Raw genomic sequence first — 72,089 nt, 5'->3', positions numbered from 1 at the left:
TCCAAACAAGTAAGGGACAATGTGGTTGGAAAGTACAAGTCAGGGTTATGTTATAAAAAATATCCAAATCTTTGATGATCCCCAGGAGCACTATCAATCTATCATAACCAAATGGAAAGAACATGGCACAACAGCAAACCTGCCAACAGACGGCCGCCCACCAAAACTCACGGACCGGGCAAGGGGGGCAATTATCAGAGAGGCAGCACAGAGACCTAAGGTAACCCTGGAGGAGCTGCAGAGTTCCACAGCAGAGACTGGAGTATCTGTACATAGGACGACAATAAGCCGTACGCAGAAGAAAGCCATTACTTTCAGCAAAAAACAATAAGGCACGTTGTGAGTTTGTGAAAAGGCATGTGGGAGACTCCCAAGATGTATGGAGGAAGGTGCTCTGGTCTGATGAGACTAAAATTTAACTTTTCGGCCATCAAAGAAAACGCTATGTCCGGCGCAAACCCAACACATCACATCACCCAAAGAACACCATCCCCACAGTGAGACATGGTGGTGGCAGCATCATGCTGGGGGGATGGGACTGGGAAACTGGTCAGAGTTGAGGGAAAGATGTGCAACACGCCAGACCTGCAGGGTATAGCGAAGTGAGGTCACGGTTATGGGGCAATCGAGGGTTGCTCACTGTATTGGAGAACCCTGGGCAGGCATGTGGCAGTGAAGGAGAGGTAGACACGGTTCCTCTGGGGCACACTCTGTATGTAGGGACCAGGCCTGATGGTGGATGAGGTGCCCTGGATGTTACGGGTATTTTGAGTGCCTGGGGCAAGGTCCCTTTAAGTTTCGTGACGCCAGTGCCTTTGACGGTGGCACACCGGTTGATAGTTGGAATAAGTGAGGTACACAGGTGGTATAGTGAACCAAACGTTGCTTTACTAAACAGTCCAACTTTGTACATGCAGATGGTGACACAGTCTCTTAGTTCACAGATTACAAGCAGGCTTATTCACAAGATGGCAGGTATTGATTATGCAAGATACTCAGAGGGTAAATCCACAATGCACTCAGAATCAGGTTGTACCTTTCCTCAGAAATAGCGTACACTGTTCTTTCTAGAACTCCTGTCTGGCTTTCTATCCCAAGGCCCGGATGCCTAAATGGTGGCTTAAATCCTTGGTAAAATATCTCTTCCTCTGGTATTAGATCCTTGCTTTACTTTCTAAAGCATCTGCCCATCAGGGTTACTTATCTTTGCCTGTGATATCCTTACTTGTCTGGTGAAGGACTGTGGGTTTCTCCCAGGAGGTTCTGTCCTGCTACTGGGGTGACTTCAGAGCTAACTAAGGCTCTCTTGGCTTCAGGCAGGCTGGGTCTCCTCACTAGCCTCCTGGTCATAGCTAGCAGCCAGGTCTATCAAGCTGCATGTCAGGAGGAGGCCCTCTAACTTCTGTCTTCTCAGACTCCTGACTCTGCACTAACTCTCCCTGCCTAGGCCTGGACATTTATACTAGGGGCTCCCTATCTCCCTCTAGTGTCTGGGATGTCTAACTACACCCAACTAGGCCTACTATTGCATCATACAGGGGAACATTGCATATAAAAACACATTAGAACATACATTAAATGCACAATTAAATATGACATTTCTGTCCCTTGTGAGTAGGAGTAACGCGCACACCAATTGACCCTTGTGTAGTGCCCACCCCTACCTAGTGGGACACTACATACCCCACGCTATAACGTTGCCCGTCCTCGGCGCAACATGGAAGAGGCCCTGCCCAGCTGGATACTGCACCTGTAATAGAAAAATAATGCAAAGCAGGAAAATACATCTACATTTGCGAAAAATACATTATATGTATATATCAGGCAGTTCCACTGGCTAAGGAGCAAGTTCGGTGAAAAGGGGCGTCGTTCTCTCCTCCCAGGATCATGTGAGGGAACAGGGGCGCTGACCTGGCACAGCGTATCAATAAACCAGGATAGTCCATAATAATACTTTAAGTGCAAAGTGTCCATAATAGAACAGTAGAAGAAATGTAAAACAATTAAAAGTTCTTGGAGGCTCAAGGAACAAATATGAGTCCGTACCCAGGTTCTTTTCTTATCTGAAGCAAAGATTAAAGACAGCAAGGCGAGAGGAATCAGGATCACAGAGGCTCGCATATGGTGGAGTCCATCTCTGGGCACATTTCTTTAAAAAAGTAGCAAAATCTCAGAGGCTCATGTGCATTTGAGTCTATCCCTGGGCTCGTTCCTTTTCAACTTGAGTTGCATAATAAAAGTGACAGCACATAAAATAGTCCACATTATTTAAATTACATATATAAAACAAGTGCTGCAATACCCTTAATCAACCTGAAAAGGGGGTGAAAGGGTTAAAGGTGCAACATATAAATAGGCACAACTGGATTCAAATATTGCAGAAGCAGGCAGGAGGTCCTGTAAAACAAGATGGCCTTGCTGCATGTGGTATTTCAGTGGTTTGCCGCCTCCACTGAGCCGTGGGTAACTGGCAGCAGCAACAGGGGGCCAAAACAACGAAGGACTCCTGTCCTGAAAGGTTTAAATATTCTTTGATAGGGTCCCTTAGCAAAATAAATCAAATCAAGGGCCTAGCAGGCCAATTCACAGGGGCAAGTCATATCCACTAGGCATCTCAGTGGTGCTCCCTGGCTCCATTTATAGACTGGGCCTGTACTGAGGATCAACAGGCGGATGTGCCCACAACACAGTATTGGGGGGCAACTGCAGCATGAATGGACCCCTAATAGGTATTGGCCCCATAGGCCTAGGGGTGATCAAGGTTGCTGACCGCACCGGTGCAGGCATGGCAATTGGAGGTTGCTGCACTGGCCTGGGTACCGCTGCTGCAAGCGGTCCGGTGGGTTCCTGGACGACTGGCTCTGTGCGCCGGTGCACAGCGTAGGAAGACCTCACCGCAGGTGCCGATACTAAGGAGGGCCGGCCGGCTGGAAGGGACAGGTACTTTCACCTCAGACCCGGAGACGTCCGAGTCCTTAAGTCCTTTCTCTTTCAGGTCAGGTGGAGTCTGGATCCTGGCGGAGGCAATCTGGCGCAGCTCCCGTAGTTTCTTCTCCAGCCGCACGATCTGGTCGTCCAGGCTTTCGGCGTCGGGATCGCTGTCCTCCGCTGTCGCCGTCGGCACTTGTAAGGTGGGTGGCACGTCCTGCGCAGCCGCTGCAGGCTCAGGCGAGGCGTCTGCTTTTCTTCCTCTTCGAGTATTCTCCAGGGCAGCACGGAATCTCTCGGCATCTTGCAGTTCACGGACAGTTTTCTCCCTGCGAGGCAGCTCAGGTGAGGGCCATGGGCTTACCCTCTTCTCCACCACTGTTGGTTGCCAAAAGACATTCGGGCCAATGAAGGAGCCGCGTTCTTGGAAGGCATGATGGGCCGGTTCTGGAGAGCGCACAGGTTCGCGCTCGCAGCCAGGGTGGTCCTCATCAAGGTCCCAGTCCTCCGTTTTCTTTTTAGGACGGGACACGGCAGTGGCGTAGGGGCCTCGCAGGCCCTCAGCAGGGGTGAACTCGACTTCCTCTCCCTCGCGGAGGTTATGCAGATGCTCTGGGAGGTAGCTCCGCTTGACGGACCTCCGATTAACATATAAGTCTCTGCCAGTAAGATAGTCCTTGATAAAACCGAAGCCTCGGTCCTTGTCAAAGGCCACAACCAACCCCATTCTCCTTTCCAGGCGGGGTTGGGTGTCAGTGTGGCACTCGTGAACGGTCTTTGGCAGTTCTTCATAATAGATTTTTGTCTTGGTTGTTTTCTTTATTGCGGCCTCCCGGATCTCTGCCATTAATGCTGACCACTTGAATGAGGGCTGGAAAAAGTCTCTCCAAGAGCCATAGTAGGTCTCCGGTTGCGTCCTCGGTGGCAGGCAGGCGGGTCTCTCCGGTCCCGGAGAGTAGGCCGGTGGAGCGTCCTCTTGCTCTACACCAACAAGGTTCATTGTTAACAAATCAGGCGCAGACATCTCAGCAGAGCAGTCCTCACTCCTCAACATGCTCGATCCTTCTCTGGAGAGCGATAGGGTGGCGCCAACAATTGCAGACAGATCCTCCCATTGCACTGGGAGGCCGCCCCCCAGGTACTCCAGTATGGGGGAGGCGGAGTCCATTTCAGCAGACATGCAAATGTCCAGACAGGGCGGTGGCGCCAGCATATAGCCTTCCCGCACTTTTCAGCAGAAGGCGCCAATTTTTACCGCCAATTCAGTATGAAGATGACGCAGCAAACAAATCCAATCAAGCTAAGCGGCCATCTTTGTGCAAAATCGCTGTCTATTCACTGACAGCAAGCGGTGGCTTAAATAAGCAGAAAACAGTCCATACAATACAATCTTCACACCGCAATTATTACAGTTCACTTTGGCCCAGCAATTTTCAATAAAACAATTAGGGCTTGTCACTTTAAGGCAATAAACAGCACACAGTTTTTGTATCCGCAATGGCGCAGGAATGTTCGTATCCTGTTAGTGACACCAATTTATGCAACACGCCAGACCTGCAAGGTATAGCGAAGTGAGGTCACGGTTATGGGCAATCGAGGGTTGCTCACTGTATTGGAGAACCCTGGGCAGGCATGTGGCAGTGAAGGAGAGGTAGACACGGTTCCTCTGGGGCACACTCTGTATATAGGGACCAGGCCTGATGGTGGATGAGGTGCCCTGGATGTTACGGGTATTTTGAGTGCCTGGGGCAAGGTCCCTTTAAGGTTCGTGACGCCAGTGCCTTTGACGGTGGCACACCGGTTGATAGTTGGAATAAGTGAGGTACACAGGTGGTGTAGTGAACCAAACGTTGCTTTACTTAACAGTCCAACTTTGTACATGCAGATGGTGACACAGTCTCTTAGATCACAGCTTTACAAGCAGGCTTATTCCACAAGATGGCAGGTATTGATTATGCAAGATACTCAGAGGGTAAATCCACAATGCACTCAGAATCAGGTTGTACCTTTCCTCAGAAATAGCGTACACTGTTCTTTCTAGAACTCCTGTCTGGCTTTCTATCCCAAGGCCCGGATGCCTAAATGGTGGCTTAAATCCTTGGTAAATATATATATCTTCCTCTGGTATTAGATCCTTGCTTTACTTTCTAAAGCATCTGCCCATCAGGGTTACTTATCTTTGCCTGTGATATCCTTACTTGTCTGGTGAAGGACTGTGGGTTTCTCCCAGGAGGTTCTGTCCTGCTACTGGGGTGACTTCAGAGCTAACTAAGGCTCTCTTGGCTTCAGGCAGGCTGGAGCTTCTCACTAGCCTCCTGGTCATAGCTAGCAGCCAGGTCTATCAAGCTGCATGTCAGGAGGAGGCCCTCTAACTTCTGTCTTCTCAGACTCCTGACTCTGCACTCCTCTCCCTGTCTGGGCCTGGACATTTATACTAGGGGCTCCCTATCTCCCTCTAGTGTCTGGGATGTCTAACTACACCCAACTAGGCCTGCTATTGCATCATACAGGGGAACATTGCATATAAAAAACACATTAGAACATACATTAAATGCACAATTAAATATGACATTTCTGTCCCTTGTGAGTAGGAGTAACGCGCACACCAATTGACCCTTGTGTAGTGCCCACCCCTACCTAGTGGGACACTACAGATGGATGGTGCTAAATACAGGGATATCCTTGAGTAAAACCTGTCCCACTCTGTGCGTGATCAGAGGCGAGGACGGAGGTTCACCTTCCAGCAGGACAATGACCCCAAACACACGGCTAAAGCAACACTTGAGTGGTTGAAGGGGAAACATGTAAATGTGTTGGAATGGCCGAGTCACAGCCCAGATCTCAGTCCAATAGAAAATCTGTGGTCAGACTTAAAGATTGCTGTTCACAAGCGCAAACTTCCAACGTGAAGGAGCTGGAGCAGTTCTGCAAGGAGGAATGGGCACAAATCCCAGTGGTCAGATGTGGCAAGCTCCTAGAGACTTATCCAAAGCGACTTGGAGCTGTGATTGCCGCAAAAGGTGGCTCTACAAAGTACTGACATTAGGGGATGAATAGTTATGCACATTGGCTTTTTCTGTTATTTTGTCCTATTTGTTGTTTGCTTCACAATAAAAAAAAAAAAACATCTTCCAAGTTGTGGGCATGTGCTGTAAATTACATGATGCAAATCCTCAAACAATCCATGTTAATTCCAGGTTGTGAGGCACCAAAATACGAAAAAAGTCAAGGGGGTTGAATACTTTCGCAAGGCACTGTATAGCAGTCTAATTTTTAAGTTGAGAATGTTATATTTTTAAGTCTTTATTTGTCATTAATGGCACCCAAGCTAAACCCAGAGGGGTTCACCTAGCTTTCACTCTCACTGCCACTGTCCCTGCCTTTGTCCCTTTCTCATCCTCAGATCTGCCCCCCACCTCCATCAGCCTCTTATCAGACCCCCCAGCCTACATCAGCCTCAGATCCGCCCCCCACCTCCATCAGCCTCCTATCAGACCCCCCCAGCCTACATCAGCCTCAGATCTGCCCCCCACCTCCATCAGCATCCTATCAGACCCCCCAGCCTACATCAGCCTCAGATCTGCCCCCCACCTCCATCAGCATCCTATCAGACCCCACCAGCCTACATCAGCCTCAGATCTGCCCCCCACCTCCATCAGCATCCTATCAGACCCCCCAGCCTACATCAGCCTCAGATCTGCCCCCCACCTCCATCAGCATCCTATCAGACCCCCCAGCCTACATCAGCCTCAGATCTGCCCCCCACCTCCATCAGCATCCTATCAGACCCCCCCAGCCTACATCAGCCTCAGATCCGCCCCCCACCTCCATCAGCCTCCTATCAGACCCCCCCAGCCTACATCAGCCTCAGATCTGCCCCCCACCTCCATCAGCATCCTATCAGACCCCCCAGCCTACATCAGCCTCAGATCTGCCCCCCACCTCCATCAGCATCCTATCAGACCCCCCCAGCCTACATCAGCCTCAGATCTGCCCCCCACCTCCATCAGCATCCTATCAGACCCCCCAGCCTACATCAGCCTCAGATCTGCCCCCCACCTCCATCAGCATCCTATCAGACCCCCCAGCCTACATCAGCCTCAGATCTGCCCCCCACCTCCATCAGCATCCTATCAGACCCCCCCAGCCTACATCAGCCTCAGATCAGGTCATTAGCATTTCCACAATATGTATCTTTGAATGGAACGGAAATACGGAAACGGAATGCATACGGAGTACATTCCGTTTTTTTTGCGGACCCATTGAAATGGTTCCGTATACGGACCGTATATGGAACGCAAAAAGGAAACGGAAACTGTGCAAGAGGCCTTACTTAGCAGTCCACGCATAGGAACCTATAGATCTGTTCACCCTGTGCTTCCTGGTTCATGAATGTAATTCTAGAGCTGCATTCCCACCAGGAGGAGCAAGAGGTAACAGCTTGAAAGAGGTATCTAGTCATAAAGGATATACACTTGGTAAACTCTTATGCATTCTATGGGTAGGAAGGTAGCCCCTCTGCTGATAATAGGGGGTCCTGGCAGCAGCACCCTTCATTAATAGCAAGTTGCTACAGGACCTGCCTAATGAAAATAGCTTGTCTACTTATGTAAACCTCATATGGTCCTACGACTCCTCAGATGTTGCAAAACTACAACTCTCAGCATATATTAACAATGACACAATGCAGCACTTTTTCCCGGGCAGTTTTGCTATGTTAAAGGTTTTTTTTTATTGACCCATCCTCTGGATAGGTCATCCATATCTGATCGGAGGGGGTCCAACACCCAGGACCCCCACCGATCAGCAGTTTGAAGAGGCAGTAGCGCCATGGCCTTTTATCAGCTCTCCAAGCACAGCGCCGTACATTGTATAGTGGCTGTGCTTGGTATTGCAGCTCAACCCCATTCACATCAATGGGACTCAGCTGGACCTACGCCACATGACCGATCAACGTGATGTAACATGGCCTAGGCCAGGGATGCTCAACCTGTGGTCCTCCAGCTGTTGTAAAACTACAACTCCCACCATGCCCTGCTGTAGGCTGATAGCTATAGGCTGTCTGGGCATGCTGGGAGTTGTAGTTTTGCAACAGCTGGAGCGCCACAGGTTGGGCATTCCTGGCCTAGTCAAAGCTCGGGAAGGCCACTCTGCTGCCTTGTCAAACAGCTGATCGGCGGGGATCCCGGTTGTCTAACCCACACCAATCAGATACTGATGACCTATCCAGAGGATAGGTCATCAGTAAACAAACTCTCAGAAAACCCCTTTCAGCTGAAATAATCAGATGCAGATGACATTTAAAGGGACTGTACAGGATTAGGAAACTGCTTTATTGCAGAAACAGCTCCACACCTATCTAGTGGTTGTGTGAGGTACTGCATTGATGTGAATGGGGCTGAGCTGCAATACCATTCACGACCAATGGAAAGGTGTGGCACTGGTTCTGGTAGGTAGCAACCATGTTGTTCTAATGATAGACGAACTCTTTAAGAAAACATCATACTTATATACAAAAAGTATGAGAACGTCATGTAGCCATCAGCTGAGAGGTCTGCTTCATGAGATCAGGCATGTTTTATATGGACAGTCTGACCAAAGATCTGACCAAATGTGTCTTCTGTCACACAAAGGAGAAGTGGTGCAAAGAGCTTCATGTAATGTCAGAAATATACCGTCTACAACAACATCCCCATCCTCCGGTCATGACTGCGACTATAAATATAGAAACTACACATAGCGAACAGTCACTCATAGCGCCAGTTTATACGTTATATGAGAATATTCCCGGCATATAGAGATGTCACTAGAAACTCCTGGGCCCAGCTATGACTGGTTTCCGGATTTGGAGCAGAGGACATTATGGGACCCCTCAGCATCCAGGGTCTGTGTGCAGGCGCTATAATACAGTATGAGTAATGTATGTACATAGCAACTCTACCAGAAGAATAGTGAGTGCAGCTCTGGAGGATAATACAGGATGTAACTCAGGATCAGTACAGGATAAGTAATGTAATGTATGTGCACAGTGACTCAACCAGCAGAATAGTGAGTGCAGCTCTGGAGTATAATACAGGATGTAACTCAGGATCAGTAATGTAATGTATGTACACAGTGACTGCACCAGCAGAATAGTGAGTGCAGCTCTGGAGGATAATACAGGATGTAACTCAGGATCAGTACAGGATAAGTAATGTAGAAGGAGGAGCAGTGTCATGAACAAACCAATTTGTAATAAGATGGATGTGCCCTTAGGGTATGCTGGGTCCCCTTTTAGCCTGGCATCTCCCCATCTATGGGATCCCAAAGCGGTTCTTTTTTGTCAAATCTCTTTTTATTGATTTTACAAAGTAGAGAAAAGTACAGAACAGATAAAGGAGCTAAGGAATACAAGTTGCTAGATATGGGCTGCAGCTTCTCTGCCTTCCAGTGGGCTATTTATTCCATAAAACTTCATTATACATCAGCATTGATCCTTTCCCGTTCACTTCCACCTCTGAGTAAGATAATAAAGAGCCACCTGGAGGCGGCCGGACCCCCCGTTATCAGAGCTGCCCGGGTGTACAGTTGTGCTATCAGAGCTGCCCGGGTGTACAGTTTTGCTATCAGACCTGCCCGGGTGTACAGTTTTGCTATCAGACCTGCCCGGGTGTACAGTTGTGCTATCAGACCTGCCCCGGGTGTACAGTTGTGCTATCAGAGCTGCCCGGGTGTACAGTTGTGCTATCAGAGCTGCCCCGGGTGTACAGTTGTGCTATCAGAGCTGCCCGGGTGTACAGTTGTGCTATCAGACCTGCCCCGGGTGTACAGTTGTGCTATCAGACCTGCCCCGGGTGTACAGTTGTGTTATCAGACCTGCCCCGGGTGTACAGTTGTGCTATCAGACCTGCCCCGGGTGTACAGTTGTGCTATCAGACCTGCCCGGGTGTACAGTTGTGTTATCAGACCTGCCCCGGGTGTACAGTTGTGCTATCAGAGCTGCCCGGGTGTACAGTTGTGCTATCAGACCTGCCCGGGTGTACAGTTGTGCTATCAGACCTGCCCCGGGTGTACAGTTGTGCTATCAGACCTGCCCCGGGTGTACAGTTGTGCTATCAGACCTGCCCGGGTGTACAGTTGTGCTATCAGACCTGCCCCGGGTGTACAGTTGTGCTATCAGAGCTACCCGGGTGCTATCAGACCTGCCCCGGGTGTACAGTTGTGCTATCAGACCTGCCCGGGTGTACAGTTGTGCTATCAGACCTGCCCCGGGTGTACAGTTGTGCTATCAGACCTGCCCCGGGTGTACAGTTGTGCTATCAGAGCTGCCCGGGTATACAGTTGTGCTATCAGACCTGCCCGGGTGTACAGTTGTGCTATCAGACCTGCCCCGGGTGTACAGTTGTGCTATCAGACCTGCCCGGGTGTACAGTTGTGCTATCAGACCTGCCCCGGGTGTACAGTTGTGCTATCAGAGCTGCCCGGGTGTACAGTTATGCTATCAGAGCTGCCCCGGGTGTACAGTTTGTGCTATCAGACCTGCCCCGGGTGTACAGTTGTGCTATCAGACCTGCCCCGGGTGTACAGTTGTGCTATCAGACCTGCCCCGGGTGTACAGTTGTGCTTTCAGACCTGCCCGGGTGTACAGTTGTGCTATCAGACCTGCCCGGGTGTACAGTTGTGCTATCAGAGCTGCCCGGGTGTATAGTTGTGCTATCAGACCTGCCCCGGGTGTACAGTTGTGCTATCAGAGCTGCCCGGGTGTACAGTTATGCTATCAGAGCTGCCCGGGTGTACAGTTATGCTATCAGACCTGCCCCGGGTGTACAGTTGTGCTATCAGACCTGCCCGGGTGTACAGTTGTGCTATCAGACCTGCCCCGGGTGTACAGTTGTGCTATCAGAGCTACCCGGGTGCTATCAGACCTGCCCCGGGTGTACAGTTGTGCTATCAGACCTGCCCGGGTGTACAGTTGTGCTATCAGACCTGCCCCGGGTGTACAGTTGTGTTATCAGACCTGCCCCGGGTGTACAGTTGTGCTATCAGAGCTGCCCGGGTATACAGTTGTGCTATCAGACCTGCCCGGGTGTACAGTTGTGCTATCAGACCTGCCCCGGGTGTACAGTTGTGCTATCAGACCTGCCCGGGTGTACAGTTGTGCTATCAGACCTGCCCCGGGTGTACAGTTGTGCTATCAGACCTGCCCGGGTGTACAGTTGTGCTATCAGAGCTGCCCGGGTGTACAGTTGTGCTATCAGAGCTGCCCGGGTGTATAGTTGTGCTATCAGACCTGCCCGGGTGTACAGTTGTGCTATCAGAGCTGCCCGGGTGTACAGTTATGCTATCAGAGCTGCCCGGGTGTACAGTTATGCTATCAGAGCTGCCCGGGTGTGTACAGTTATGCTATCAGAGCTGCCCCGGGTGTACAGTTGTTCTATCAGAGCTGCCCCGGGTGTACAGTTATGCTATCAGAGCTGCCCCGGGTGTACAGTTGTGCTATCAGACCTGCCCCGGGTGTACAGTTGTGCTATCAGACCTGCCCCGGGTGTACAGTTGTGCTATCAGACCTGCCCCGGGTGTACAGTTGTGCTTTCAGACCTGCCCGGGTGTACAGTTGTGCTATCAGACCTGCCCCGGGTGTACAGTTGTGTTATCAGACCTGCCCCGGGTGTACAGTTGTGCTATCAGACCTGCCCCGGGTGTACAGTTGTGCTATCAGACCTGCCCGGGTGTACAGTTGTGCTATCAGACCTGCCCGGGTGTACAGTTGTGCTATCAGACCTGCCCGGGTGTACAGTTGTGCTATCAGACCTGCCCCGGGTGTACAGGTTGTGTTATCAGACCTGCCCCGGGTGTACAGTTGTGCTATCAGAGCTGCCCGGGTGTACAGTTGTGCTATCAGACCTGCCCGGGTGTACAGTTGTGCTATCAGACCTGCCCGGGTGTACAGTTATGCTATCAGAGCTGCCCGGGTGTACAGTTATGCTATCAGAGCTGCCCGGGTGTGTACAGTTATGCTATCAGAGCTGCCCCGGGTGTACAGTTGTGCTATCACAGCTGCCCCGGGTGTACAGTTGTGCTATCAGGACCTGCCCGGGTGTACAGTTGTGCTATCATCCCTGCCCCGGGTGTACAGTTGTGCTATCAGAGCTGCCCGGGTGTACAGTTGTGTTATCAGACCTGCCCGGGTGTACAGTTGTGCTATCAGAGCTGCCCCGGGTGTACAGTTTGTGCTATCAGAGCTGCCCGGGTGTACAGTTGTGCTATCAGAGCTGCCCGGGTGTACAGTTGTGCTATCAGAGCTGCCGGGTGTACAGTTGTGCTATCAGAGCTGCCCGGGTGTACAGTTGTGCTATCAGACCTGCCCGGGTGTACAGTTGTGCTATCAGACCTGCCCGGGTGTACAGTTATGCTATCAGAGCTGCCCGGGTGTACAGTTATGCTATCAGAGCTGCCCGGGTGTGTACAGTTATGCTATCAGAGCTGCCCCAGGTGTACAGTTGTTCTATCAGAGCTGCCCCGGGTGTACAGTTATGCTATCAGAGCTGCCCCGGGTGTACAGTTGTGCTATCAGACCTGCCCCGGGTGTACAGTTTTGCTATCAGACCTGCCCCGGGTGTACAGTTGGGCTATCAGACCTGCCCCGGGTGTACAGTTGTGCTTTCAGACCTGCCCGGGTGTACAGTTGTGCTATCAGACCTGCCCCGGGTGTACAGTTGTGTTATCAGACCTGCCCCGGGTGTACAGTTGTGCTATCAGAGCTGCCCGGGTGTACAGTTGTGCTATCAGACCTGCCGGGTGTACAGTTGTGCTATCAGACCTGCCCGGGTGTACAGTTATGCTATCAGAGCTGCCCGGGTGTACAGTTATGCTATCAGAGCTGCCCGGGTGTGTACAGTTATGCTATCAGAGCTGCCCCGGGTGTACAGTTGTGCTATCAGAGCTGCCTCGGGTGTACAGTTATGCTATCAGAGCTGCCCCGGGTGTACAGTTGTGCTATCAGAGCTGCCCCGGGTGTACAGTTGTGCTATCAGACCTGCCCCGGGTGTACAGTTGTGCTATCAGACCTGCCCCGGGTGTACAGTTGTGCTTTCAGACCTGCCCGGGTGTACAGTTGTGCTATCAGACCTGCCCCGGGTGTACAGTTGTGTTATCAGACCTGCCCCGGGTGTACAGTTGTTCTATCAGAGCTGCCCCGGGTGTACAGTTATGCTATCAGAGCTGCCCCGGGTGTACAGTTGTGCTATCAGACCTGCCCCGGGTGTACAGTTTTGCTATCAGACCTGCCCCGGGTGTACAGTTGTGCTATCAGACCTGCCCCGGGTGTACAGTTGTGCTTTCAGACCTGCCCGGGTGTACAGTTGTGCTATCAGACCTGCCCCGGGTGTACAGTTGTGTTATCAGACCTGCCCCGGGTGTACAGTTGTGCTATCAGAGCTGCCCGGGTGTACAGTTGTGCTATCAGACCTGCCCGGGTGTACAGTTGTGCTATCAGACCTGCCCGGGTGTACAGTTATGCTATCAGAGCTGCCCGGGTGTACAGTTATGCTATCAGAGCTGCCCGGGTGTGTACAGTTATGCTATCAGAGCTGCCCCGGGTGTACAGTTGTGCTATCAGAGCTGCCTCGGGTGTACAGTTATGCTATCAGAGCTGCCCCGGGTGTACAGTTGTGCTATCAGAGCTGCCCCGGGTGTACAGTTGTGCTATCAGACCTGCCCCGGGTGTACAGTTGTGCTATCAGACCTGCCCCGGGTGTACAGTTGTGCTTCAGACCTGCCCGGGTGTACAGTTGTGCTATCAGACCTGCCCCGGGTGTACAGTTGTGTTATCAGACCTGCCCCGGGTGTACAGTTGTGCTATCAGACCTGCCCCGGGTGTACAGTTGTGCTATCAGACCTGCCCCGGGTGTACAGTTGTGCTATCAGACCTGCCCGGGTGTACAGTTGTGCTATCAGACCTGCCCGGGTGTACAGTTGTGCTATCAGACCTGCCCGGGTGTACAGTTGTGTTATCAGACCTGCCCCGGGTGTACAGTTGTGCTATCAGAGCTGCCCGGGTGTACAGTTGTGCTATCAGACCTGCCCCGGGTGTACAGTTGTGCTATCAGACCTGCCCTGGGTGTACAGTTGTGCTATCAGACCTGCCCCGGGTGTACAGTTGTGCTATCAGACCTGCCCGGGTGTACAGTTGTGCTATCAGACTGCCCGGGTGTACAGTGTGCTATCAGACCTGCCCGGGTGTACAGTTGTGCTATCAGACCTTGCCCGGGTGTACAGTTGTGCTATCAGACCTGCCCGGGTGTACAGTTTAGTGCTATCAGAATAGCTGCCCGGGTGTACAGGTTGTGCTATCAGAGCTGCCCCCCCTGGTGATACATTGTGCTATCAGAGACGCCCGGGGTGTACAGTTGTGCTTCAGAGCCTGCCCCGGGTGTACAGTTGTGCTATCAGGACCTGCCCCGAGGTGTACAGTTGTGCCTATCAGAGCTACCCGAGTGTAACAGTTGTGCTTATCAGAGCGGCCCGGGTGTACAGTTGTTGCTATCAGAGCTGCCCGCGGTGTACAGTTCGTGCTATCAGAGCCTGCCCCGGGTGTACTGTTGTGCTAATCAGACCTGCCCCGGGTGTACAGTGTGCTATCAGACCTGCCCCGGGTGTACAGTTGTGCTATCAGACCTGCCACGGGTGTACAGTTGTGCTATCTAGACCTGCCGGGTGTACAGGTTGTTGCTACAGAGCCTGCCCGGGTGTACAGTTGTGCTATCAGACCTGCCCAGGTGTACAGTTGTACTATCAGAGCCTGCCCGGGTGTACAGTTGTGCTATCAGAGCTGCCCCGGGTGTACAGTTGTGCTATCAGACCTGCCCGGGTGTACAGCTGTGCTATCAGACCTGCCCGGGTGTACAGCTGTGCTATCAGAGCTGCCCCGGGTGTACAGTTGTGCTATCAGACCTGCCCCGGGTGTACAGTTGTGCTATCAGACCTGCCCCGGGTGTACAGTTGTCTTATCAAACCTGCCCTGGTGTACAGTTGTGCTATCAACCTGCCCCGGTGTACAGTTGTGCTATCAGACCTTGCCCCGGGTGTACAGTTGTGCTATCAGACCTGCCCGGGTGTACAGTTGTGCTATCAGAGCTGCCCGGGTGTACAGTTGTGCTATCAGACCTCCCCGGGTGTACAGTGTGCTATAGACCTGCCCGGGTGTACAGTTGTGCTATCAGAGCTGCCCCGGGTGTACAGTTGTGCTATCAGACCTGCCCCGGGTGTACAGTTGTGCTATCAGACCTGCCCCGGGTGTACAGTTGTCTTATCAACCTGCCCTGGTGTACAGTTGTGCTATCAAACCTGCCCCGGGTGTACAGTTGTGCTATCAGACCTGCCCCGGGTGTACAGTTGTGCTATTCAGACCTGCCCGGGTGTACCGTTGTGCTATCAGAGCTGCCCCGGGTGTACAGTTGTGCTATCAGACCTGCCCGGGTGTACAGTTGTGCTATCAGACCTGCCCCGGGTGTACAGTTGTGCTATCAGACCTGCCCGGGTGTACAGTTGTGCTATCAGACCTGCCCGGGTGTACAGTTGTGCTATCAGAACTTCCCGGGTTGTACAGCTGTGCTATCAGACCTGCCCGGGTGTACAGCTGTGCTATCAGAGCTGCCCGGGTTACAGTTGTGCTATCAGACCTGCCCCGGGTGTTACAGTTGTGCTATCAGACCTGCCCCGGGTGTACAGTTGTCTTATCAAACCTGCCCCGGGTGTACAGTTGTGCTATCAACCTGCCCCGGTGGTACCAGTTGTGCTATCGACCTGCCCCGGGTGTACAGTGTGCTATCAGACCTGCCCGGGTGTACAGTTGTGCTATCAGACCTGCCCGGGTGTACAGTTGTGCTATCAGAGCCTGCCCGGGTGTACAGTTGTGCTATCAGAGCTGCCCGGGTGTACAGTTGTGCTATCAGAGCTGCCCGGGTGTACAGTTGTGCTATCAGAGCTGCCCGGGTGTACAGTTGTGCTATCAGAGGCTGCCCGGGTGTACAGTTGTGCTATCAGACCTGCCGGATGTACAGTGTGCTATCAACCTGCCCGAGTGTACAGTTGTGCTATCAGACCTGCCCCGGGTGTACAGTTGTGCTATCAGACCTGCCCGGGTGTACAGTTGTGCTATCAGAGCCTGCCCCGGGTGTACAGCTTGTGCTATCAGACCTGCCCGGGTGTACAGTTGTGCTATCAGAGCCTGCCCGGGTGTACAGTTGTGCTATCAGAGCTGCCCCGGGTGTACAGTTGTGCTATCAGACCTGCCCGGGTGTACAGTTGTGCTATCAGACATGCCCCGGGTGTACAGTTGTGCTATCAGACCTGCCCGGTGTATAGCTGTGCTATCAGACCTGCCCAGGGTGTACAGTTGTGCTATCAGAGCTGCCCGGGTGTAAAGTTGTGCCATCAGACCTGCCCGGGTGTACAGTTGTGCTATCAGAGCTGCCCGGGTGTACAGTTGTGCTATCAGACCTGCCCCGGGTGGACAGTTGTGCTATCAGACCTGCCCGGGTGTACAGTTGTGCTATCAGACCTGCCCGGGTGTACAGTTGTTGCTATCAGACCTGCCCCGGGTGTACAGTTGTGTTATCAGACCTGCCCCGGGTGTACAGTTGTGCTATCAGAGCTGCCCGGGTGTACAGTTGGCTATCAGACCTGCCCGGGTGTACAGTTGTGCTATCAGACCTGCCCGGTGTACAGTTATGCTATCAGAGCTGCCCGGGTGTACAGTTATGCTATCAGAGCTGCCCGGGTGTGTACAGTTATGCTATCAGAGCTGCCCCGGTGTACAGTTGTGCTATCACAGCTGCCCCGGGTGTACAGTTGTGCTATCAGACTGCCCGGGTGTACAGTTGTGCTATCAGACCTGCCCCGGGTGTACAGTTGTGCTATCAGAGCTGCCCGGGTGTACAGTTGTGTTATCAGACCTGCCCGGGTGTACAGTTGTGCTATCAGAGCTGCCCCGGGTGTACAGTTGTGCTATCAGAGCTGCCCGGGTGTACAGTTGTGCTATCAGAGCTGCCCGGGTGTACAGTTGTGCTATCAGAGCTGCCCGGGTGTACAGTTGTGCTATCAGAGCTGCCCGGGTGTACAGTTGTGCTATCAGACCTGCCCGGGTGTACAGTTGTGCTATCAGACCTGCCCGGGTGTACAGTTATGCTATCAGAGCTGCCCGGGTGTACAGTTATGCTATCAGAGCGTGCCCGGGTGTGTACAGTTATGCTATCAGAGCTGCCCCGGGTGTACAGTTGTTCTATCAGAGCTGCCCCGGGTGTACAGTTATGCTATCAGAGCTGCCCCGGGTGTACAGTTGTGCTATCAGACCTGCCCCGGGTGTACAGTTTTGCTATCAGACCTGCCCCGGGTGTACAGTTGGGCTATCAGACCTGCCCGGGTGTACAGTTGTGCTTTCAGACCTGCCCGGGTGTACAGTTGTGCTATCAGACCTGCCCCGGGTGTACAGTTGTGTTATCAGACCTGCCCCGGGTGTACAGTTGTGCTATCAGAGCTGCCCGGGTGTACAGTTGTGCTATCAGACCTGCCCGGGTGTACAGTTGTGCTATCAGACCTGCCCGGGTGTACAGTTATGCTATCAGAGCTGCCCGGGTGTACAGTTATGCTATCAGAGCTGCCCGGGTGTGTACAGTTATGCTATCAGAGCTGCCCCGGGTGTACAGTTGTGCTATCAGAGCTGCCGCGGGTGTACAGTTATGCTATCAGAGCTGCCCCGGGTGTACAGTTGTGCTATCAGAGCTGCCCCGGGGTACAGTTGTGCTATCAGACCTGCCCCGGGTGTACAGTTGTGCTATCAGACCTGCCCCGGGTGTACAGTTGTGCTTTCAGACCTGCCCGGGTGTACAGTTGTGCTATCAGACCTGCCCCGGGTGTACAGTTGTGTTATCAGACCTGCCCCGGGTGTACAGTTGTGCTATCAGACCTGCCCCGGGTGTACAGTTGTGCTATCAGACCTGCCCCGGGTGTACAGTTGTGCTATCAGACCTGCCCGGGTGTACAGTTGTGCTATCAGACCTGCCCGGGTGTACAGTTGTGCTATCAGACCTGCCCGGGTGTACAGTTGTGTTATCAGACCTGCCCCGGGTGTACAGTTTGCTATCAGAGCTGCCCGGGTGTACAGTTGTGTTATCAGACCTGCCCGGGTGTACAGTTGTGCTATCAGACCTGCCCTGGGTGTACAGTTGTGCTATCAGACCTGCCCCGGGTGTACAGTTGTGCTATCAGACCTGCCCGGGTGTACAGTTGTGCTATCAGACCTGCCCGGGTGTACAGTTGTGCTATCAGACCTGCCCGGGTGTACAGTTGTGCTATCAGACCTGCCCGGGTGTACAGTTATGCTATCAGAGCTGCCCGGGTGTACAGTTATGCTATCAGAGCTGCCCGGGTGTGTACGTTATGCTATCAGAGCTGCCCCGGGTGTACAGTTGTTCTATCAGAGCTGCCCCGGGTGTACAGTTATGCTATCAGAGCTGCCCCGGGTGTACAGTTGTGCTATCAGACCTGCCCCGGGTGTACAGTTTTGCTATCAGACCTGCCCGGGTGTACAGTTATGCTATCAGACCTGCCCCGGGTGTACAGTTGTGCTTTCAGACCTGCCCGGGTGTACAGTTGTGCTATCAGACCTGCCCCGGGTGTACAGTTGTGTTATCAGACCTGCCCCGGGTGTACAGTTGTGCTATCAGAGCTGCCCGGGTGTACAGTTGTGCTATCAGACCTGCCCCGGGTGTACAGTTGTGCTATCAGACCTGCCCGGGTGTACAGTTATGCTATCAGAGCTGCCCGGGTGTACAGTTATGCTATCAGAGCTGCCCGGGTGTGTACAGTTATGCTATCAGAGCTGCCCCGGGTGTACAGTTGTGCTATCAGAGCTGCCTCGGGTGTACAGTTATGCTATCAGAGCTGCCCCGGGTGTACAGTTGTGCTATCAGAGCTGCCCCGGGTGTACAGTTGTGCTATCAGACCTGCCCGGGTGTACAGTTGTGCTATCAGACCTGCCCCGGGTGTACAGTTGTGCTTTCAGACCTGCCCGGGTGTACAGTTGTGCTATCAGACCTGCCCGGGTGTACAGTTGTGTTATCAGACCTGCCCCGGGTGTACAGTTGTGCTATCAGACCTGCCCCGGGTGTACAGTTGTGCTATCAGACCTGCCCCGGGTGTACAGTTGTGCTATCAGACCTGCCCGGGTGTACAGTTGTGCTATCAGACCTGCCCGGGTGTACAGTTGTGCTATCAGACCTGCCCCGGGTGTACAGTTGTGTTATCAGACCTGCCCCGGGTGTACAGTTGTGCTATCAGAGCTGCCCGGGTGTACAGTTGTGTTATCAGACCTGCCCCGGGTGTACAGTTGTGCTATCAGACCTGCCCTGGGTGTACAGTTGTGCTATCAGACCTGCCCCGGGTGTACAGTTGTGCTATCAGACCTGCCCGGGTGTACAGTTGTGCTATCAGACCTGCCCGGGTGTACAGTTGTGCTATCAGACCTGCCCCGGGTGTACAGTTGTGCTATCAGACCTGCCCGGGTGTACAGTTGTGCTATCAGACCTGCCCGGGTGTACAGTTGTGCTATCAGACCTGCCCCGGGTGTACAGTTGTGCTATCAGAGCTGCCCTGGTGTACAGTTGTGCTATCAGAGCTGCCCGGGTGTACAGTTGTGCTATCAGAGATGCCCGGGTGTACAGTTGTGCTATCAGACCTGCCCCGGGTGTACAGTTGTGCTATCAGACCTGCCCGAGTGTACAGTTGTGCTATCAGAGGCCGGTGTTCCCGGGTGTACAGTTGTGCTATCAGAGCTGCCCGGGTGTACAGTTGTGCTATCAGAGCTGCCCGGGTGTACTGCTGTGCTATCAGACCTGCCCCGGGTGTACTGTTGTGCTATCAGACCTGCCCCGGGTGTACAGCTGTGCTATCAGACCTGCCCCGGGTGTACAGTTGTGCTATCTGACCTGCCCGGGTGTACAGTTGTGCTATCAGAGCTGCCCGGGTGTACAGTTGTGCTATCAGACCTGCCCCGGGTGTACAGTTGTGCTATCAGACCTGCCCAGGTGTACAGTTGTACTATCAGACCTGCCCGGGTGTACAGTTGTGCTATCAGAGCTGCCCCGGGTGTACAGTTGTGCTATCAGACCTTCCCGGGTGTACAGCTGTGCTATCAGACCTGCCCGGGTGTACAGCTGTGCTATCAGAGCTGCCCGGGTGTACAGTTGTGCTATCAGACCTGCCCCGGGTGTACAGTTGTGCTATCAGACCTGCCCCGGGTGTACAGTTGTCTTATCAAACCTGCCCTGGTGTACAGTTGTGCTATCAAACCTGCCCCGGGTGTACAGTTGTGCTATCAGACCTGCCCCGGGTGTACAGTTGTGCTATCAGACCTGCCCGGGTGTACAGTTGTGCTATCAGAGCTGCCCGGGTGTACAGTTGTGCTATCAGACCTGCCCCGGGTGTACAGTTGTGCTATTAGACCTGCCCGGGTGTACAGTTGTGCTATCAGAGCTGCCCCGGGTGTAACAGTTGTGCTATCAGACCTGCCCCGGGTGTACAGTTGTGCTATCAGACCTGCCCCGGGTGTACAGTTGTCATATCAAACCTGCCCTGGTGTACAGTTGTGCTATCAAACCTGCCCCGGGTGTACAGTTGTGCTATCAGACCTGCCCCGGGTGTACAGTTGTGCTATCAGACCTGCCCGGGTGTACAGTTGTGCTATCAGAGCTGCCCCGGGTGTACAGTTGTGCTATCAGACCTGCCCCGGGTGTACAGTTGTGCTATCAGACCTGCCCCGGGTGTACAGTTGTGCTATCAGACCTGCCCCGGGTGTACAGTTGTGCTATCAGACCTGCCCGGGTGTACAGTTGTGCTATCAGACCTTCCCGGGTGTACAGCTGTGCTATCAGACCTGCCCGGGTGTACAGCTGTGCTATCAGAGCTGCCCGGGTGTACAGTTGTGCTATCAGACCTGCCCCGGGTGTACAGTTGTGCTATCAGACCTGCCCCGGGTGTACAGTTGTCTTATCAAACCTGCCCCGGGTGTACAGTTGTGCTATCAAACCTGCCCCGGGTGTACAGTTGTGCTATCAGACCTGCCCGGGTGTACAGTTGTGCTATCAGACCTGCCCGGGTGTACAGTTGTGCTATCAGAGCTGCCCCGGGTGTACAGTTGTGCTATCAGAGCTGCCCGGGTGTACAGTTGTGCTATCAGAGCTGCCCGGGTGTACAGTTGTGCTATCAGAGCTGCCCGGGTGTACAGTTGTGCTATCAGAGATGCCCGGGTGTACAGTTGTGCTATCAGACCTGCCCCGGGTGTACAGTTGTGCTATCAGACCTGCCCGAGTGTACAGTTGTGCTATCAGACCTGCCCCGGGTGTACAGTTGTGCTATCAGACCTGCCCGGGTGTACAGTTGTGCTATCAGAGCTGCCCCGGGTGTACAGCTGTGCTATCAGACCTGCCCCGGGTGTACAGTTGTGCTATCAGACCTGCCCGGGTGTACAGTTGTGCTATCAGAGCTGCCCCGGGTGTACAGTTGTGCTATCAGACCTGCCCGGGTGTACAGCTGTGCTATCAGACCTGCCCCGGGTGTACAGTTGTGCTATCAGACCTGCCCGGGTGTATAGCTGTGCTATCAGACCTGCCCCGGGTGTACAGTTGTGCTATCAGAGCTGCCCGGGTGTAAAGTTGTGCCATCAGACCTGCCCCGGGTGTACAGTTGTGCTATCAGAGCTGCCCGGGTGTACAGTTGTGCTATCAGACCTGCCCCGGGTGTACAGTTGTGCTATCAGACCTGCCCCGGGTGTACAGTTGTGCTATCAGACCTGCCCGGGTGTACAGTTGTGCTATCAGACCTGCCCCGGGTGTACAGTTGTGCTATCAGACCTGCCCCGGGTGTACAGTTGTGCTATCAGAGCTGCCCCGGGTGTACAGTTGTGCTATCTTGGAGGTATGGCGGAGGCTGAGCACCGTTCTCTCAGTTCCCTGTCACTCACACTTGTGGTTTCCTCCACGTGACTTACTTGAAATGATCTCTAGTCTTCATTACAAGAAGAAGAAGCGGCCGCACTGACAAGGCTCTGCGTGACCTGGGGCGCTGCCTGTGACCTCCAGAGTTGGGGTGTTAGGGAGTCATTCCTGCCCTCCTGGTGGTGCCAGCTCTTACAGTCTAGCAGACTTTTTTACAAAAAATTTTTCTAACAAATTGAGCTAAATTTGGACTATACCATATCGGACAGGTGTCAGGCTGGATTTTAGGGGTGGCCTGTGTGCTGTCTGTCTCTAACTGAGGACCCTGGCTTCATCTCGGTGCTGGTCTTACATCTTCCTGGAAGTCTCATCTATAACTATTTGTGGGCACCACCTCTGTCTCCTCCCACCCATGGTCTACTGGTCCTTAAGTCATCTTATGTGGCTTCATTGACTTCTGAGCTCCACAGTCTGCACAGGATGTCACAGCTGTCCCCGTCCACCAGCGGTTCTTACCCTAGAAGTGCGCACAACACGTCTGGATCAGAGGCAGATGTTCTATCTCAGGTATATACTTCTAGTATGTTGTATCACAGGTATCATAATACTGCTATATTACATGAGATAGCTGCTATATTGTATTATATTGCGTTCTACCGTTGACATTACTGGCATTTTATGTTACTGTTATACTATACTGGTATGGTATTGGTATATTATACTAATGATACATTATATTACTGTTACAGTATTGGTATGATGTACTTATGGTATATTATATAACTGGTACAGTATTGGTTTATTATACTAATGGTGCATTTTATTACTGGTATAGTATTGGTATATTATATTTATGATACATTATATTACTGGTACAGTATTGGTATATTATACTAATGGTACATTATATAACTGGTATAGTATTGGTATGATGTACTAATGGTATATTATATTACTGGTATAGTATTAGTATATTATACAAATGGTATGTTATATTACTCGTATAGTATTGGTATATTGTACTAATGGTATATTATATTACTGGTATAGTATTAGTATATTATACAAATGGTATGTTATATTACTCGTATAGTATTGGTATATTATACTAATGGTACATTATACTAATGGTACATTATATAACTGGTATAGTATTGGTATGATGTACTAATGATACATTATATTACTGGTATAGTATTAGTATATTATACAAATGGTATGTTATATTACTCGTATAGTATTGGTATATTGTACTAATGGTATATTATTGGTATAGTATTGGGATATTATACTATTAGTATATTATAATACTGCTATTTTATATTGCTGGTATAGTAGTGGTATATTATACTAATGATATATTATTACTGGCATTTTATATTACTGGTATATTGTACTAATGGGATATTTGTTGTATATTATATTGCTTTTATTTTACATTACTGGTATGGTAATGGTATGCTATACTAATTGTATATCATTGGTATATTATATTACTTTTAAATTATTGTTATTGGTATTATATAGTAATGGTAAATTATATTATTTGTATATTATGATGCATTACTTATACAACATATTTTATTATATCAGTGGTATATTGTAATGGTTTGCATTACATTATATTTTATTGCGGTATTGTAAATGTTACATTTATTTTACTCACTTGTATAGCACTGACATATTCCGCAGCGCTTTACAGACATTATAATCACTCACTGTCCCAATGGGGCTCACACTCTGTCCCCTATCAGTATGTGTTTGGATGTAGGAGGAAACCCACATGAACACGGGGAGAACATACAAAGTCCATGCAGATGTTGTCCTTGGTTGGGTTCAGACCTGGGTCCCCAGTGCTAACCACTGAGCCAAGTGTATATATACTTGTATTATTGGTATTATGTTATTGGTATATTACATTAATGGTATATATTGGTTCTTTATTATATTAGAGGTGTTTTGTATCGGAATGCTTACATTCTATTGAATTATATGCTGAAGAACATGCAGTACTTTCTTTAAAGAAAATAATTCCCTTACCTGGGGTAAGAAAAAAGGACTTTACCCACATAACTTGCTGCTTCTTCCTACCCCAATAAGTGTCTTGGCTCCTGACCCCCCCATTGCAGAGATATTAGGGGTCAGGCCTGAGTCTGTGAGGTGCCATGCTGGTGCTTTTCTATTGTAACGTCTGAACGCTGCACTGGAGTAATACATTATTTTACCTAAAGACACAACTTAATGGAAGATTGACTTGAATTTGGGAAGCAATCCCAGAGACAATAATATCACATCAGTGTTCTTCATGAGCAGTAAATTGTGAAAACACAATTTAATAGAAACCTTGCATTCCCTTTTGTAACCACCAGGTGGCGCTAAGTCACTCTTTTATTTCTTGTGTTATACTAGGGCAGGATTCTTATGTGCCCAACATATTCCTACTCTGGTATAGAAAACCTGTGTAGAAATGCTATATTGGGAGATTCTGACCTAATAGCAGGGGCTCTGCTGTTCGGGGCCGAAATATATTGGGTTGAGTGCAGCTATAGAAACTGTCACCTCTGGGAGACCCAGCATATCCATGCATTATACAGACAGACCATTGATTTTCCTTGTCGCTGCAGGGGAATTGAACAACTGCAGCCAGTTTTCCCACAGATTACAGCTGGTCACTGGTGGTCCCAGCAATAAGACACCCTGCGATCCTTCTATTCAATATCAATTGTCCAGAGCGGGAAACCCCCTTCGTCTAACGTGCCCTCTATGGTCTTCCACTAGAATTCGCAGAATGCATTGAATGCCTTGCATACGGCCCCTAATTGCTATTTTTTAAGCCAATTAGGGGCCAGTGCAAAAATAAACCCCCTACTGTTGGACCCTTTCCCTAATAGATGAGTATACAGCCATGCTTTGGGTCCTGGCCACCATCAATGATGCTGAATATGAAGACACATCGCTTATGTTCGTTCAGAGTGACTACGTGAGACATCCACAAGAGCATGGAGATCCTGGGCTGACATATTAGAAATGCTGCTGCAAAGGAAACCAATTATCCCACACTATCTGTTCTCTGTATGGAGAACACACAAAGACACAGGGAGATCATACAGATGTCATTGTTTTTGGTCAGATTCAAATCTAGAACTCCTGTGCTGCTAACCACTGAGCCTCCCAGACATTTGCACCAAATTGTGACCGTACCCCATAGGAAAACCATTCGTAGAAACTGTGTGCAAATAAAATTTGTGGCTAAATGAGAAATAGTTGTGTCTTCATAGCAACTGTACCCAATTTTTACTTGGGTACCAATGTCCCTAAGTCGTGCCCCTCAGAAGCTTTATCCAAATAAACTTGTACCCCCGGATGTAGGACTATAAATATTACACTCCCGTAGTTGTTGTGTCCACATAGGAATTGTACGCCATACTAACCGTAGGCTCAGTGACGTAACTAGAAGTGACTGGGCCCCACAGCAGATTTTTTAATGGGCCACTCCCACAGCAGCCTCCTCCTCCCGTGCAACCCTCGCTCCTCGGCTAGTCAAGATCGCTCTCTCAGACCAGGCCCAGCAGCCGCTCCATCAGTTTCCTACATGTATATACTGTATGTCATGTCACTGTATATAATGTCATTGTATAATACTACAAGCCACTGAGGAAGGAGCAGATTGAAAGCGTCTGGTAAAGGAACTCGCGCGTCATATACATTCTTATTCAAATTTCCACATCAGTTTTTTTTGGGAAATCTTTCGAATTACCTTTCGAAAAACGTAAAAACCAATCAGAAAGAACCAGAAAGCGGATGACCAATTGCGATTTTACACTCCAAAAGCGAAATCCCGCCGGAAACTTTGGGACCAATCGCAACCACCGCCAGGAGTGACGTGTTACCCCGCCCTGTCACTTGGGACGCCACAAAACACCCGCAACGGACCACGTGGGATGCCTCGTAGGTCCTTGCAGGGCAAAGAAAGCGATCGAACAAGCGGAACACAACACAGCAAATTGGTAAAGTACGATCTACTTCACATTTTTTATCGACTCAAAGTGAAAGTATACATCACCCCCAATTCTATTTTTATATTTTTATTGCATTTTTATTTAATTTTTTCACTTTTCACATTGCAAGTTCTTTCCAACACATGGAACCACTTTTATGACTTTTTATGAGTATCTGTCACGGCTAAGGATGGGGAAAACCCTCAGCCGTGCGATGCCAGATGATGTTAACCCCTGCTCGGCCAGGACGACAGAATTAGGGAGCAGGTCACCTCCTAATCGCATCCCTAATCTGACCCTAACTCCTAGCTGCATGGGCCAACCTTTAGGGTAGGAGGACCCATGCTCAGGAACCTCGGATCCCTAACTCACCCTCCGACCGGTCCCTGGACTAGGAGTCAGGGTAAGACGGCCTGTTCCTTCTAGACACGGAGGAACAGGGGTCTCACTGGCCAAGCTGCAGGGAAAAGGGGAAACACAAACAGATCTATGGATATGGCAGGTGAACTGAACCAGTTCCACCTACCTGCCACAGCCTTGCTGACTGGATCCCTGTGCAGGCAAGCTGAAGATCACAACGCATCCACACACAGGGACCCAGATCCATAGCTGCACAGAAAAACAAGGAAAACATCAAATAGACATCACACATAAACATGACATAAACTTTATGTGACATAAATCTTATGACCACAAGGGTGGCCCCACTGGCAGGTGGAAAACACAGGAGGCTGCTCCAGCTAAGCATGGCTGAAGCAACCCTCAGACATGTGCTAAACACTGAGGCTTAATAGGCCCAAGTAGCCACACCCACACAGACACACCCAGTGCACACAGACACAGAAGGGAATTAACCCTTCCAGCACCAGGGAAGGGAAAGACAACTAAAAGGGAAAGTGTCCACAGAGAACACACTGTGGCTGTTGCCGCAGACAACGACATGGCCGGGATACTGCCACCACATGTACACAATACAACCAAACGTTGCCACGGGCAACCACAGTGAAGGGAAGATGTCAGTGCACACCAAACATAAAACACAGTGCACACCAGACATACAAAAGTGCATACATACACGCACACAACTCCAAGGCAACCGCACACATACCTGTTGTCCGCGGCAACCGCACCTGAGGCAAACAGCAAAATGCCTCCAGCTGCGGTTGACACAACAACCCAAACCGCGGGCAACTGTATGCGGCTCCCAAGGAGTCACGGCCATAAACATGGTAGTGACAGTATCACAAGACTGCCATACGAATTCCTTTACCAGGACAAATATCCTGAGGAAACAATGAAAACCTAACCCCCCCCCCTTTTTTGTGTTTATACGCACATATCCTCACTCAAGGTCACACACCACACCTAATACCCAATCAACAACCTCCCGGCACAAGTACCCCACACACCTTACACCCCAGCCAACCTTCATAACAAATAAACACCACATCCTCGCACATCCCGACTGAACAGCCACTCGAGAAAGAAGACTCCCAATCCCCAACAACAAATTTACCAAAAATTGCTTTTATAATAACTGTTTTTATATAAAACTACTTTTAATATTTAGATATAAATAAACACACAATTATAAACCCCAGCACTGCCTCTGTATTTATTCCGTGCAGTAACGTATGAGAGTGTGCCTGTCATACCCATCTATACTCATTTTCCATTGTATAAAGCAGTTGAGGGGGCCCTGACAATAAAATCACTCAGTCCTCCTCCTCAGCGGGCCCCTTCTGAGTTTAGGCCCTGCTTCCACTATAGCTACGGCCAAATTGCTTGTTTCTCGTCCATCGTGATCTTTCAGCATGCTAAAAAATTATCGCTCCTCGTTAAGAGATCCGTTTTGTATAATATGGAGTCGCCTACTCGCTAACACAGGCCTTCTGACCAAGCATCTGTCCCCCATCCTTACATGTAATAGCAATGAACGATTTAAAAGCAAACAAGTGATGACTGCAAGTATGAACGATTATCGATGTGTATAATAAGCAAACATCTTTGATTGTTTATCGTGATTTGTATGACATCTGCTGGTGTAATAGTACCTTCCGAATTTCCAACCACCTTGCTTCTGTAGAGTGTGTGTAAGTCCTTCATCTAGCTGGTGCTGCTGCTGAAACTGTATAGCGGAGAGATTTCTCACCCATGTATAGGTGCTGCTGATCCGTCATAGCTCTGTCCCTGTTTATGACTCTCCCCCTCCCTTCACTAAGTGTTAGGTTAATGCCTTACGGTGCGGTGGAACTCCTGCGACCAAGCTGCATTCCCCCCTGACAGCCTATGCCCACAAAACTGTATCAAAATCTACTCTGCCTTCTGCCTCCTATGCTTTCCTATGATACAGTACAGTGAGCAAGTAGCATACCATACACTGAGTAAGAGTGCCCAAAAAGTACCATACGGTGCCTAAATAACAATGCTATACAGCTGCTGCCAGTGCCAGCCTCATATAAAAGTGGTTGTGTCATCTCAGACTTTGATGGTATATCACTAGGCCATCAAAGTCAGATAAGTGTCGGTCCCACCTATGAGACCTGCATCTGTCTCCAGAACGGGCCCCAAAAGTGAAGCATAGTGCATGGTGCTCTCCACTAATTACTATGGCAGTTCAGAAAATAGCCAAGCGAGCACACTCGGCTATTTTCGGGAGTCCAATAGAAATAAACGGAGCACGGCGGCTGCTCCATGCACCTCCATGGGACTGCCAGAGACAGCTGAGCTAGCACTCGACTATTCTCCGCAGTCCCATAGAAATGAAGGGAGGGTGGTATCGCCTTTGTGGCTGCTCTCTGTCCACTTCGGGGGGTTCTGTTCTGAAGACAGATGTGGGACGCACTTTTATCTGACATTGGTGGCATATCCTAGCGATATGCCAGCAACGTCTCAGATGAGACAACCCCTTTAGGAACTGCATTGTAAGACTTCAGGAGTAGTACAGATAAGAATCACGTCACATAATTCTTCAGAAGCCGTCGACATCTACTTCTTACAGCTAACAGCGTTATCTCTTCCTTGAATCCACCACTTTCCATGTGCGCACTTATTTCTATGAATGATCTCAGTTTCAAAGATTAAATCTGTCTAACAGGTGCTGGGACCGTCCCCTCCGCACCACAAACTGTTCTCATTCAGCCTCCTGAGGTTGCCGTCGCTGCCTCCTCCTCTAACAGATCTGCTGCTTTCATGTTTGGTTCCTGCGAAAAAGGAATACGATTCTCTGTAATCAGATACTGACGATTCAAGTGAAGCTCAAAAAACAACAAAAATAAAAGAATTGTGAAACTCAAATGGAATGTCCACCATTCAGCACCATTCTCTAGGCTTTCTCATTTCTTAATACATCTTTATAGCAATCTGGTTCCATTTTCCTTATACAGAGCTCCAAGTCCCCTGCATACATATAGGTAGCTATAGAGCAGGCATGCTCAATCTGCGGCCCTCCAGCTGTTGCAAAACTACAACTCCCCGCATGCCCGAACAGCCTACAGCAGGGCATTGTGGGAGTTGTAGAGGGAGGGAGCTCACTGCGCATGTGGCGGCCGGCTCGCGCTGTGAATATAACTCGCGAGCGCGCACGCTGATCATTGCCGGCGCGCGCACGCCGGCCAGCGCATGCGCCGTTACAAAATCATGCCCGGCTGACTGCGGGAGCCTGAGACGGGACCAAGGGATGGTAAATATGTAAATCATAGTCAGGAGGGGACGGGTAAGAGGCGGGCATTGCTTGACTTGAAGCAAGGAGGCCGCTGCCCCCCTGACTTTAAGCTCACTGCAAACAGAGCGCTCAGGGAGATTAAAAAAGCGTTTTTCACAAGTATGGATTGACGAATTTCTGTCTCACACACATGATCAATAACAGACTGGGGGCTGCTATAAGGTAATGCTGGCAGTTTTATATCACTTTTGGAGGTGACAGGTTCCCTTTAAAAGGGTTCTCCGGGAATTAAGAAAAGGAAAATACTTAATTATTACTTTATTATAAATATATTCCCAATTACCTTTCATTATAATAATATTAATCTTTATTTATATAGCGCCAACATATTCCGCAGCGCCTTACAATTCAGACAGTCATAAATAACATAGTAACAGAGAAGTCGAATATTACAACAAGAGGAATGAGGGCCCTGCTCGCAAGAGCTTACAATCTGAGGGGATAGGGGAGACACAAAAGGTAGAAGTGCTTGTTATGTACGATAGTCCAGCCATCTTGGGAGAATAGGGGAGCAGATATAAGGCCACATGAGCCGGTCAGCAGCCAATATACAAAGTGCTTCTGGGCGCAGAGGAGGCTCAGCTTCAGGGAATGATAAATAGGCTATGGGAGGTTAGATCAAGGGAGGTCATAGGCCACCCTGAAAAGATGTGTTTTAGCGAACGCTTAAAACTGTGCATGTTGTGATTAAATCTCCGGAGAAATCTTGGAGCCGGGAGACAGCGGTTTGGATTTTTGTGGAAGTCAGTCGTAAGTCATTGGCTGAACGGGGAGCACGGGTAGGGTGGTAGACGGAGATGAGGGAAGAGATGTAGGGTAGTGCAGCACTGTGGAGGGCACGGGTAGGGTGGTAGACAGAGATGAGGGGAGAGATGAAGGGTGGTGCAGCACTGTGGAGGGCACGGGTAGGGTGGTAGACAGAGATGAGGGGAGAGATGAAGGGTGGTGCAGCACTGTGGAGGGCACGGGTAGGGTGGTAGACGGAGATGAGGGGAGAGATGAAGGGTGGTGCAGCACTGTGGAGGGCACGGGTAGGGTGGTAGACAGAGATGAGGGGAGAGATGAAGGGTGGTGCAGCACTGTGGAGGGCACGGGTAGGGTGGTAGACGGAGATGAGGGGAGAGATGAAGGGTGGTGCAGCACTGTGGAGGGCACGGGTAGGGTGGTAGACAGAGATGAGGGGAGAGATGAAGAGTGGTGCAGCACTGTGGAGGGCACGGGTAGGGTGGTAGACGGAGATGAGGGGAGAGATGAAGGGTGGTGCAGCACTGTGGAGGGCACGGGTAGGGTGGTAGACAGAGATGAGGGGAGAGATGTAGGGTGGTGCAGCACTGTGGAGGGCCTTGTGGGTGAGGACGAGCAGTTTGAATTGGATTCGATAGTGTATGGGCAGCCGGTGCAATGACTGACACAGGGCGGAGGCATCAGAGTAGCGGTTGGACAGATAGGTGACCCTGGCGGCTGCATTAAGAATAGATTGGAGAGGGGAGAGTCTGGTGAGGGGGGTGGGCGATTAATAGTGAGTTGCAGTAATCAAGGCGGGAGTGGATCAGGGCAACAATGAGAGTTTTTGTTGTTTCCATAGTGAGAAAGGGGCGGATACTAGAGATGTTTTTGAGGTGCAGGCGACATGAGCGGGAGAGAGATTAATATAGGGGGTTAAAGAAAGATCAGTATCAAAAGTCGCCCCGAAACAGTGGGCGTGCTGCCCAGGACTGATGACGGTGTTGCACACCGAGAGGCAGACATCAGGTTTAGGTAGGTTAGTAGATGGAGAGAACACAAGAAGTTCAGTTTTTAAAAGATTTAGTTTCAGATAGAGAGAGGACATAATGTTAGAGACGGCAGAGAGACAGTCGCTGGTGTTCTGTAATACTGCAGGTGTGATGTCAGGGGATGAGGTGTACAGTTGTGTGTCATCAGCAGAGATGGTACTGGAAGCCAAATCTGCTGATGGTGCTGTGTACAGGGAGAAGAGGGCCTAGGACTGAACCCTGAGGAACTCCAACAGCGAGGGGGAGAGGTAAGGAAGTGGAGCCAGCGAATGATACACTGAAAGGGCAAGCAGAGTGATAGGAAGAACACCAGGAGATGGCGGTGTCCTTTAGGCCGATGGATTGGAGCATGGCGAGTAGGAGATGGTGGTCTACAGTGTCAAAAGCTGCAGAAAGGTCAAGGAGAATGAGTTATAATTTCATTAGTTATAATGCATCGTTTTGTCTAGGGAGCAATCATTAGGAGAAATAAAATGGCCGCCATCCTATTAGTACACACAGAAACTGTCCTAATCACACAAGAGGACAAGTTACTTCACAACACTGAGCTAAAGAGCTGCCTCCTCTCTGTCATAACAAAAAAGCCAGTGGAAATAATATATCCAAATTCATATCACTTTATTATATATAAAATATGGAGAGAAAGGGCAAGATGGAAAAAGTTATACAGAGAAGCAAAGGGCATATATACCACTGGACTATCATGTATCCCCACAAGGCTGATAAGCACTTATCGGGTACTAGCTTCGTACTGTGACACGCAAACATCCAATATACACCAAAGAGGTGTTTAGCATACCAGATCCACACCCCGATGGGGAATTGCACAATACACTGCAATTTACCTCAAAAGAAATCCATGGATGTTAATGCGGTCCACAGCCAACATCCATGGCAACCATCAGCAACATGAATATATATAGTGCCTGGTACCAAAATATCCACAGCCTATTCTACACACAGGCACACAATTATGTGTCTGTATCGCCTAATCAATAGCATAGGCCCAATATGGAAGCTGTATAGGGCAGTGTCTAAATTGATGTCTCAATATACACTTAAAACCTGGGACGAACAGATGGATATACAAGCCCTAAGCGCAAGACCTCGACACGCGTTTCACCTCAGCGGCTTCGTCGGGAGGTATGAAGAAATGAAAGAGCAGGGTATATATACTGGTAACATAAGTGGGTAAGGTACCTGGATTGCGGACACCTGTGCTCCAACCGAACGGGCGCGACAGCATCATGATGTACGGCGCCATCTCTCAGCGCGTCCACGCACCGTGTAATGACGTAACGGAGCGTGTCGAGATGGACCCGGACAGTGCATGCGTGGAGCCGCGACCCATTGGAACGCATGTGACCCGCAAACACTTGGCCATTGGACAATCGACTCCCATTCGTCCCGCATCATAGCTGGATCTCAATAATAGATAATACTAGATATTCCACTCCATAACAGTGTTCTATATTGGGCCCATGTTTTACATAGTTAGTATTCAACTCGCCCGGACATATCAAAGTCGTCATGTTTATCGATATATAGGTAGATAACATAACCAAAGTTGTGATGGCCATTAGGTATACAGTATATGATTAAAGGCACAGTCCCTACTAAGAGGCATAACACATTTCATACTATAATTCATAATATAATTCATACTATGTTGGATCTCACAATAATAACTGCATAATGATATCAAGTGCATTCAGTGTCCATGAATAAAATGTCCACATAAAGCTCGATACATAACACTAAAAAGGTGCATACGTGACAAGGGAGGGACACGAGTGCCAGAGGTGACACTGCATAGCAGCTGAGGCAGTGGCCGGCCCCAAAAAAGAGGGGCTAGGACACAACCCAACCACCGCAGCACAACTGTGGCACTCATGACCCATCCCCTATAAAGTACATAATTCAATATAATGTGCATATAGTGTACACAATAGAATATCGATGCCCACATGAGGCTCAATACATAATAATATAAAGTGCATAGATAACGAGGGAGGAACACGAGTGCCAGAGGTGATACCGCAAGATAGCTATTATAGAATTATATCACCTTCAGACCGTGTTCACACCACAGTTAGAGCAGCGGTTAGGACCCCTTGCCATGCTGAGAACCGTGACGTGGTGCATGATGGGCCCCGATATCTGCATGACTGGAATATATTGGCAAAAGTCTCAGCTTTTAATACCTGCATTTATGTCTTGCCAGCATAGTCAGTGTTACATCTGTTTGGTGCATTCTCTCTCTGTGTTTTATATGATTAATTGCTACATTCTGTGTAGTTTGCTCTTGTGGTGCATGTGGACCGCGCCGACATCCTCCATTGTATGCATAATTTGCTGGGGTTAGTCGATTACTGCGGTCCACATGCGGTCGGGCTGCTCCCCCAATAAAAGACACGCCACAGTGTCAGGGGTTTAGCAGCTCCTCCAGAATTGCCACTATATTTTTTAGTTTTTCTCTTTCTGCCAAGATAGCTAAGGCGGTGGCCAGCCCCAAGAGAGGCTAGGACACAACCCAACCACCGCAGCACAACTGTGGCACTCAAGGCCCATCCCCTAAAAAATACATGATTCAATATAATCTGCATATAGTGTACATCAGGCATCCTCAAACTGCGGCCCTCCAGCTGTTGTAAAACTACAAATCCCACAATGCCCTGCTGTAGGCTGATACCTGTAGGCTGTTCAGGCATGCTGGGAGTTGTAGTTTTGCAACAGCTGGAGGGCCGCAGTTTAAGGATGCCTGGTGTACATAATAGAATATCAGTGCCCACATAGGGCTCGACACATAGTAGTATAAAGTGCATTAGTAGCAAGGGAGGGACACGAGTGTCAAAGGTGATACTGCATGATGGCTGAGGCAGTGGCCAGCCCCGGGAAAGGGGCTAGGACACGACCCAACCACCGCAGCAAACCATGGCATCCAAGGCCCGTCCCCCATAAAATACATAATTCGATATAGTGTGCATATGGTGTGCATAATAAAATATCAATGCCCACATGAGGCTCAATACATAATAATATAAAGTGCATTAATAACAGGGGAGGAACACGAGTGCCAGAGACGATACCGCATGATAGCTGAGGTGGTAGCTAGCCCCAGGAAGTGGGCTAGGACACAGCCCAACCACCGCAGCACAACTGCGGCACTCATAGCTCCTCCCCTATAAGGTACATAATTCCATGTAATGTGCATGTACTGTACATAATAACATATCAATGCCCACATGAGGCTCAATACATAATAGTATACAATTCATTAATAACAAGGGAGGAACACGAGTGCCAGAGGTGATGCTGCATAATAGCTGAGCTGACGGCCGGCCTGCTCATCAGGGATTATGATCCTGAATACAGCTGATAAGACCTTCAGCAGAATCTCTGTAGGAATGGAGTCCATGAGGAGACATGAAGTACAGAGAGAACGGACAGGACAGACTGTGGTAATGGAGACTGCATACAAGAGCTGCTGCTTATTATCCACATCCCAACCTCCTCTCTGTACTTCATGTCTCCTCATGAGCTCCATTCCTACAAAGATTCAGCTGAAGATCTTATCAGCTGTATTCAGGATCATAATCCCTGACAAGCAGAGCAGAGAGAGGGATGAGGCAGCTCTTTAGCTCAGTGTTGTGAAGTAAGGAGGCCAATGAAATGTTCTTTTTCTTCCCTGCCAGGGATACTGAAATTAAAGGGGTTGTCTGATTTTTACTATTTTACTATTATCAGATCGTCTGGGTCCAACTCCGCCGATCACTTGTTTAACCCTCAAATGCCCTAGACCACCATAAATGCTGATATTAGCCCCTACATTACACATTCCCTACACCAAGGATATTTATATTAACCACTTCAATGCCCTAGACCATCAGAGATGCTTAGATTAACCACTTCACTGTAGTTGAGCACCAGGGATGCTTATATTAACCACTTACTTCACTGCCCTAGACCACCTAGAATGCTTACATTTACCCCATATTGCCATAGAATGCTGAAGATAGGCCATAAATCACAATAAACTACCAGTGATACTTTTATTAACCACTTTACTGCCCTAGACCACCAGGGAGGTTTACATTAAAAAATTCCATTCCCTAGACCACCAAGGATTCTTACATTAACCACCTCTCTGTCCTAGACCACCAGGGATGCTTACATTAAACATTTCACTGCCCTAGACCACCAAGGATGCTTACATTAACCACATCACTGCCCTAGACCACCAAGGATGCTTACATTAACCACATCACTGCCCTAGATCACAAGAGATGCTTAAATTAAACAGTTCACTGCCTTAAAACACCAGGGATGCTTACATTAACCACTTCACTGTCCCAGACCACCAATGATGCTTACATTTAACATGTTGCTGTCGTGGATCAGGATTTTTAACCTTGACCTTTTCAATAGACTAGACTACTAAGGAAGTTTGCAATGGCACCCTCAGTACTTAGACCATGGATGTCAAACTGATGGCCCTCCAGATGTTGCAAAACTACAACTCCCATCATTCCCTGATAGCTGTAGTATGTCCAGGCATGATGGGAGTTGTAGTTTTTCAACAGCTGGAGGGCCACAAGTTTGACATCCCTGACTTAGACCATCAGGAAAGCTGGCATTAATCCCTTAATTACCCTAGACCACTAGGGATGCTGGTATTAACCCTTTTACTACCCCAAATAAAAGGTCTTTATTTAAAATCATTCAAAAATCACCCAATCATTTTTGTTGTTGTATCAGGCTGTGACAAATGGGTGAATTAATTAGCAGCATCCACATCATCCTATTGTGATGTCACTATGTGACTTTCTAAGATATTTAGTATGGCTTCCCTTCCTCTGTTGTCACTTTTGCTATAACGGCCGCTGGAACTGATGTAATCCATACACCTTATTACAGTATTATTGGTCTTTTGCCATGTTTGAAAACCCCTGATATCAGAGAATAACAGCTTGCACTGCTCTGGGGATAAAATACTTGCTGACTAATCATAAGCAAACGAGTCTACTCTCATCTTGGATATTTGCATTCTGCACGAAACCAGACCTTGCAAACCTGTAGCACTGACCATGATAATGCCACCAAGGTCTCCTTGGAAAGATACAAGGAGTTACGTTGACCATAACATATGCATGCTCTACTTTATATGACAGCAGTCACAGCAAAGAAATCAATGACACCTTCTCTACCCTCTGTAGTGCTTAAGTCAATACATGTTCAATAAATTTATAAAGCTGAAGCATATTTTGTGCAATTCCTCAGTTATTCTCCCTGTAAACATATGAATAAATAGTAACCAATTGTCAGTTCGGTCATACATTTCCAGGTGGAATACCAGAGGAATGGCACAATGTATTGTTGTAAGAACTCTACCATTGTCATTTTATGATGAATACTAGTAATTACTAAAGCAGACATGTCAGGATAGCCGATACTTGAAAACAAGCAGGAGCAATTTAACAAATATAGGTAAGCAGGAGCGGGGAAGGAGATTGCTGTCTATTGTCCCTGGATTTTATAAATTGAGAGCGGCTGATACTATATATATTGTAAGGGATCGCCTCTTATTCGGGGGTCATTCTCACAATGATCTTCATCGACCACAGGTTTAGGGGCCAAACATTGCTTTTATTTGGCACCTCAGCAAAACTAAAACAAACAATACAAATAAAACACCTGCCCGTCTGGGCTCTAACTAAACGTCAGGACTCCCTACCTCACTGAAACCATGTTCACACACGGGAAGAACATGCGGCTTTTCCCAGCCTAACAATCCAGCACTTCCAGGCTGTAACAAAGTCCAGTACCTTTTGGGGGATTGTGACCCAGAAGTCCTCCTGACTCTGGCCTAGCGACCGTCGATTCCAAGACCTCGCGGAGTCCCCCAAAGTTGAGGCTAATACCTATACCTTCAGAGGCTAAGAAATAATTTAGTAAAATGCCAAAAGTTCCCCAAAAGAAGACACAAACACTGAATGATTTCCATCCTTTAATGATTCTTCTGATTATAATATGACACAAAATTAAAGAATTTGTCCTGAGATATACACTGACAGCACAGGAGATAGGGCATAAGACTCTGATCAATGTTGGTCCTGAGTAGAGATGAGCGAATCGATTCAGCAAGACCATGTTTGGTGGAAACATGTTGTCTTGATGCTACGTTCATCTCAGAAGGATGTTTTAATTACAATGGACTTTTATGCACGCTGGATACCTTTTTTTTGGGGGGGATATTTTTCACGTCAAGCATACGGACATCCGTGCTGTGCAACATGAATCTTACGTCCTGGTAAGCTGGCCACGTCTCTGTACATTTTTAATAAATTTGTTATTGAATGTCTTAAAGGGTTATCTTGACCCTAAATATAAAGATCCATGACGGTCTAATCCAAAAACAATACATTTTCAAATAGGTATATATTGCTACATTTGCAGTTTATTTTTTGGATTTTGTAGCCACTGACATTTATATTTTGGGAGTATTTTATGTAAGTATCTTGAGAATGGGGAACACTTACAGAAGTATGTAAGACAATCCGCCTCTCTTTCCAGGGCTCGGACGTATGTAACAGAAAAGTACGAAGAAGGGAAAAAAACAGAGTGGCCGCCCAGAGAAGCCGCAAAAAACAGACACAAAAAGCTGACAAGCTACATGAGGTAAAGGGAATTTCAGCAGTATTTCTATTGATTGGCACATGGTTGGCATCTCCAAGGCACTACAATAGAAAGTGCCAGTCAGGGGCTGGACTAATCATATTATATTTGCTAATGAAGCTTTCCTCCCCTTGTTGAGCCCTACCCAAGAGGGTATACATGACTCCATACTGGAGTGGAGGGTACGGTTGTTAGAAAACAATTGGGGCTGGTGCTCTACAGCCTTCCTTAAAAATCTCCCATTTTTTTCTTTCTACAGCTCTTATGTAGACCTGTGTGTCTCCATGGTAACAGACTGCGAACTCAGCGTTGTCTGATTCTTCAGTTATACCTCTTTCTGTCTCTCCCCTTACATCTTACGCATATTTGGTAGGTTAGCAAGTCGTAGACAGATAGATGGCAATAAGATCGTAGGATCAGACTACACCCAGTTTGTAGTCTGTTACCATGGAGACACACAGGTCTGCATAGGATCAGTAGACATAAAATGACAACAGATTTTCGGTTTCAGCATTTTTCATTTTAGATGCGTTAGAACTGTAGGAAATTAGCTGTGAAGGCAGACAAAGACCTAAAAATGACAAAGGAGGAGCAAAAGTGTCACTAGCCGTTGATAAATGGCTAGATGATCCATGAAAGGGAAGTAGCCACCTGTCACGCCTACAATTTTTCAACAGTGGATCTCAACCGCGGATGTTAATTAGGACCAATCAGATATGAATCTCAGGCGTCACTCACAACCTTAACGGCGAGTTTGAGATTCTACCATCACGTGGTCAAAAGGAAACAACTCTGGTCGGCACAGTACTATTGCTTCATAGACTGCGGGTTGGGGTTAGTATACTAGTGTGCGGTAGGTGTCGCGGGGTTAATAGAGGCCACTCAGCAGGAAACCTACACCGTTATCTTAGCCTTTGTATGTAAGGAGACGTGCTCTCTGACAGAGAGGGTACTTGCGGTTGGCAGCGGCCTTGCGATAGTGGAGACTCCGCTGCGGACTGTAGCTTCAGGGCAGAGTGGGTCCGTCTCCTAGATGGTATTGCGGAGGTGAGAAGGATTGGAGTATTGAGCGGATCCGTCCTCCGGATTGCAGCGGGGTAGCTGGAGCGGGTCTGGTGGTGGAGCGGAACCGTTCCTCAGGTGGTAGCTGGAGCGGGTCCGGTGGTGTTGCGGATCCGTTCCGCAGATGATAGCGTGGTAGCTGGAGCGGGTCCGGTGGTGGTGCGGATCCGTTCCGCAGATGATAGCGTGGTAGCTGGAGCGGGTCCGGTGGTGGTGCGGATCCGTTCCGCAGATGATAGCGTGGTAGCCGGAGCGGGTTTGGTGGTGCAAGGATCGGTTCCCAGGTGTCCTGTACATAGGTGGTGAGGCAGCAGGCGAACTGACTACAATCACAGCACGCCGTGCCGCCTCACCAGCCCCTTTAAATCAGAACCAGGAAGTACAAGAGGACCTTCTGATTGGTCCGGATGACTTCCGCGTTCCACCGTGGAACGCAGTCGCCGCGTCACAAGCTGGAGCTGGTGCATCTTCCGCGTTCCACGGTGGAACGCAAGGACCGCAGCAGGCAAAGCAAAGGCCGTCGCGTCGGCGGCATTACACCACCACACATGCCCAGCCGCACTTATTCTACGTATTACTTTTCGGGACTATACACTAGTTAAGTTACTGTAACACCAAAAAATAAGAGAAAAGATATTAAGGACGCACTTCGTTAAAACATACCAAATTTATTGGGTCAATTAAAAATACTTAAAGTGTAACCGCCATTTCACTACCCAAAATGAAATTCCTAACATATGTGATGCTGAAGGGAAGATAATCATGAAGCTACATTTTTCAGCTAATTTTACCTTTCTGATGTCTGTATTCAGCCCTTACCAACCATATTTCCCTGTGTCTGTATTTCAGCAACTTCCTAAGATGGCCTCTGCTGTTCTTCCTGTGATGATCTTTGCCCTTCCTTAAGGCCATCCTGTATTTCCCTCACTTCCCATAAACCCTTGCTCTCCTCACATGAACTAGCAGGACCAATCAGAATGCAGATAACTTCCCACAGTACCCAGAGCAGTGTGTATCCTCACATACAGCTAACCAGAGACAAGCCCTGCAATTACATTAAATCAGTAAGCATTTCTTTTAACCTCTTAATAGCCAGCTGTCCCTCATTCTCTTCCAGACTGACAGGGAGGGGGGGGGGGGGCTGCTTTAACTGCTTAGATCTCTGGTTTGGTACCAGCTAGAAATATGGGCTTTATATTGTCCAAGCTTTCAGAAAATACCAGAATGACATAAATGTGTTCAGTACAGGGGAAGATATCAATGATAGAAATCGGGATGCTGTGAATGAAGCTGAAAGTAAAAGCAGATTTTACCCGCGATTATTCCCGACTCTATTTCTAACAGTGATTTCTCCTCTGTTGCTTGGACTAGAGCTGTCATTATGGTCTTGTATGGAAGCCTGGACAGCTTTCAAACAAGACCAGATGCATATTTCTAGCTGCTACCATTGAGAGGATATCACCATCTAAATCAGCCCCCCCCCCCCCTCCACTTTCTGCCTCAGCCCAGCTCCAGGCTGTCAGGGCTGAGCTCGTCCGTCTCTTGTTATAATACTGAGAAGACGGACGGCACATGGCAACGCTGTGAGATGAGAGCTGCTGAATAGGAAAGTAGCATGCATTTGTGGGAGTTATTAGCAGGTAAAACTGTAAATGATCAAATTTTAAATCACAAAAGCACTTATACAGCAGGGTGTACTATACCATTAGGGAATAAAAAAATGAAACGACAGTTACATTTTAAAAACATTTCACAAAGGGAAGAAAAGGGAAAATGGAAGAAAAACACTGGGGTACTTATAATTAGGGAAGCCCCCCCAGAAAAACAGCAACAAGGGTATGCCCAAAAATCTCTGATTATAATCAATATAACATAAGGACAATATCCAGGAAGTAAAAATTAAATGACTTGATCGAAGTACACAAATAACAATAGATAACCATGATCTCATACAGATAAAAAAAAAAACATGATCCAATTGTACAAAAAAATAATATTATTAATAACCATGATAAGACCGCAATGTGCAAACATTACTATATAGTGCCAGTCAAGGTACTAATTGTGTACTATATACAATCTGGAAGAATGTCCAAAATAAGGGGTGCGGGCTCCCTTGCATTGCTATAGGGCTAAACTCTACACAAATCGCCGCTTGCGGTTCTGTGCAGCTTTCTCAGACTCAGTATTTTTAAGTGACCCAAAAAAGTTGATATTTTTTAACAGAGTGCATCCATAATATTGCATGTTTTTTCTCTTCTTCTTTGGTGTTACTACATTGCCTTTATGACATGCTGGACGTTACCTGTATGCTATTTTTTATTGATTAGGTGGTGCGCGTCCAGTGGTGTAAAAAGAAATGACTAGGCCCCACAGCAAATTTTTGAACAATTTTTTTTTTAATATAGGCGTATTTCAGCTTAATAAATGACCCCCATAGTTCTTGGCCCAAGCATTTCCTGCAATGTAATATTACTTCTGTTCTGTACATTCCCTGTTTCAGCAAGCGACCCCTCTCTAATGTATTACTGTGCTAATGCATTACATTGGTCAATCCCCTGGAGCTGGTTACACCCGCAGATTACTTCTCCAAAAGAATATGTGTAAATGTGAACTAGTAGGTGGGAAGTGATTATGAAAGTAAAAGCAAAATCTGCTAAAAAGTGATATTGGTGCCAAGTAACACTGACACATGTTCCAGTATATGGATAGGACTGGGGGGGGGTGTAGCCGTGATAAGTGCCCACTCCTGATGTTGATTATATTGACCAGTAGGACTCCTCAGCTGCCGTTTCAGACAGTTTTTCTACTAATTTCATTAAGCATAATGCCGTCAAATAATGCCCTTTGATTATGCAGTATACAAATACAAGTGTCTTAAAGGGGTCATCCGACAGTTTTAAATTCTCAGAGCAGCATATGGGCTTATAAAAGAACAGCTTAAAGGGGTCAGCCGATCTGGAACATCAATGGCATATCGCTAGAGTATGCCATCATTGTCAGATAGATGCAGGTCCCACCTTTGGGACCTTCTCCTATCTAGAGAATGAGTCCCCTGAAATGAAGAAGAGTACACCGTGCACGTATGACGTGCTCTCCATTCATCACTATGGGAGTTCCAAAAATATCCGATCGAGCGCACTGTGCTATCTTCAAAAGTCGCATCGTGCTGAATGTAGAGCAAGTTGTGCTAGCCTAGCCAGAACTCTGCTATTTTCGAAAGCCCCACAGCTGTTGACAGAGGGTGTGTGTCCATGCGCGGCTGCTCGCTATTCACTTCGGGAGCCATGCTCTGGAGATAGGAGCGAGTCCCAAAGGAGGGAACGGCACATATCTGCCAATGACTATCCTATAGATTCCCCAGTTTCAGTAAAAAAACTGCACAATAAAAAAAGCACAAAAAAATGGATGCCCCCCTGAGGTCTTGGGGGACATATTATGTAACAAAATATAGGCAAAAGTTAATAAAGTAATAAAGAATATAATTTAAAAAAAAAGAAAACTAACCAAAAAAACACACCAAATGAGGCAATTTAGTAGGCTACTTTCACACTAGCGTTGTTTTAATCCGGCGTTCTATTCCGACACCGGAACTGCCCGCCGGATCCGGAAAAACGTGTGAAAACGGATTACATTTGAATCCTGATCAGGCTTTCGATCACAATGGAAAAATGCATTGGAAAAAACGGATCCGCCATTTATGGACTTTAACTTTTTTTTCACATTTTTCGGGTTTAACATGCAAAAGCCGGATCCGGTTTGACTGAACACACGGGGCCGGATCCGGCGTTAATGCAAGTCAATGGGAAAAAAGCCTGATCAGGCGTTCAGTCAAAGTGTTCAGGCTTTTTGGCCGGAGGTAAAAATACTGCATGCTACGTTTTTCTGAAAAGCCTGATCAGTCAAAAAGACTGAACAGAAGACATCCTGATGCATCCTGAAGGACTGACTCTCCATTCAGAATGCATTAGGATAAAACTGATCAGTTCTTTTCCGGATTTGAGCCTCTAGGACGGAACTCAGCGCCGGAAAAGAAAAACGCTAGTGTGAAAGTACCCTAAGATATGATAAAACGACCTAAAGACAAGACAGATAGATACAAAAAACTAAACCTTAATAATCTGAAATGTAACCAGTATAAAAAATACAAAATTGCTTTTTTCTATATTTATGTTGCAAAAAAACTGATGTTATACTCTAATCAAAAGTACCTCCACACAGTGGAGAATTTTTTTTTAAAATTCTCACACGTAAAACAAGGCCTCATACGTTAGTGAACAAAATAAATAAAAATGTTTCCTGTGAAAATGCAGACCGACAAAAGCGAAAAGGCAAGTTAAGGCCCTTTCAAGTCTGGTCATTAAGGAGTTAAAAAAAAACATGTCTAGAAATTGCAGTTATGTACTGGCTATGATGCCGCATGCTGTTCTTTTGATTCCCTCTCAGATCGTCCACTTAATGTGCCTGGTGCTGTTGGTCGCACATGCTCAGTAGCTACTGTAAGTCCGACCACCTAGATCCTCTTGTACACGGGCGGCAGAGGGATAATTGCTATTGTGCAGATCAGGGTAGAAGAATCAGTTTTTTTCTTACCACCAATGGACACGGTAGGAGGATCTTTTGTGAGGCTATCCAAAGAACACCAGGGGGCACCACAACAAGTATATATAGCTGTATTATATTTGTTAGTTTGTTGGATTGTAAATGATTATAATATTTTTCACCCTGTAACAGGAATATGAATGTCTGGAGCAAGAAAACTCTTCACTGAAAAAGGAGATTGGGAAACTCACTGATGAACTCAAACATCTAAGCCAGGTCTTAAAGGACCATGAACAGATATGTCCTTATCTCCACTGCCCGGTGAACTTTGTGACTGTGCCCAGAATGACAGATGCCTTAGCTGGCTGCTTACCTCGATGATTCCCATCCGCATCTGGACTATTCCTTTAACAATGTTTCTCTTATGGATTTACCATTGGGATTGGGAAAAAAAAAACCTCTGTGAAGCTTCTGAGGCGTCATGTGAAGATATCCATGCTTTGGTTTACATGGGACGTGTCCTGAGGCCAAAGTAATTGATCACTGCTGCCTTAATTTATGACTCTCTACTGAATGTAATAGTAATAAGTGAATGCACTGACAATGTAATTGTAAATTCACAATTTGCTAATTTAGATCCCTAATTCTGTGATGATTAATTTTTTTTTATATGTTCTTATAGTAGTTGGGCACCAAATTCCCTGCATTGATGTGGAATTAAGGGTCCATTCACACGACCGTATTTCTGGGTCAGCATCTATTCTGCAATTTTGTGTGAATGGTCCCTAAATAAGAACATTCTGTTTAGCCGCAACCACCACTAGGGGGAGCTTACTTCGTACTCTTTTATTATTAAGACCACTGTATAAACAGTATGCAGTAAGCTCATAGGCTCCCTCTAGTGGTGGTTGTAGGAAGCTAAAATTTTATAATTAAAAGCATACCTAAACTTCCACATAGCTTTCCAGAATAAGCTGCCATACATAAGCGATAGAACTATATCTGACCGTTATATGACTGTATCTGGCATTTTTTAGAAGTAAGAAAACCAAAAGACAGCAAACATATACCTACAAATCATGTGTAGAACCATAATCACAAAACCAACCAAGAGCAATGAACCACACATGTAATATAAGAAATCTACTCTATTATGATCATTCCAAATAGTATACAAAATGACAATACGACATAATAAAAGCGATGCAGACGAGTGCTATGAAATATATTCCCCCTAGGTTATGGGCAGCATGTACCACCTATCTTAATACATCTATCAGCAAATATTGATTCAATTCTCAGAGAGGTATAGCATGAATTATATCATATTGCCCAATATTGTGTAGGTTATATAATGTGGTAACCTAAGGCTGATAAAAACCTGATACCACAAATAGCAAACGATAGTTAAGGTATACCATCACTATTTGTATATAATCCAGAAATCCGGTTCAATTATCATACCAAAATGCTATTCAAGGGCATAAGCAACTCAAAATAACAGCCAAACATCAAGGTAAAACCACATAATATAGTAACATACTGACCCTAAAATCCGGGGAGGGGGGACAGAATTCCCCGACGTACGTTTTGCCTTGCTTTTTCAAAGGGGCATATCCCTCTGAGCTATACCCCAACTATTTATCCCCACTACACAGCTGAAAATAAAAAAATGTGGTTTTACCTTGATGTGTGGTTGATATTTTAACTATCATTTGCTATCTGTGGTATGCGCGCAATCAGGTTTTTATCACCACTAGGTTACCACATTATATATCCTAAATAATATTGGGCAATATGATATAATTCATGCTATACCTCTCTGAGAATTAAATCAATATTTGCTGATAGATGTATTAAGATAGTTGGTACATGCTGCCCGAAACCTAGGTGGAATATATCTCATAACACTCGTCTGTATCGCTTTTATTATGTCATATTGTCATTTTGTATAATATTCGGACTGATCATAAAAAAGTAGATTTCTTATAGTACATGTGTGGTTCATTGCTCTTGGTTGGTTTAATTTTTTTAGAAGTATTCTCCTTTGTGTGCTCTGAGCTCGTAGGTGGAGACCAGCTGTAATGATGTCTCCCCATAGAATACACATAGCGAAAGCAAATTCTGTTTTCTGCCTCTAGCCTAGAATCGCTCAAAAGCACTATATAAGACATTATAGAGAAGTACTGAGCAGTATAGATGTGAATAAAGCACTTAGAGATGTAACACCATTAGCTGCTGAATCTGCTGAAGCATTCTTGTGTTGTGTCTGTCTCTCTCTTTCTCTCTGCACTTCCTCTATTCTCCTCCTGCCTCCCCTCTCCGTAGGCTTCCATAAGATGTTTCTTCAGTGAGCAAGCAGCCTGTCTAGGTCACACAAGATGGATTTATTACAACTTACAGAGAGAAAGTTAGTTTTGTAAAGAATGGGGCGATAAACAGATAACTTTAGGACAAGGCATTTTTCTCTGATAAGATTTATATATATTTTTCTATTTATATTTGTGTGTACTATTGATTTAAACAGAGTTTTGTGACATGACAGTGACCATATCGGACATTATTCAGAAATACTGAGCAGTATAGATGTGAATAAAGCACTTGGGGTGAGATATAACATCATTAGCAGCTGAATCTGCTGAGGCATTCTTGTGTTGTGTCTGTCTCTCTGTATTTCTCTGCACTTCTTCTATTCTCCTCCTGCCTCCCCTCTCTGTAGATTTCCATAAGATGATGTAATCTGTTTCTTCAGTGAGCTAGCAGCCTGTCTTTCTCTCACAAGATGGATTTATTACAACTTTCAGAAAAAAAAGTTAGTTTTGAAAAGAAGGGAGGATAATCTGATACGTCTAGGACAAGCGATTTTTCTCTGATAATATATATACCGTATATATATATATATAGTATAAAGTTGTGTGAAATGACAGTGCCCATATGGGGAATTGTAGAGAAGTACTGAGCAGTGTAAATGCGAATAAAGCACTTGGGATGAGACATAACACTTACGTTAAGCTGCTGAAGCATTCCTGTGTTGTGTCTATCTCTCTCCCCACTTCCTCCATTCTCTTCCTGCCTCCCCTCTCCATAGACTTCCATAAGATGAAGTAATCTGTTTCTTCAGTGAGCAGGCAGCCCATCTTGGTCTCAGAAGATGGATTTAAAACAAATTTCTGATGAGATATATATATTTTATTTTACATTTTTTTATTTATATTTGTGTGTACTATTGATTTATGCAAATCTATGTGAAATGACTGCGACCATTTAACCCTAAGTCTATGCAGGGGATCTGGAGCTTTGTATCGGGAATATAGAGCTCCAACTGCTCTGAAGATATCATTAGATATACGAGCCTGTATTGAGTGATCTCCAAATTGTACTATGTACCTGAAAAGCTACTTTTAGAGAAAACAAGCACTGTTCTGTGTAGAACTACAAGTCCCAACGTTCTATTCAAGAAACTGTCAAGGATTGTTTTTTTGCAATTACAAAAGTATTCAGATCCAGATGCTGGTTTGATAAATGTAGAATATTATTCATGTCAAAGTCCAATAGCCATGAATCGAGAGGACACCGTGCATGCACGGCCACCCCTCCATTCACCGATATGGGCCCAAAATGGCTGGGCACTAACTTGGCTATTTACAGAAGTCCCCTAGCAGTGAATGGAGAAAGCCTCATATATGCAGTTTGCTTTCCATTCATAGCAGGGCCTTGTGAATGGCATAGGAGCGAGTCCACCACCTATTAGACCTTTATTGCATATACTATTGATAGGCCATAAAAGTCCAGATGGGACAATCCCTTTAACCTTTGCTATGGGCCCCTCTCTTCTATGTTCTGAACTGTTGAGATGTGTTTTCCAACCAGCTCAAGTTAGCAAAGGTTTACTATATGAGCTCATGCACACAACCATATAAGAAATCTTTGGGAAAGACTTTCCTGATCCCTGAGGATATCATCAGATCTGGTCCCTGGCATTTAAAGAAGCACTCCTGCAAACATTTTAATTTGCTGACTTATTAGAAAGGTACATGATGTAATCTGTAGTGAAGGTAATTTTCTTACCAGTGTATTTGTGAGTTATAACCTCCCTTCAGCTGTGTCATGTGACTCTGACTCTCCAAATAACACAGCATCTTATGTGTTGGCAGCAAGTCAGTTTCTCTATGTATTCCTATGGCTGCCTCAATGTCAGTCTCATAGGAATGAATAGAGAAGTAACTGATTTCCTGTCCTGGTCACATGACACAGCTGAGGTTTAGAAGAGAGGTTATAACTCACCGGTAAGAAAATTACCTTCACTGACACTTACATCATGGACCTTTCTAAGGATGCGGCCAAATAGTCAGGTTTCTGCATGCAGTTTTGGAATCCAAAACCAGAACCAGAAGCAACTTCAAAAAAGAGGAGAAGTCGGATCGGTCCTGTATACTTTCTCTCCTTTTATGATCCACTCCTGATTTTGGCTTTCCAAAACTGCATCCAGAAACCTGACCATGTGGATGTGACCTAACAGGTCAGAAAATAATAATTTTTGTGGGAGTACTTCTTTAATAACTGGCCATATGCACTGAGCCTAATGAGTAGGTATAAGATTTGATAGCTGCGTCCCTCTCGATTTTACACTAATAGGAATGAAGATCATTCACTAGACGTCCGAGGAATTCCAGAGCAGGAAATAAATATTGAAATGTCGCTAATGGTTGGAGAGGAAGGCACGGTCTTCTGTGTGATAATAAATTTATAAAAATTCTAATTATTTTGGGATTCTCTTGCTATGGAGTAATTACATTTTACCCTATGACTCTTGTTACTGTGTTGCACTGAATAAATATGTGAACCTCAAACTTGTTGTTCTCATCAATATCATACTTACCAACCAGAAACACCAACTTTTGGTGCATTTTTGTCCCGGGACAACCTGAATTTGGCAGGACTGTCTCTGAAAAAAAAGGGACAGTTCATGCAAATTTGAGACAGTTGGCAACTGAGCAATATAATGTCTATGTTATATTTTATATGATGATGACTAAACGGCCGGGCTCACTACTGAGATTTACAGAGTTGTCAAAGCGCTCTAATTTTTAGAGATAGTCCCTGCAAATTTGGGCTGTTCTGGACTTAAATAAGTGGGACTTGTATAAATCCCATCCACAAGTAAGAAGTCCCAGTTGGTTTGAGGGCATTCCTGGGGCAGGGCTTATATGCCCCAAATTTACCAGCTAAAATGCATTTAGGGCCATATAACTAGTGATTTGCTATCCACGTCCAAAGGATGGGGAACTGACTGATGTGACCCCGACTAAAGCGGGATGGTATTTCAGTTTCTATCTGCTCTGCTCAGCTGTATTCAGAGGCCACATGGTAGGACATTCACTATAAAGGACTGAACTTGAAACTTGAAACTTGAACCTCAGGGAGAAAGTGAAGCAGAGTTAGTGTAACTGTCATTCTTTTTTTTTTTTGTAATTTGTAGGGGCAGTGATACTGACCATTTGTGTAAAATACTTTAATTACTGAAATCGTACATTTCTATTAGAAAAATAGCTCTAAAGTGGCCCATTTTGAGCCTTAGTAACGCTCCTCTGTCTTCTGTTTACATAACAGCGGAGACTTGCTGAACGCTGACTGTGTTATGTAAACAGAAGACAGAGGAGCGTTACTAAGGCTCAAAATGGGCCACTTTAGAGCTATTTTTCTAATAGAAATGTACGATTTCAGTTATTAAAGTATTTTACAAAAAATGGTCAATATCACTTCCCCTACACATTACACAAATAAAAAAAAGAATGACAGTTACACTTTAAAAGTCAGAGATTTCTTCAGATAATTTGATAGTACACATGACGTTAACCCCTTAGTTTAGCTGACTGAAACACACATGTGTCACGGTTCCTCAGGTGACTGATGTCAGGAAATCAAGGAGATTGGCTGAGCGTGGAGGAATCTAACAGCCTCCTTGATTTCTCTTGATTCAGTGTTGATAGGGTAGTGACCACTTCCCTTTTCTCAGCTGTTGCTCAGTGGTCATCACTTCTACCCTTTATAGGCTGACCCCACCTTTCTGACTATGCGGTAGATAGCTTCATTTGGGTTTGGCTGAGCTGGTGTGAGTTTGTCTCTGGTGTTCTTGCTCTACAGAAGTTAAGTGTCGCGTTTGTTTGTGTTTGTTATATTCCCTGTTGTTTGTATCTTGGCCTGAGACAGAGACTTCCATTTGTCCATCTGGGGAGGAATGGTTGTCTCTGATCCTAACCTTTTCCAGGGCCTTATAGGGAAATAACGGCCTAGGTATCCTGCATATGAATATTCCTACCTTCAAGGTCTATTCATATTGCTAGATAGTTAGGGCCCGGATTAGGGTTGTTTAGCAGATGACCTCTTCCTTCCCTAGTTTCCAGGCCCAGTTACTGTTCCCCTTCCCTCCTGTGTTCAGTGTGGAGTTTCCCCCCACACTGATCGTGACAACATGTCTGATGTACTGGGAGCTTACCCAACAGAAGTCGCAAGAGTTACCTGACAGAAAAAAACTTGAATTTCAATAACTTGCCTAGCTGAATAAGTTGCGATTAGGGATGAGCGAATCAACTTCGGATGAAACATCCGAAGTCGATTCGCATCAAACTTTGTTTCAATATTGTACGGAGCGAGCGCTCCGTAAAGTATTAGAATGTATTGGTTCAGATGAGCCAAAGTTATTACTTCTCAAACTCTCGCGAGACTTCGCATAATAACTTCAGAAATTGTTTTATACTGTAAAAAAAACATTTCCCGAACTAGGGTTCGGTTCCAAGATGTATGTTTTTGATAAATAATTTTATAGATAGCATAGCAGCGTGCTTTTGCTTTTCTTTTTCTGCTCCTTGTTAAGCAAACGTGTTCCTAAAACATACTTGTGATGTCACAATATCTCACCTGACTCACATACACTTGTGATGTCACTATACCTCATGTGACTATAATACACTTGTGATGTCACAATAGATCACCTGACTGAAATACACTTGTGGTGTCATAATAGCTCATTTAGCCTAAATACTAGAGATGAGCAAATGGAAGTTGACAAAATCAAATTTGATCTGAATTTCAGGAAAAATTTGATTTGCACTGAATCCGAATTCCCTCTCGCTTTGTGGTAACGAATCGCATTTTTTCCATAAAATGGCTGCTGCACGTATGAGGACATGGAGCAAGGAACTCTAGGAACTAGGAACGCGGGATCACCCATAATGCTATGCATGCAGCCAATCAGCAGCCAGCCAGCCCTGTGATGTCACAGCCCTATAATTAGCCTCAGCCATCTTGGATTCTGCCATTTTCCAGTGTACTTAGTGCAGGGAGAGACGTCAGCAGGCGCAGGGACAGTGCTAGGAAATACTTCATTGTGCAAAAAAAACGATTTACAAGTTCAGGGAAAGATAATTCAAGGTGTAGGGAAAGGATAGGGAGTAATTATTCCACAGCATTTATGTAGAACAGGGTTCAGTAGGGGAGTTTACAGCCTGGGTAGTAGGAACAATCCTATTACACCTTGCTGCACTGACTGGGGATCCAAATTGCTGGAATTACAGAGCTGTATAATGGCAAACAGTTCTTATTAGGGTGCAAGTGCTGTTTGATACAGCCATTAACGGTTTATTACAAGGAAATATTTCTAAGTCTTTTGTGGAGTGGTTAAGTGGAAAAAAGACAAATATATTTGCGGTTCAGCGGTGCAGCTATATGTTCTAAAGCCCTTTTTGTCATGTATTAGTAGCAAAAGAAAAATATATTTGCCGTTCAGCGGTGCAGTTATATGTTCTAAAGCCTTTTGTGGAGTGTATAATTGGAAAAAAATAAGGGCCTATTTGCCACTCAGCGGTGCAGTTATATGTTCTCAAGCCCTTTTTGTTGTGTATTAGTGGCAAAAGAAAAATATATTTGCCGTTTAGCGGTGCAGTTATATGTTCTAAATCCCTTTTTTGCGTAATCCTTTTTTGCGTCTATTAGTGGCACAAAAAATGTATTTGCCATTGTGTGGTGAATTGACAAAATTACAGACTTTTTGGGGGTGTTTTAATTTCATTTTTATTTATTTATTTGATCTAACAGTATGTCAGACAGAGAAGTGACAGGGGAGGGGCAGAGGCCTAAACGTTTCTGGCGCAGGCACAGGTCGCAGCAGAGTAAGGGGACGTGGCAGCAGGAGTCGCAGCGAGAGGCCGGAGCTCCCGGTGTCATCTAGCGGTTGTGTCTTGACCAGCAACCCAGTGGTTCTTGAATGGTTGACTCCCTCATACACTTCGTCCCAAGTGACATCAGACACCCCCCAGCCAATAGTTGGTGGGTTCGTCAGACACAACTGTTGGCGTGCCCGGTAGCAGGCTCTGTGCCCTCACCTGTTTTCATCCTGCCTCTGTCCTTTTATGTTCCCTCAGCCAGAGAAGTATTATATTATATAGCCCTACTATACAGCAAGGACGAGCTACTGGAGGACAGTCAGCAGCTACTGGCCAACCAAGATGTGGAGGAGACCTCCGCCGCTTCCTCCGCTAGGCAGGCAAGTAGGTATGAGGAGAGTTGCGTGGGAGCTGGTGTTGCGAGTGGTGAGGCTCCTGACCCAGAGACCGGAGGAGGACATCAGTGATGTGCAGACAGTACTTGATGATGATGATGTAGCTGATCGCACTTGGGAGGCGGGTGAATTAGGGGCTTCATCATCATTAGGAGAAGAGGGTGGCAGCTTGCCCATGAGGAAGCAGCGGAGCCAGCAAGTCACTAGCGTGGCCGGGAGACAGCAGGGTGGCAGTAGAGGGAGGTTGGTAGCCAAACGTGCCCGGGGTAGACCACCCGCTTTGCAGGAGCCTAACTGTGCAAGGGTTCACGGAAGCAGCGGCGGTAGCAGTCAGTGCATAGTGATGGGGGTAAAATCACCTACTCGGCGGTGTGGCAGTTTTTTGTTAAGCCACCGGAGAAGGTGAACATGGCCATATGTAGAATCTGTGGGCAGAAGGTGAAGCGTGGCACCACGGCCCTGTGTCAACATATGCAGCGTCACCATAAAGTGGCCTTGGAGAACCATGACTCCGATATGGTGGTCCAGCCTGCCATAGCAACCGCTGCATCACTCAGTGACACGCACCTGGTTTCAGGCAGTCAAGACTCCACCACCTCAGCCGAAGGGAGCTGTCTGTCCTTCCCATAATCTGCTGGTCCTGATGCTCCTGCTCCTCCTCCTACTCCTCGTCAGTCATTCCGTCAGCAATCGATCACTGAAGCGATTGCCAAGAGACAACAGTATACGTGCACTCATCCAACGGCACAGAAGCTGAATGTGCTCCTGGCCAAGTTGCTGGTGCTGCAGTCCCTCCCTTTCCAAGTGGTGGACTCTGCACCTTTCAGAGAACTGATGGCTTGTGCCGAGCCGCCGTGGAAATTCCCAAGCTATCATTTCTTTGCCAAAAAGGCAGTACCAGCCATGCACACATGTGTAAAAAAGAAGGTAGAACAGAAGGTGGGCCAGTCCTTAAGTCCCAAAATGTCATTTCTTTGCCAAAAAAGCTGTACCAGCCCTGCACACACATGTAGAACAGAAGGTGGGCCAGTTCTTGAGCCTGTCGGTGTGTGTCAAAGTGCACGGCAGCGCCGACGTGTGGAGGTCAGGGACAATACATGTCCTTTACGGCCCACTGGGTGAATGTAATTCCTGCACAGCCACAGCAGCAACTTGGCCAGATGACGCCACTTCCGCCTCCACGTTGTCACGCCGTTGGTCCTGCAACAATGTCCGCCTCTGCCCCCTCATTCTCTACCGTGTCCTCAGCCTCCACTGCAGGGACAATTCACAGTGCCCCTCCAGCATACCACATGTGCAGGGCACGGCGGTGTCACGCTGTTCTGCACCTTGTTTGCCTGGGCGAACCGAGTCACACAGGGGAGGAACTGCTCAGTGTCCTTCATCAAGAAATCGAATCCTGGCTTTCTCTGCGACAACTTAAAATCTGAACCATGGTGACAAACAACGGGAATAACATGGTGTCAACGCTGCGTCAAGGAGGGCTGAGCCATGCGCCCTGTATGGCACACGTGTTCAATCTGGTTGTCAAGCGGTTCCTGAAGTCTTCCTCCCATCTGCAAGACATCCTAAAAATGGCCAGGAAACTTTGCATGCACTTCAGCTATTCATACACCGCAAAGCACCCCCCCCTTGAGCTGCAGTGGCAGAACGGCATCCCCCAACATAGGCTGATATGCGACGTTTCCATCCGTTGATATTCCACCCTCCATATGTTGGACCGACTATACGAACAGAGAAAGGCCATAAACGATTTCTTGATGATCCAAGTGGACAGAAGTACTCCGCTTCGTAACTTCAATGTCAGCCAGTGGCAGCTCATGCATGACACCTGCCATTTTCTCAGGCCCTTTGAGGAGGCCACATTATTTGTCAGTCGCCAGGACTACGGGATGAACAACGTCATTCCAATGCTTCATGTCCTGGAACAGATGCTGGTAAATCTGGCTGGTCAGGGGACTGGAGACATGGCACCTAGATCTGTGGGGGCTGAACTGGAGGAGGAGAAGGACATTAGAGCACATGCGATGTGTAGCGAAAGGAGAGGAGGAGCAGGAGCAGCCAGAGGAGCTACAGGGCGATGAGGAGGACGAGGCAGAGGACCCAGACACACCGTGGCAGTATGCAGTGGAGATGGAGGCAGGGAGTCCCTCTGAGTCACTTACACAAATGGCCCAGTGCATGCTCACTTACTTGCGTAGCAACTTGAGTCTAGAGTCACTGATGAGCAGCTTTCTTCACCCACCTAGTGAAGAAACTACTCACCAGCAGCAGCAGCTAGACCTGGAGCAGGACCTGAATCAGCAGGTGGTGGCTTACTTGGACAGCACCCTGCCACTCCACATTGAAGATACGCTGGACTACTGGGCAACCAAACTGGATTTGTGGCCTCAACTAGCAGAGTTTGCCCTGGAAAAGCTGTCCTGTAGCGGGTGTTTAGTGCGGCGGGGGACATAGTTACCCCAAGAAGAACTCGCCTGTCCACCCAAAATGTGGAGAGACTCACCTTTGTCAAGATGAATCAGGCATGGATCAGCCAGGATTTCCACCCACCAATGTCTGATGCATCAGACTAGGTCATCCATGGTACCACACCAACAATTTGACAAAAGAGACCGGTTTCTTCTTGCTACCTGCCTCAGCTACTATTCTGATGTTGCCACCCTCCTGATGCCACACATCTGATGCCAAGTGCTCTTTCTTTCACCCACCATCTTCAGCTGGTACTCGTTTTGCCACCCACCTCCCCACTCAGTCACGGGTCACTCTGTGGTCTCCTGATGCTGCTGCCACCCCCACACTATGTCACCTTGCCACTCTGTGGTCTCCTGATGCTGCTGTCATCTCCACACTATGTCACCTTGCCACATTGTGGTCTCCTGATGCTGCTGCCACCTCCCTACTCTGTCACCTTGCCACTTTGTGGTCTCCTGATGCTGCTGTTGCTGCCACCTCCACACTGTCATTGTGCCAACCTGTGGCCTCCTCCTGATGCTGCTGCCTCCTCCAGACTCTCTCATTGGGCCACTCTGTGGTCTCCTCATGCTGCTTCCACCTCACCACTATGTCATAGGGCCACTCTGTGGATTTCTCATGCTGTTCCCACCCTCCCCACTTCATAACTTGGCCACTATTTTTCCTTTCGGCCTGCCTGACATCATAATTTTTATGATCTGTCAGAAGTAAGGAAAAATGAGATTCACAACAGATCCTGTCTGTGTAGCGGCTGTAAGGCCTGTATAGTCCCATCAGAATTCGCTTTTGATTTGGTAGCCAAAAGCAGGAGTGGGTACAAAACACAGAAGACATGCAAATATTCCATTCACGTGTCATTTCTGTTTTGGATCCACTCCTGTTTTTTTGGGCATTAGCAATACTTATGGATTGCTGACTGAGTGAAGGTGCATGCTCAACCGACAGGATCCGTTTTTTGGTGGTTATTGTTCTGACGGATCAGAGGAAGGGCAAAATAATCAGTGACGTCAACACAAACTTACTGCTGACACCCTCTCCACTTTGTCGGGGGGCTCTGTAGACATCTATGTGGAATCAGCTGACGACAGTGTAAAAGGAGTGCGCTTCTTCTTGATGCTAACATTGACCTGTAAGGTTGAGTTCATAGTTATTTGGTCAGTTTTGGCCCCGTGACTGCCCAAATAAGTGAAGTGTGCAGTGATTCTAAGAGCGACGCCTGTTATCTGCATGTAATACTGACTCAGTATTATTTCACTACCATAGCAGACTCCCTATGCCTGTTACTGCAAGGCACCACTATAAAGGCTCTCTGCAGCAAGGAAATAGCCGTTTTTTAACGCGATTCACTGCGAATAAATTTGGATCAAAAAGTTTTTGAGAAATACATTTGTGATGTCACTATGGCTCATGTGACTAATATACACTTGTAATGTCATAAAAGCTCTGATTGTAATACACTTGCGATGTCACAATAGCTCACCTGACTGAAATACAGTTGTAATGTCACAATAGCTCACCTGACTGTAATACACCTGTGATAATGTCATAATAGCTCATGTGACTGAAATACGTTTGTGATTTCACAATAGCTCATTTAACATAAATACACTTGTGATGTCACAATAGCTCACCTGAATAAAATACACTTGTGATGTCACAATAGCTCACCTGACTAAACTACACTTGTGATGTCACAATAGCCCATGAGACTTAAATACACCTGTGATGTCACAATAGTGTACCTGAGTGAAATTTACTTGTGATGTCATAAGAGCTCATGTGACTATAATACACTCAGCTGATGTAACAGATAATACACCGAAATGTGCTCCATAGTGAAGGACTGGAATAATAGTAAAACAAACACAGCGGAATCACTTTGTATTCATCACATTATATGGAAACAATTCTTAAAGAGTACGTGGTCCTCTTACCCTTCTATTTGAGGGACTCATCCCAAATTATTTGTGAATTAAAAACATCACTTTTTATTTTTTTTAACTGTTCATGTTAGTGCATTCTACTCCAATATTGAGCATGAATTACGAATACAGGCAATACAAAGCTTTCTTTATTCACAACATTCACAACTATCTGCTTCACATATAGATTTTTTATTAAAGGGAATTTTATTACCCTGAATAGCAATATATTTTCATTTGATGGTCAACTGTACAAGTAAAGGAGGGGCTCTGTAGTGTTTTCACACCTTAGCCTAAGCCATGTGATGTCACGTTCAACGGTCACATGACCTAGGCGCAGCTCAGCCTTATTGAAGTGAATGGGACTGAGTGCGATACCAAGCACGGCCACCATACAATGTACAGCGCTGAGCTTGGTGAGCGCGGAGAAGGCAGCGGAGCTCACAGGAACAATGCTGCCTTCTCAAACAGCTGATCAGTGGGGTCCTGGATACCAGACCCCCACCGATCATATACTGATGACCTATCCTGAGGAAAAGTCATCAGTATTTAAGTCTCAGAAAACCCCTTTAAAGAGGACCTTTCACCTAAAAAAAAAATGTAAACTAAGAACATAGCTTTACTTACATGCCCCCATTAAGTGTTGATCGTTTTTTCTTTTTTCAAATAGTGCCCCCGTTTGTCCGCTATGCCCCCCCGGAATAATTCCCGCCGTCTATGGTAATGAGCCAGCCTCAAATGGGCTGGCTTTAAAAGTTCTCCTCGGCGTGCCTTCTCTCTTCTCCCTGGCACGGAGCGCATCCAATCAGCGCGCTCCGCTCTTAGCCAGGGAGAAGACGCTCCAGTTCTCGCGAGACTTCAGAGAACTGGAGCGATTTCGTCTATCCGGCTAAGAGCGGAGCGCGCTGATTGGATGCGCTCCGTGCCAGGGAGAAGAGAGAAGGCACGCCGAGGAGAACTTTTAAAGCCAGCCCATTTGAGGCTGGCTCATTACCATAGACGGCGGGAATTATTCCGGGGGGGCATAGCGGACAAACGGGGGCACTATTTGAAAAAAGAAAAAACGATCAACACTTAATGGGGGCATGTAAGTAAAGCTATGTTCTTAGTTTACATTTTTTTTTTAGGTGAAAGGTCCTCTTTAACTGTCCATGGGGGCCCAAACTTTTGCATGCCAATGCAGGTCTGCATAGAAGCTGTAGACACAAAAGGATAGATTTTTAATCAGGGCTACTTACAAAACTAAAACACAGACATATAGTGGCCAATATGGGGGAACTGCCCAAGCTCCAAACACTGTAGCGTGTTTCTCTTTGGGCGAGCAGTCCCACCGCATGTGAACCACAAAAATACTGTGGCAAGTATGGGGGAGCTGCTCAAACCCCAAACACTGTAGCGTGTTTCTCATTAGGGGAGCAGTCCCACCGCATGTGGACCGCAGCAAACGACCATCCCGAGCAATTAATGCGTACAAAGGAGGACGCCAGCGCGGTCCACATGCACCACAAAGGCATCCTACACAAACAGGAACATTGAGCGGATGACAATACAATTATATAAATCACTGAAGAAAGTGCACCAAACGGATATGCCACTGACTATACTAGCTGGTCATACAAGCAGATATTAAAAGCTGAGACTTTAGCCAATATATTCCAGTCAGGAAGATATCGGAGCCCATCATGCACCACGTCACGGTCTCTCAGCATGGCAAGGGTCCTACCACTACGCTAACTATGGTGTGAACACGGTCTGAAGGTGATGAAATCCAGCTCACAGCCAAGCTTCCACACAACCGCTTAGCAGGACAACTACACTACGTGCAGAATTATTAGGCAAATGAGTATTTTGACCACATCATCCTCTTTATGCATGTTGTCTTACTCCAAGCTGTATAGGCTCGAAAGCCTACTACCAATTAAGCATATTAGGTGATGTGCATCTCTGTAATGAGAAGGGGTGTGGTCTAATGACATCAACACCCTATATCAGGTGTGCATAATTATTAGGCAACTTCCTTTCCTTTGGCAAAATGGGTCAAAAGAAGGACTTGACAGGCTCAGAAAAGTCAAAAATAGTGAGATATCTTGCAGAGGGATGCAGCACTCTTAAAATTGCAAAGCTTCTGAAGCGTGATCATCGAACAATCAAGCGTTTCATTCAAAATAGTCAACAGGGTCGCAAGAAGCGTGTGGAAAAACCAAGGCGCAAAATAACTGCCCATGAACTGAGAAAAGTCAAGCGTGCAGCTGCCAAGATGCCACTTGCCACCAGTTTGGCCATATTTCAGAGCTGCAACATCACTGGAGTGCCCAAAAGCACAAGGTGTGCAATACTCAGAGACATGGCCAAGGTAAGAAAGGCTGAAAGACGACCACCACTGAACAAGACACACAAGCTGAAACGTCAAGACTGGGCCAAGAAATATCTCAAGACGGATTTTTCTAAGGTTTTATGGACTGATTAAATGAGAGTGAGTCTTGATGGGCCAGATGGCTGGATTGGTAAAGGGCAGAGAGCTCCAGTCCGACTCAGACGCCAGCAAGGTGGAGGTGGAGTACTGGTTTGGGCTGGTATCATCAAAGATGAGCTTGTGGGGCCTTTTTGGGTTGAGGATGGAGTCAAGCTCAACTCCCAGTCCTACTGCCAGTTTCTGGAAGACACCTTCTTCAAGCAGTGGTACAGGAAGAAGTCTGCAAGGTAAGAAAAACATGATTTTCATGCAGGACAATGCTCCATCACACGCGTCCAAGTACTCCACAACGTGGCTGGCAAGAAAGGGTATAAAAGAAGAAAATCTAATGACATGGCCTCCTTGTTTACCTGATCTGAACCCCATTGAGAACCTGTGGTCCATCATCAAATGTGAGATTTACAAGGAGAGAAAACAGTACACCTCTCTGAACAGTGTCTGGGAGGCTGTGGTTGCTGCTGCACGCAATGTTGATGGTGAACAGATCAAAACACTGACAGAATCCATGGATAGCAGGCTTTTGAGTGTCCTTGCAAAGAAAGGTGGCTATATTGGTCACTGATTTGTTTTTGTTTTGTTTTTGAATGTCAGAAATGTATATTTGTGAATGTTGAGATGTTATATTGGTTTCACTGGTAAAAATAAATAATTGAAATGGGTATATATTTGTTTTTTGTTAAGTTGCCTAATAATTATGTACAGTAATAGTCACCTGCACACACAGATATCCCCCTAAAATAGCTAAAACTAAAAACAAACTAAAAACTACTTCCAAAAATATTCAGCTTTGATATTAATGAGTTTTTTGGGTTCATTGAGAACATGGTTGTTGTTCAATAATAAAATTAATCCTCAAAAATACAACTTGCCTAATAATTCTGCACTCCCTGTAATGCAATGTGAACCAAGCAAGACTGTGAGCCACAGCCATATCAGACCGTGTGATGGAGGTTTCCAGGTGCAAAAGAATGTTCAATTGCCAGATGAAGGCACATTCAATACTTATAAAACAAAATCACAGACATATAGTGGCCAATATGGGGGAACTGCCCAAGCGCCAAACACTGTAGCGTGTTTCTCTTTGGGCGAGCAGTCCCACCGCATGTGAACCACAAAAATACCGAGCAGCTCCCCCATACTTGCCACGGTATTTTTGTGGTTCACATGCGGTGGGACTGCTCGCCCAAAGAGAAACACGCTACAGTGTTTGGGGTTTGAGCAGCTCCCCCATACTTGCCACGGTATTTTTGTGGTTCACATGCGGTGGGACTGCTCGCTCAAAGAGAAACACGCTACAGTGTTTGGCGCTTGGGCAGTTCCCCCATATTGGCCACTATATGTCTGTGATTTTGTTTTATAAGTATTGAATGTGCCTTCATCTGGCAATTGAACATTCTTTTGCACCTGGTAACCTCCATCACACGGTCTGATATGGCTGTGGCTCACAGTCTTGCTTGGTTCACATTGCATTAGTTGTCCTGCTATGCGGTTGTGTGGAAGCTTGGCTGTGAGCTGGATTTCATCACCTTCAGACCGTGTTCACACCATAGTTAGCGCAGTGGTAGGACCCCTTGCCATGCTGAGAACCGTGACGTGGTGCATGATGGGCTCCGATATCTTCCTGACTGGAATATATTGGCTAAAGTCTCAGCTTTTAATATCTGCTTGTATGGCTAGCCAGTATAGTCAGTGGCATGTCCGTTTGGTGCACTTTCTTCAGTGATCTACTTACAAAACTGCTTCCTTTATTATTTAGGATGCACTGGGGAAAAAAATAAATGTTTGCAAAAGTCTACCATCTGTATTATCATTAAAGGGTATGTAGACTTTTTCCCCCCCAGTGCATCCTAAATAATAAACGAAGCAGTTTTGTAAGCACAGATTGCTGTCATGCCTAGTTAGACATAAACAAATATTTCATGGGGATCTACAGATCTACAGGAGGTTTTTTCACTTGGCAGGAGCAAAAAATATAATAAAAATGTTTGCAAAAGTCTACATACCCTTTAATGATACCACAGATTGCTGTCATGGCTAGTTAAACATAAACAAATATTTCACAGGGATCTACAGGAGGTTTTTTTAATTGCCCGTAACTAAATGTTAACACAAGATAATTGAAGGCAGAAGATACAGACACAGAATTTCCCAGGTCATAGAGATTTCTGCTGCTGATGGGAAATGTTGCTTAGAAGAGGTTTTCATAGTAACGTATGACCTAATTGCCTTCACTACCCAGAAGTGCAGAACTGGGGCAGATGTAATCCAAACCTAGAAACTGAAAGCCCTGATTAGTGACGTCACTGTGAGGTATGCAGGACCTTTCATGTTCTTAGTTTGCTCTTCTGATGTTTTTGTGCAAAAAATCAAGACAAAATTTCACCCAACGACATACAAAGATCTCAAGGTCCTTCCCATCAAGTTTCCTGGCTGTACGCGTGTGCATCTAACGCTCCCAGACAAGCGAATCACAAATTACTACCCCCAGATTTCTGACGAACGTACTTTTTTATTTTTTATTAAGTTGAAGAAATTTTAGTGACCAAGCCTGTTTGGGCCTTAATGACCAAGCCAGATTTTGGAAATCTGGCATGTGTCACTTTAAGGGCTTGTTCACACGACCGTGGTTTTGTTTCGCATCCGAGCCACATTTTTTTGCGGCTTGGGTGCGGACCCAGTGTGCTGTCCGCATCCGTTGCTCCGTTTCGTGGCCCTGCAAAAATTATGAGTCATGTTCTATTCTTGTCCGTTTTGCGGACAAAAATAGGCATTTCTATAATGGGCCTCCTGTTGCATCCCACAAATTGCGGAAGGCACACAGGCGGCATCCGTGTTTTGTAGATCCGCAAAACTTCGTAAAGGTTTTGCACATCAAGGTAATTCTGACATTGTTTTCTCGTCACATATTGTACTTTACTTAGGTGGTAAAATTTTACCGATACAATATGCTTATCTTTATTAAAAAACTTAAAAATCTATGAAAATTTGTAAAAATCCTATTTCCAACTGCAATATTTCACATACATACATAAATACTATTCAATATTTTTTATCAGAAATTACATATTGTTTTTTCCTGCAACAAGCCAAGTTTGCAGAGGCTTATAAGTGTCAGAATAATAGAACTCCCCCAAAAGTGACCCCATTTTGAAAACTAGACCCCCTAACGTACTCACCTAGGGGTGTAATGAGACTTGGGAAGAAGGGACGGTTAGGGGGCGTTGTTACATTGACTTCAAGCTGGCCGGCACTATAGCGTCGATGGAGAATAAAACTGAGTTTTTTTAACTTACGCAGCATCGGACAACAGGATGAAACATATGATTATTTAACAGGCTGCGGGCTACTATGAGGTACTGCTGGCGGGTGTAGGTGCATTTTTGAGGTGACAGGTTCCCCTTAAAGATAGTTTTTTGTACTTAGCAAATAAAAATGAAGAAGTACACCCCAAAATGTACCAACCAATATCTCTTGTCTTCGGAAATATCCCCATTGTGGCCCTAATCTTATGTCCTGACACATGGCAGGGCCCAAACATAAAGGAGCACCTGGGGCCTTTCAGATTGCGTGCATTTTTCTGGCAGTTATCTTCATCTTCATTCTCAATGGTTGGCAGCCTAACAGACAGGGTGGGAGGACACCTATAAAAGAAGGAGATTAACGTTAAATGCACATTCACTGCGCTGAGAACAAACTGTACGGACCTGCTACACACATCAAAAATGGAAGAACTTCTAAAAGAGTTAATTTTTAACCCCTTAAGGACACAGGACGTACAGGTACGTCCTGACTTAAAATCGGGATTCCGGCGCCGCGGGGGTTAATCGGAACGGGATGCCGATGCCGGCTGAAATCATTCAGCCGGCATCCTGTAACAACGCAGGGGGGGGGTCATTTGACCCCCCGTATCGGCGATCGCAGAAAACCGCAGGTCAATTCAGACCTGCGGTGTTCTGCGTTTCCGGTCCATTCGGGTGTCCTGTGACCCGATGAACCGGAAAAAGACTGCGATCGGTGGCGTAATTATACACCACCAATCGCAGTCCGAAGATTTGGAGAGTCGGTGCTGGCCCTGGTGCTGAACGCCGCTGTCCAGGGTGCTGATTGGTGCAGGGGAGAGAGGCGCGAGATTCAAACTTCCTGCGCTCCTCTCTCCCCTCCTCTTCCTGTCCAGCACCCTGATCGTGCAGCATCGTCCAGCACCAGCTCCTGTGTCCCCCTAATCGCCATCCATCACCCTCCTGCACCCATCGCCACTCAGGTAGGTTAGGGTCAGTGAGGGAGAGGCACCGTTAGGCTGGGAAAGAAGGGAAAAGTAAGTTAGGAAAAAAAAAAGAAAAAGTACTTTTATTCCAAACTTCCATCTATCTATCTATCAGACCCCAGCCCCCCCCTGCCACTTGCCCCCCCCCCCCCCACCAGCCCACACGTGCCCCGATCATCCGGGCCTCTGCGTTATCGATTGCTTCAGGGAGTATCACACTTCCATGGAGTACTACATTTTTATAATCCCCAACAGTCCCCTAGAGAACATAAAAAACTATGGCTCTCAGACTTTGGAGACACAGGAACAATTTTTCTTTCCCCAAAAAATATTAGTTTTAGTGCAAACTGAAGCCCTCCAGATGTTGTAAAACTATAACTCCCAGCATGCCCAGACAACCTACAGCCATCAGCAGGGCATGGTGGGAATTGTAGTTTTACAACATCTGGAGGGCCGCAGTTTTAGGATGCCTACTTAGTGTCTCCAAAGTCTGAGAGCCATACATATTGGGCATCGTCGCGTACGTAAAAGTCGTCGCTATAAAAATAACTTTTGACCAAACGCCTCGGATGAACGGTGTTAAAAATATAAAATAAAAACTGTGCCAAAACACCCATTTTTGGGCAAAATTTCAATTTGAATCTATTTTGCCGGTAATAAAGCAAGGGTTAACAGCCAAACAAAACTAAATATTTATTGCCCCGATTCTGTAGTTTGCAGAAACACCCCATATGTGGTCGTAAATGGCTATATAGCCGCAGGGCATAGAACGAAGGGAACTCCATACGGTTTCTGGAAGGCAGATTTTAATGGACAGTTTTTTTTTTACACCATGTCCCATTAGAAGCCCCCCCTGATGTAGCCTAGACTAGGACCTCCAAAAAAGTGACCACATCTAAGAAACTACACCCCTCAAGGTATTCAAAAGTTACTTTACAAACTATGTTAACCCTTTAGGTGTTCCACAAAACTAAATAGCGAATGTAGAAACAATTTTAGAATTAAATTTTTTTGTTACATTGCCTCAAAAAAGAGTAATATAGAGCAACCAAAAATCAAATTTACCCCAAAAATAGTCCCAAAACAACAACCACCTTATCCCGTAGTTTCCTAGATGGGGTCACTTTTATGGAGTTTCTACTCTAGGGGGGCATCAGGGGGCTTGAAAGGGTACATGGTGTAAATAAACCAGTCCAGCAAAATCTGCCTTCCAAAAACCATATGACGTTCCCCTTCTTCTATGTCCTGCCGTTCGGCCAAACAGTAGTTTACGACCACATATGGGGTGTTTCTGCAAACTACAGAATCAGGGCAACCCATATTGAGTTTTGTTTGGCTGTTAACCCATTTTTTCCAGTAATAAAGTAAGGGTTAAATATAGAAATTTCTAAATTGTTTCTTCATCTGCCATTAACTCTTGTGGAACACCTAAAGGGTTAACAAAGTTTGTAAACCCAGTTTTGAATACCTTGAGGGGTGTACTTTCTTAGATGGAGTAACTTTTTTGAAATTTCTATTCTAGGGGTGCAACGGGGGGCTTCAAATGGGACATGGTATAAACAAAACCAGTCCTGCAAAATCTGCCTTCCAAAACCCATATGGTGTTCCCCTCCTTCTATGTGCTACCGTTCGGCCAAACAGTAGTTTACGACCACATATGGGGTGTTTCTGCAAACTACAGAATCAGGGCAACCCATTTTGAGTGTTGTTTGGCAGTTAACCCTTGTTTTACTCCTGGAAAAAATTGATTATATTGGAAAATTTTCCAAAAAATTGAAATTTCAAAATTGTTTCTCCATCTGCCATTAACTCTTGTGGAAGACCTAAAGGGTTAATAAAGTTTGAAAAAACAGTTTTGAATACCTTGAGGGGTGTAGTTTCTAGAATGGGGTCATTTTTGGGAGGTTTCTATTATCTAAGCCTCACAATATGACTTCAAACCTGAACTGGTCCATAAAAAGTGTGATTTTGAAGATTTCTGAAAAATTTAAAAATTTGCTTCTAAACTTCTAAGCCTTGTAACATCGCCAAAAAATAAAATATAATTCCCAAAATGCTACAAACATGAAGTAGACATATGGGGAATGTAAAGTCATCACAATTTTGGGGGGTATTACTATGTATTACAGAAGTAGAGAAACTGAAACTTTGAAATTTGCTAATTTTTCAAAATTTTTGGTAAAAATAAAAAAATTTTATGCAAAAAAAATTACTTTTTTGACCCAATTTTAGCAGTGTCATGAAGTACAATATGTGACAAAAAAACATTCTCAGAACGGCCTGGGTAAGTCAAAGCGTTTTAAAGTTATGAGCACTTAAAGTGACACTGGTCAGATTTGCAAAAAATGGCCAAGTCCTTAAAGGGAACCTGTCATGTGGATATTTGATTATAATCTAACTAATTATATACAATCATTAACTACTAAAATGTACCTTAGATGTATTCACTTACTGGTGTGACAGATGGTTACCTCATAATATACACACAAAGATGCCGCATGCTAATGAGCTGTTTCGAGTCCGGCGTGAGGTCATCGAGTCCAGCGTATATTTAATTCAGAGCTATAGCCACTCCCCTGCCCACCTGCTGCTGATTCCTATGGCAACAAACTGTCACTCAGCAGCAGGTGGGCGGGGAGAGTCAGGAGCTCATGAATATTCATGACTCATCATTATCAGCTGGAGCTTTTCAATACAAGATGTTGGCAGATTGACTGGGTCAATTAAAGAAAGGGACCCAGCATTTTGATAAGCGAATCAGTCACTTATTTATGTTGCCCTTAGTTAGGACACCATAAAACTGGTGACAGGTTCCCTTTAAGGTGAAATAGGGCCGTGTCCTTGAGGGGTTAAAGTGGAATCAATGGGGGCGAAGAGTGGCTATTTTAAGCCACTCTTCGCCCCTATTGATTCCACTTTAAAAATGCTTGTCCCTACCTGACTTACACTCCGATGATGTTCCGGCATCTGTAGATCCTGAATTCTGCACAGTGCCCTGCACGAGCCCGGAGCTGTTGGATTCGGCAGTCGTCACTGGCGCGCGCATGCGCAGTGATGATGCAGACGTATTGGAGTCTATGAAAAGGAATAGAAGGGACAAAGTTGTTTTTTCTGCGAAGCCACCTTCTTCCAAGAGAGCCAAGAACTCCAAAAGATCACCGGAACCCCGCAAGTCTCTCTCCAAGAAGAAACACCTCTCAATTTCCACCCCCCATCCCTCAACTTCTACTGCTTTACAACCGGACGGTGAGACCATAACACCACATATTGATGCTCTTAACTTACACAAATCTACAGCTACTACCAACACAAATTGTTCAACCGAAAAAATGTATTTATTCAATGATTTCATTGATTTCTTGTCTACAAAAGACAAACAGGATAATATGGGAACAGCCTAAAACAGATCATATAAAATATCCGGATACATGCAATATTCAAATTTCCTGTACTTCAGCTATTCCTATACCTAACAATTCTGTCCAATCCCCTTTAGACGAGTCATGTTTCAAAGAAGCTTCGGTGTGTCACATCTCGGCATTGGGTTATCATTTACCTTTGGCGACTAAAGAAAAAATGTCGAAGAGGGAATATTTAGATATATATTCTCTACCTCTGTCCAATAAAGATTCTAGCAAAATGGATAAAAAAAGAGATAAAAAACGAAGAGGATCACACATCTTCTAAAACCAGATCCATTTTTAATTGGATTCAGGCATTTTCTATATATTCCTCAGTTCTCGGTGAAAAACACCCAGAATTCTGCAGTAAACTTTTCTATCATATGGATTATGTTTTAGAAGCATATAGAAATTTTGGGGCAAATGCATGGAATTCTTATGACAAAATGTTTACCCACACCTATAATGGGGCTAAAAAGATGTAGGCCTATGGCTTAATCTTATGCTGCCCAATAGATCTAATCTTTTTCGTCCCATCGGTCAAACATATCCCAAAAAAGGCATCTGCTTCTCGTTTAATGAAAACCAATGCAAGTGGGGATATAACTGTAAATATCGCCACGAGTGTACTTTCTGTAATGGATCTCATGCCATGTTCAAATGTTTTAAAAAGATGGGATTCACAGGAAATTCAAACTCTAAAGATTCTCACGGAAAAAGCTCCGACACCAGTGAAAATACAAGAATTAATCCCATGGCTAAACTCCAATCCAGACAAACAGATAGCTAAATTGTTAAAGATTGGTTTCTCTGAAGGTTTCTTTGTTCCAAGTTACTAAGGCATTGGTTGCAAGTGGATCAATAACTTAAAATCTGTTAATTTAAACCTGCAAATAGTTAAAGTAAATAGTTAAATAGTTAAAAAAAAATGTCAAAGAAATTGATGAAGGGAGGGTGGCAGGCCCCTTTTCTGCCCCCCCCCCCCCCTTTATCAATTTTCGCTTATCCCTCATTGGTTTAGTACCTAAGAAAGAAGTCAACTCCTTAATACACCATTTGTCATATCCCAAAAATTATTCTGTGAACGATGAAGTTGATAAAAATATCGCCTCGGTTTCTTATGCATCTTTTGATTCAGCTTAAATTTTTTAAACTACATGGGTCAAAATACATTACTTGCCAAGACTGATATAAAATCTGCATTCAGATTATTGCCAACCCACCCATCAGGGTTTAATTCCTTAGGATTTCAGTTTCAAGGTTTTTATTTTTTTGGATAAAGCTCTACCTATGGGTTTCACACTTTCTTGCTTTTATTTCGAATCTTTCTTCACTTTCCTAAATTGGATTTTATATCAAACACCCACAAAAAGGAGAGGCTATCCATTATCTGGATGATTTTCTCTTTTTTGGCAAAGGCGATTCTGAAGATTGCAGGTTCCTTCTTAATAAAATTTTGAACATGTCAAAAATGTTTAATATTCCTCTCGCTTTGGAAAAAACGGTTCTCCTAACTACATACATAACATTTTTGGGTATCGATATTGACACCAAAAATATGCAGTTCAGTATTCCAGCTGAAAAATTAGATCGCCATTTAGATCGCCACTAAAATCGCCATTTCAAATTTTATTTCAAAAAAGAAAACCACTCTCAAAAATCTTCAATCTTTACTAGGTTTATTAAACTTCATCTCACGTGTGATTCCAATGGGTAGAGTATTTTCAAAGCGTTTGTATATGGCAACAAAAGGTAAATATTCTCCGTTCTCTCATATTTACTTAAACAAACAATTGAAAGAAAATCGCAAGATTTGGTTAATTTTCTTGGACAACTTTGACGGTCATACAGTTTGGCAACATGACTTTTTTTATTCCGATGCATTGCAATTGTTTTCAGATGCAGCGGGATCAATTGGTTACGGTGTCATTTTTCAGAATAGCTGGTCTGCAGGCTCCTGCCCCAAAAATGGTTAGCTAAAGGCTTAACAAAAAATTTCGTTTTTATCGAACTGTTCCCAGTCCTTGTGGCTTTTGACATTTCGAAACCACATTTTCTAAATAAAAGGATATTACTCCAGTCAGACAACAAAGGAGTAGTATTTGCATTGAACTGTCTGTCGTATTGTCAGTATGGGATCTGCGTCTCCACCGCAGGGTGGCAGATCGCTGTCTGCACATCGCAGCACTATGGGTCCCAGTACTGGCTTACCTTGTAGGAGACGCAGGCGCCCGCCAGCATACCGCCGCATCCGAATGCCAGGTGTCATCTGACGTGCTATAGCACGCACGCGCGCACCTCTCCCTTTCTTATAGGAGTAGGCAGCTGGTTTCTGATTACCATCCTCACCCGGAGGCGGGACTATTTGTATTTAAGGCAGCTTCACTCATCATGAAGTGCCCAAGCGTGGTTGTTGTACCTCTTGACTCCCGCTGAAGCGGCCCACTGTGTCTGTTTATTGGATTTCCTGGATTCTGACCTCCGCTTCATTTGACTACGCATTTGCCTGCCGTCTGTTTATTGGATCACCTGGGTTATAGACCTCTGCACTGCCTGACTACGCGTCTGCCCATCTCCTCCTGTAAGTCTGCCTGGATCCAGACCCTGCACTGCCTGACAACGAGACCGCTTATATCTGCACTGCCTGACTACGCATCTGCCCATCTCCTCCTGTAAGTCTGCCTGGATCCAGACCCTGCACTGCCTGACACCGAGACCGCTTATATCTGCACTGCCTGACTACGCATCTGCCCATCTCTTCCTGTAAGTCTGCCTGGATCCAGACCCTGCACTGCCTGACTATGAGACTGCTTATATCTGCACTGCCTGACTACGCATCTGCCCATCTCTTCCTGTAAGTCTGCCTGGATCCAGACCCTGCACTGCCTGACAACGAGACCGCTTATATCTGCACTGCCTGACTACGCATCTGCCCATCTCTTCCTGTAAGTCTGCCTGGATCCAGACCCTGCACTGCCTGACTATGAGACTGCTTATATCTGCACGCTATATTGCTCTGAACTTTGTGTTGCCTGTATCTGTCAAGTGACTTTTGAATACTGTCTGCCAGTAAAGACCATCTGTTCCTTTATTCTGCCTTTGTTAGACTCTGTTCGCACTACTGCAGGTAGCTGCATTCAAGGTAACAGGTGCAGACACCAGGGTCCTGACTCTGAGAGTCAGCAGTCAGCAATATTGGACTAATTCCCAGTCTTCTATCAGCTGACACAGAGGATCCACATCCTCTGGTCGTAACACGTATAAGTCAGAACCAGTTATTAAATTATTAAGGGAATTGGTCCTAGCCTGTTTAACCAACAATATTTGGATTAAAGCCAAACATGTACAAGGCAAAAGTTATTTATTGGCTGATGCTTTATCTCGACAGAACATGCTGTCCTTCAGAGAGCTATTACCAGAAGCAGAAGCAGTAAACACCCCATGTCCACCATACCTCTGGGACATAATATAATTAAACTACAAGGTATTCTGAGAAATTCCCTGGCAAAGAACACTTGGTCATCTTATTCATCTTCGTGGAACATTTGGACGAATTTCTTTGACAAATTCAAAACAGATAAGTTCCGTTATAGCTGTCTGAACATTTTTCAATTTATAATGGAATTGGTTAATAATAATTTTTCGTTTAGTTCCATTCAAAAATGTTTTGCTGGGATCTCCATTTTTCATAAAATCAATGGTTTTATTCATATTAATTCAAATTTCTTATTAAAACTAATTTTGAAGGGTTTGAAAAGGAAAACCTCTCCAAAATTGAGATCCAGGCCAATTTCCTTAAACAATTTAGAAAAATTATTTCCATCTTGTCTTCAATTTGCTCCTCTCCTTTTGAGACGCATCTGTTCAGAACTATGTTCTTCCTGGCGTTTTTTGCAGCCTTGCGTATTAGCGAAATACCGTAACTGCACAAAACAAAAAAGGAACATCACCTATCTTATTATCTGACATAATTTTATCCAAGTCTCAATTAAAAATTTTCATAAAGAAGTAAAAAACTGATCAAAATAAAAAAGGACACAGTTTAGTTTTGACCAGTTCTACATTTATTCTGTCCTTTATTTACCCCATGTTGATACAACACCTGTAACTAAATACCAATTTAATTACATTTAAAAAATATATATAAGGCTACTTTCACACTAGCGTTTTTCTTTTCCGGCGCTGAGTTCCGTCCTAGGGGCTCAAATCCGGAAAAGAACTGATTAGTTTTATCCTAATGCATTCTGAATGGAGAGTCCGTCCCTCAGGATGCATCAGGATGTCTTCTGTTCAGTCTTTTTGACTGATCAGGCTTTTCAGAAAAACGTAGCATGCAGTATTTTTACCTCCGGCCAAAAATCCTGAACACTATGACTGAACGCCTTTTTTCCCATTGACTTGCATTAACGCCGGATCCGGCGCTGTGTGTTCAGTCAAAACGGATCCGGCTTTTGCATGTTAAACCCGAAAAATAGGAAAAAAAAGTTAAAGTCCATAAATGGCGGATCCGTTTTTTCCAATGCATTTTTCCATTGTGAACAAAAGCCTGATCAGGATTCAAATGTAATCAGTTTTCACACGTTTTTCCGGATCCGGCGGGCAGTTCCGGTGTCGGAATAGAACGCCGGATTCAAACAACGCTAGTGTGAAAGTAGCCTAAGTCTACTTGGCTATTCCGGCCTAAAAGTTTCCTCTCACTCTTTTCTCATCGGAGCCGCGACATTGGCAGCTCAGCTCAATTTAGTCGTTTGCCCAACCAGTCCATTGGACAGTTTTGAGTTTGATATGGACTGTCAGCGTTTTTTCCGTAATGTTCGGCTTAAGGCACACTTTTCAGGTCTGCAATCTACCAACTCTGAAATATGTGCAAGCAGAGTGAGGGCAGATGATACCTGCTTGTCACTAAAGGATTTCGGATTGAGAACAAAAAGTTATTTTCAACCACCAAAATGTTACCATCCTGTCGAAACATTTATTTCATTGGTTCAACGTGATATTTCACAATCATTACAGGAAATGCGACAAAGTGGGTTTTATTTAAGCCCCAATTTGTCGCGTCTTGAAAGACAGGCTATCGAGGATTTGATACAAGATAATAGCCTGGTTTTCAAACCTGCTGATAAGGGGGGGGTGCCCTTGTCCTGATGGACAAAGAATATTATGTTAGTGAGATCTTGGGTCAGTTAGCTAATACTGATGTATACCGCCCTTTGGACGGTAATCCGGTGTTTACCATTAAAAAGAAATTGCGTACTTTGGTTGACATATTTACTACACAACAGATCATTGACCTAAATTAGGGGAGTACTTGATTAATCATCA

At 46.2% G+C, this 72,089-nt stretch overlaps 1 protein-coding gene across 1 annotated transcript; it reads left to right on the top strand.

Moving 5' to 3' along the window:
* The first annotated feature begins 21,901 nt into the window (after window positions 1–21,901).
* On the top strand, window positions 21,902–44,803 carry BATF3 (basic leucine zipper ATF-like transcription factor 3). Its single transcript, XM_044290749.1, has 3 exons — window positions 21,902–22,466; window positions 37,970–38,074; window positions 43,868–44,803. The coding sequence occupies exons 1-3, from the start codon at window positions 22,380–22,382 to the stop codon at window positions 44,054–44,056; spliced, it is 381 nt and encodes a 126-aa protein (XP_044146684.1). The 5' UTR covers window positions 21,902–22,379; the 3' UTR covers window positions 44,057–44,803.
* The last annotated feature ends 27,286 nt before the right edge of the window (window positions 44,804–72,089 follow it).

The sequence above is a fragment of the Bufo gargarizans genome, chromosome 4 (assembly GCF_014858855.1).
Source record: "Bufo gargarizans isolate SCDJY-AF-19 chromosome 4, ASM1485885v1, whole genome shotgun sequence".
In the NCBI taxonomy this organism is placed as follows: Eukaryota; Metazoa; Chordata; class Amphibia; order Anura; family Bufonidae; genus Bufo; species Bufo gargarizans.
Note: the sequence above shows the minus strand (reverse complement) of the source record. Positions and strands in the feature narration are given on the sequence as shown.

Excerpts from the sequence above, each read along its gene's own strand:
- BATF3 (XM_044290749.1), top strand. The coding sequence starts at position 22,380 with ATGTCACAGCTGTCCCCGTCCACCAGCGGTTCTTACCCTAGAAGTGCG. Across the intron at positions 22,467-37,969 it reads AGGCAGATGTTCTATCTCAG|GGCTCGGACGTATGTAACAG; the intron begins GTATATACTTCT and ends CTCTCTTTCCAG. Across the intron at positions 38,075-43,867 it reads AAGCTGACAAGCTACATGAG|GAATATGAATGTCTGGAGCA; the intron begins GTAAAGGGAATT and ends ACCCTGTAACAG.